Genomic DNA, 72,089 nt, shown 5'->3' with positions numbered 1-72,089 from the left:
ACAATGCAAAGCATTAAATAAGACTAAACGTTACACTAAAATTAAAAAAATCTGATATGGACACAACAGTACTTCCTATTTCGTCTATTTACGAGTAGTAATAGATGCTTTTAATAACTCGAAAGAATGTGTGTGAGTCTACTCATATACGCTGGTTAGAAACGAGTAGCATACCTGCACGGCGATGCTCGTGAAAAGAATGTAAAGGGCGCCCCTTGAATAAATTACCCCTTCCCCCCTCTTAAGTAAAATAATCATTTTCTCTAAATAAAATGTGCTCACACCCTTTTAGACTCCAGTTAACGATCAAAAGTAATTCGTCAAATAAATCGAGACGACATTAAATTACAGAAATCGAAACTTCATTGTCTGCAGTATTGGAACTCAAGGACAGATAATTGAATTACATCTAAAAGAAAACAATACGCATTCATTGAGAACACTATAGCGTAATCAATGATAAAAACTGCTTTATTTTTCCCAGCTATGAATGATTTTCAATTTTTCCTATCAAAGAAGGTGTTAAAATCTAAACGTATTTGACTTGAGGGTTGCAGGTACGGGACATTAGTTAAATGTCCCAAATTCTTACTTCATCATAACTTAACTGAATTTAAGGTCGAGAGAGATAGCACAAGATTTCAACAAAAACTATTTATTAAAACAGATTAAAAACATGGTTAAGGTTTACTCGTGCATGTGTAGAAAAATGAAGCAAAAGTTCCTGACCGCCACAACACTGACAGTTTTATATATTGGACAACACTGTTGCCACACAAAAGGTAAAGGTATTAGTAAAATAGAACAAGATTAATTTGCATAAACATTAATCAATAAACAACGTTAGTAATTAAACAAGAGCACAAAACATTGAGAATATTCTACAATTTAAATTCTCTATTTTCAGTTCCAACAGAAGGAGTATTTACGCTTTTTCTTACTCTGAGTTTTCTACTTGCGAGTTTTTGCCCTCCATCTGCAGGAAGAGTTATGAAGTAAATAAGTAAAATTCTATGTTCGAGAGTTAAAAAAAGGAAAAGTAACGTTCTATCTACGAGAACTTGTCAAAAAACTTCTTATAAACGCCTCAAAATAATGAAACGACGTTCAGTAAATCAGTTTCTCAACCTACTGAGTTTTAACCTCAATGCCACCAAAGTTCGCATAGCTGAAGATTCATTAGAAAAAAAATCCGTTTTACTAAAATTATTTGTAAGAGAGAATGAGTTATAAATGTTAAGTCTTGTTACATTTTGCTTCCGTGAACAAATTTAAAGAAAATGAAAAAAAAAAAAAAAAAAACAGCTGAAATTTTCTATCAACTTTCACATTCCGATCAACCTTGAGCCTACATCTAAACCAACGTTTCTAAATTCCTTAAGTCAGTGGAACACTTAATTTGTTTAAATTTTTTCATAGAATTCCCGGTTTTTCTTTAACATTGTAATTAAAATGCACCATTCTGGAAATAGTTTATTTACAAAGAGAAAAGAGAAGAAAGTTATTTGAAGTAATTAAAACGTATATCCTCGCTTTTTGATTGAAATTATCGGTGACCGTGTGACCTCCTGAATGGAAAAGGAAACGTTTGGTCGACTGCGATAAAGCACTATTTTGTAGATTTTAAACTTCTTCAACTGCGCACACGTGCTCCGAATGAGAAAATGAAGGGGAAATATTACGCGTACGATGCATTAGTAAAGGAAATGTGACTAGCTGTCTCAATACAAATACAAATACAAATGTGACGACCAGCAACAGGCTCGGGGCCCAGCTAGGCTGGTCCTAGTCAATTAATTAGTCCCCAATGAAGATCAATGGCCCTCTTAAAGCTATCCACCCCCTTGCTCATTACCGTCTCTTCCGGTAAGCTATTCCAAGTGCCCACGACCCTGCTAAAGTAGTAGTTTTTCCTGATTTCCAAGTTAGCCTGAGATTTAAATAGCTTAAAACAATGACCCCTTGTCCTGCTTTCCCCGCAAAAATTTAATCCATTTACAGGACTACCATTACTTATAATACAAGAAGAATGAAATTCAAACAGTCCCACTTCACTTAGCAACTTGCCCCCCATTTCACGAAAACCACTTCAAACTGAGCTACTTATTACGTGGTAAGGAGTGTGTGAAAAAAATCTATCTACTTTCTTTCTTTACATAGGGAATTTTCTTATCGTGGATTGAAAATACCTCAAATGAACTGACTTGTTGGTCAAAGTAAACGATCGTTAAAACTTAGAAGTTTGAACTTATGTTAAAAGCCAAAGTGTGATTGTACATATTCTACATCAAGTTCAAGACCGTTATTAGTGCAAATTTTTAATTTTTAATTTTATGTCGCTGTCGCAGTGCTAAGAAGTTGCACTTTAAAGTTAACTGCAATTATACTTAGTATTCATATATATATGTTGAACTAAATCACTTGTGGTTGCATAAGTCCAAGATATTAGCACTGAAATACCGTCATAAAATCAAACTGGAAAATCGGAGCGATCTGATAAAGTTTGACCTCAGAGAGATGGCGGATGACCTAAAGTGGAAAGTCATTTGTGTCATTTGCAATTGGTAGAATCAGCCCAAAAGTGCCGAACCGTAAGAGCCGCGTTCTCGCTGATCTACCTTTTACAAAATAATAACGAACAACCTATTACAAATGATGCAAATGATGTTTTTGCATCAAAGTCATTAGCCATCTCTCCGTGGTCAAGCTTTACCATCAGATCGCTCACGCGGTACAAGCCGATTTCGTATCTCAATATAGTCTCGACTTTGTGTGCTGGCAGCGTAGAATTATGTTTGCAACAATACGTTCCTGGTTGATTCTCGCTTTCTATCGTGCACCTGATCTATCTACAAATTGTTTAACAATAGTTCTGACACACTCTGTACAGAACGTGGTCGAAAATGTTGTATCGGAATTTTGAATGGGATGAGAGACAACGATAACAAGCAAGAATCATGCAGAACCTATGAGGTCGCAAACGCTGTGTATGTGCATAAACCCGGAAAATAACGGGTGCTAAAATAAAGAATTAATCTTAAAATAACAATGCTTTGTCAATAATATTGTTACAAATTCTGTAAATAGTAATTATTGTAGTAACGTAACCTGTAAATAGTTTCCCGTAATGAATATACAACCCCTTTTCATTCCGCTAAAGTATACGAACCCTTTTTCCTTTTCTTTTCATTGATAAAATTTGATAACGGTCTACGCATTTATGGAAGCAGAAAGAATGTTGTGGAAAATTCTTCGATGTTTATAAAAGTGTCCCGCTGGATAAAGAGGGGGGTGAGTTTCGATTGAGAATTTGTGCTGTGAGTGGATTAGCTCTGTTTATTGCGAGGCATTTCGCTGTGTTGTTTTCGTATTTGGAAGTAAATACGTGTGTAAACGTTGAGTTTACGGTGTTGTGTAATAATTGCTTAATTGCTGATGAATAATTCAGCAGTTGTTGACGATATTTCCTGTACATAGTGTAAATAAATTTCCTGTGTTTTTATCAAGAACTGTGTCATCCTTTCAAGAAAGTTGGAAGTCTCACCGAATCCGCTACAATTTGGCGCCCAACGTGGGGCCACTTCAGGACTTTCTTGCAGTAAGTGTGACTTTGGACATTTTTTTTTCATAAAGACTTTTTAAATTTGGACTTTATTTTTATGGTGATTACTCGCGCAATGGATGAACAATTAAAACAACTTCTGGAAGCAATTAATGCTGTGAAAAGTGACTTGACCGAAAGTATGGCGGCTAATCAAGAACAATTAAAAAATGATATGGCGGCTAATCAAGAACAATTAAAAAGTGATCTGACTGCAAGTATGTTGGCAAATCAAGACCAGTTAAAAAGCGATTTAACGGTGCTGAAAAGGACTTAACGGCTAACCAAGAAGAAATTAAAAACGACCTTATTTCGGTAAAGACTGTGATGGAAAATAAATTTAATGACATAGAGCATCGAGTTGATGCTATTGAAGAAAAATTTGATACCGTTGAAAGCCGATTCAATGCTGTAGAAAATAAATTTGAAGAAGATGATAGAAGATTTCATCTACTTAAAGAAGAGATCTTTAAGGACGTGGAAAGGAGATTGGCGACCGCGGAAAGCAGCTCTGTACAGTTTGGCGCTCCCATATCGGTTGCTCGACCGTCCATTAAACTTGCCACATTTGATGGGAAAACTTCGTGGCAGGTTTACAAAACTCAATTTATGATAGTGGCGGAAGCGAACGGATGGGACTCTGCTACCAAGGCCTGTCATCTTGCAGCATCCCTGAGAGGTGACGCAGCGGACATTCTCCAGACCCTTCCGGACAGCCAGCGCCTGGATTTCGCCGCCCTCACATCTGCGTTGGAGCTTCGCTTCGGTGAGAAGTGCCAGAAAGATTTCAGTCGACTCCAGTTGAAGTCCCGTTTCCAGAAAACCGGGGAAACCCTGCAAGAGCTAGCGGCGGACATCGAGAGAATGTCTCATCTTGCTTTTTGCGACTGTCCTGCGGATGTTCGAGACAACCTGGCACTCAACTATTACATCGACGGGGTTCGAGATCCGGAAATCCAGAAAGCTCTACGGATGGCGGATGTCAAAGACCTGAATTCTGCTGTTATGTATGCGATGAAGTTGGAGGCCGCCCAGCAAGCAACCCGTGTGGATCGCCATCCCATCCGAACTCTGGAAGCTGATGAGTCTGATTCCAGGTCGTCCCACCTCGCTGAACTCGAGAGACAACTCGGTGACTTGGCAAGACATCTGAGCAGCATAACAGCCCAAAAGAAACAAGAGCAGAAGTGCTGGAAATGCGGTAGTGAAGGACACCTGCGAAGGAGTTGTCCGACTCGCCAAGCTACGCGAGGGAAGGAAATCACCACCACCAGAGCTCTGCAGATTTCCTCTTCTAGTAGTGGCAGTGATGGACTTTTCATTTACGCCCATGTAAATGGGAATCCTTGCAAACTGATTGTCGACACTGGAGCCAATGTGACAATCGTTAGGACAGATGTGGCTCGTGAATTTGGATTGAAACTGCTGTGGACATCGCCACGCGTAAGTCTCCAGACTGTGACAGGTGACAAAATCGAGATTGACGGTAAAGTGGACTTGGAAATAGTGTTTGGGAATGCCACCTATCATCATACGGCATTCGTCGCTAATATCACGGACCCCTTCATTCACGGATTGGACTTTTTGAAGAAATATGACTTCACTCTCGACTTCAAGACTAATGAGCTGCACTCGATGAGAGAAGACATAGCCGTTTTCCCTGCAGAAAGTGATGTAAAATCCGCTCATCAAATAATAGCCCAAACAGATTTATCGATTCCCTCAAGGTCAGAATCATTAATACCTGGCTCTATTGAAGAAACCAATAGTTTTCGATTTGGACTCATTGAATACCCTAACCTAAGCAATAGCCTAAAAGGAGTGCTGTTAGCATCTACGCTTGTGGACCTTTCTAAGGATGTAATTCCCGTGAGAGTCGCCAACGTGAGTGAAAGGCCAAGGAATATCCGGAAAGGTGAAGTATTAGCAACTTGTACTCCAGTAAACTGCATCATTAGAAGAATCAATTTCCCCGAGACTGTGTCTTCTGAGTCCTTGACATCGAAGTTAATTGGGAGTGCACCATTAACGAAAGATCAAACAACTGCTGCGGAACAATTGGTGGACGACTTCAAGCATCTGTTTTCATCTATATCGGAGGATGTGGGCCGGACGAATTTAACGCAGCATAGGATCTACACTGGAGAACACCCCCCTATTAAACAGCATCCAAGACGACTACCGTTCGCCAAGAAGGAAGAGGTTGAGACCCTCCTGAAAGAGATGAAGGAGAATGATGTAATCGAACCGTCATCCAGTCCTTGGGCCTCTCCCATCGTCTTGGTCCGAAAGAAAGATGGCTCCACCAGATTTTGTGTAGATTACCGACGGCTGAATGAAATCACCAAGAAAGACAGTTACCCTCTTCCACGGATAGACGACACCTTGGACACTCTTTCCGGACACAAGTGGTTTTCGACCCTGGACTTGAAGAGCGGCTACTGGCAGGTTGAGATACACCCTGATGACCGAGAAAAGACAGCGTTTACAACTGGACAAGGCTTATGGCAGTTTAAAGTGATGCCCTTCGGCCTCTGCAATGCACCAGCTACTTTCGAGCGTCTTATGGAGACAGTGTTAAGAGGACTTTCCTACGAATCCTGTCTGGTCTACTTAGACGATATCATCATCGTGGGACGCAGTTTCGAAGAACATCTGGCAAATCTTAGGAAGGTGCTGCAAAAGCTTAAGGAAGCTAATCTGAAGTTAAGCCCGTCCAAATGTAATTTGTTCCGCCGGGAAGTGAACTACCTTGGTCACATCATCTCTTCTGAAGGTGTACAAACCGATCCAGAAAAGGTGTCTGCTGTCAAGAGTTGGAGTCGTCCCGAAAACATCCATCAGCTGCGAAGTTTCCTGGGGCTCTGCACCTACTACAGGAAGTTTGTAAAGGGTTTTTCCAACATTGCACGACCTTTGCATAAGCTGACGGAGAGCAAGCAAAAGTTCGAATGGTCCAATGAATGCGAAGATGCATTTCTACGACTAAAGGAGGCTTTAACATCAACGCCTATCCTCGCCTATCCTCAGCCTGAAAAATCCTTCATCCTGGACACTGATGCGAGCAACGAGGGCATCGGAGCTGTTTTATCCCAAGAAATTGACGGAAATGAACATGTCATCGCTTACTGGAGCAAATGCTTATCAAAGTCGGAGCGAAATTACTGCGTCACCAGAAAGGAGTTACTGGCCATAGTGAAAGCTGTAGAACACTTCCATCATTACCTCTACGGCAGAAAATTTCTGCTTCGGACAGATCATGCCTCATTAACTTGGCTTTTGAACTTCAAAAATCCGGAAGGCCAGATAGCCAGATGGATACAGCGGCTCCAGGAATATGACATGGAGATCAAGCATCGAAAAGGGTTATCTCACGGTAATGCTGACGCTTTATCAAGGAGACCCTGTCCTGAGAACTGCCACTATTGTTCCCGAATCGAGAAAAAGTATGGAACGACTAGCCCTACCGCCTATCAGGTGACAGTGACTCCAACATCATCAGAACCTGATCCATGGAGTGATGACCAAGTTCGAAAAGATCAACTTGAAGACCCCGACATAAAACCAATTTTAGAGTTCATGGAAAGTGACAGTCGACGCCCTAGCTGGCAGGACGTTTCCATCTTCAGTCCTGCAACAAAAAGATACTGGGCTTTATGGAACTCACTCCATTTACGGAACGGCGTGCTACACCGGAAATGGGAATCTGACGACGGCAAAACATCTAGGTGGCAGTTACTACTTCCCCGATCAAGGATTTCAGATGTTCTGAAAGAAATACATAGTAGTGCGACTGGAGGACATTTTGGTGTCCTGAAAACCCTCAATAAAGTTCGGGAGCGCTTCTTCTGGAGCAAGGCGAAGGATGACGTGGAGAAGTGGTGCCATTCTTGTGACGCCTGTGCTGCTCGTAAAGGACCGAAGAAGAGAAGCAGAGGGAAGCTACATCTGTACAACGTTGGAGCTCCTTTCGAACGAATTGGGATCGACATCCTGGGTCCTCTACCAAGAACTGCTGATGGGAACAAATACATTCTTGTTTCCATCGACTACTTCACCAAATGGCCGGAAGCATATCCCATTCCAGATCAAGAAGCTACCACCGTAGCAGAGACTCTAGTCCAACATTGGATCTCGAGATACGGAACACCTTTGCAGATTCATTCCGATCAAGGGAGGAAGTTCATCTCTGCTGTGTTTAAGGGCCTATGTCCAATTTTCGGAATTGAGAAAACTAGGACAACACCACTACACCCACAATCGGACGGCATGGTGGAGAGATTTAACCGCACAATCCTGAATAATCTCTCACTTATGGTCTCCAGAAATCAACAGGATTGGGACAAGAAGCTACCTTTGTTCTTGCTGGCCTATCGCAGTGCTGTCCACGAGACTACCGGATATGCCCCATCTCAGATGCTCTTCGGACGAGAGCTTCGGCTACCTTGTGATCTCGTCTTCGGTCGTCCTCCGGATGCGCCTGCATCGCCTGAGGAGTACATCCAGGATCTCCAGGCCCGGTTGGAAGACGTTCATAACTTCGCACGAGAGCGAATCAACATCGCGGCGGAGAAGATGAAGACCCGATACGACACAAGGTCTACTTTACATGAATTCAACGAAGGCGACAAGGTTTGGTTATGGAATCCCATCCGACGGAAAGGTCTGTCACCCAAATTGCAGTCGCATTGGGATGGACCCTACAAAGTCCTTAACCGACTAAATGACGTCGTAGTGAGGATCCAAAAACCACCTAATGCAAAACCTAGGGTTGTACATTATGATCGGTTAGCCCCATACTATGGCCATAGTTCATGAGTATTACGTAAACAACCATGGTTGATAACATAAAAGTTGTAGATAATTTTTGCTTTTAATGTTTAGTAATATTTCTTGTTATTATTTTGTTTTCTGTATCTGTTAGTTATTAATTAATGTGTGTATTTGTGAACTTGTGATAGACTTGTGTTTGCACCCTTTCTGGGGATTGTACTGCCCGGGACGTGCAGTCCTTAGGAAGGGGGCAATGTTACAAATTCTGAAAATAGTAATTATTGTAGTAACGTAACCTGTAAATAGTTTCCCGTAATGAATATACAACCCCTTTTCATTCCGCTAAAGTATACGATCCCCTTTTTCCTTTTCTTTTCATTGATAAAATTTGATAACGGTCTACGCATTTCTGGAAGCAGAAAGAATGTTGTGGAAAATTCTTCGATGTTTATAAAAGCGTCCTGCTGGATAAAGAGGGGGGTGAGTTTCGATTGAGAATTTGTGCTGTGAGTGGATTAGCTCTGTTTATTGCGAGGCATTTCGCTGTGTTGTTTTCGTATTTGAAAGTAAATACGTGTGTAAACGTTGAGTTTACGGTGATGTGTGATAATTGCTTAATTGCTGATGAATAATTCAGCAGTTGTTGACGATATTTCCTGTACATAGTGTAAATAAATTTCCTGTGTTTTTATCAAGAACTGTGTCATCCTTTCAAGAAAGTTGGAAGTCTCACCGAATCCGCTACAATATTTTTGCTGCGATGTTGAGAGTGCACTTGCAATATGCAGCGGAAAAGCTTAGTAGTGACTGTGAGGTGAATGGATTTTTAATAGGTGGAAGAAACAGAAATCTGTCACTAATTTGCACGTGAATGTGATTTCGAAAGCATAATCAGGAACAGTCTCTGATTTTTAAACTGAAACCGACAGTCCTTTTGTGCGTATATGTGTTTAAAGCATTAACCTTTAAATGAAACTAATAATATCCTTCTGGATTATTTACTGAATGTGAGGATTGGAGCATAAAATAGCATTTAGCAGTTGTATTATCTGGTTCAGAATTCGTAAGAATCAATTTAGTATATTTTGAATTATTTTAAAGCTTGAACAGGTTTTCTGTTGCTAAAAGATTTTTCCGTTGAAAAAGTCATTTTAAAAAGTAAAAATTAGCTTAAAACTTAGGTTTCTGATTTCTGCGCTGTAAAGCGATTAGAAATATATTTTTTAAGGCCCCTGAACATTGCAAAACTGCAGTTGTGTACGTTTGAAAAATCGCTTTCATATTCGTGGTCTCTCGTAATATAAGTTGTTCTCTAGCTCGGGGCTTGAATTGAATTGAGCCTAAGATTTTCCATTAAAATCGAAACCCTTAAAATTTGTGAATAAGAAAGATGAAACAAACGATTCGAAAAGACATAATTAGAGTAACGCTAAATAAAACATCAATAATTTGAATGGAAATGAGATTTTCCGAAGTTGATTAAAACTGCTTGTAATTTTTTTTTCTTTTGAGATAGAAGCTAAATTTTTCGGCTATAGGTCGAGTTAGAGCTAGAGTAAAAAAAAGCAGCTGTTTCCAGTGGTGTCAAAAAGAAAACTGTGGGACATTTCCTTGACTTTTTACTGATAGATTTAATGAAGAAAGTAGTGCCCAAATTTAAGTTAGAGCATTGAAACAAATTGCGTAGAAAACGGAAAATTCTATCATTTCCAACGATGTATAACATTAATACGTGCAAATAATTTTTCATCCCTTTAATAGGCAATAATTACACGAAAATTGAGCTTACAAATTAATTACAAAAAAACTAATTCGAATTTTAAAAAACAAAACCCCAGTTGCAAAACATTGAGAAGAAATAGATCGAGAGAGTGCGACTCTTCTATTCTGATACGGCACAATTTCGAGCTGACCGTAACCGCAGAAGTTTTGTAATTATAATTGTAACATTATAGACTGTGAAGAAAAAGCCACAGCAGGAGGTCTAGTAACTTTACACAGGTATGTATGAATGTTTTTAACTTCTAAATAAAGAAAAAATAACATATACATTCATTCAACGAATACATTATCCTACAGTTGCCTATAATTTTTAAATTTTTTTTCTGATTTTACCTATAAAAGTAATAAACCATTATATATCATGAGTGCAAATAACATTTTATTTCCATAAAAATACTTTTTACTTAACAAGTAGTTATTTTAATGGCTCTCAAGTATTTTGTGCACATTTGCTTTGTTGGGGAGTAGCTTCTCGCCAAGCTCCTGTGAACAGCAGATGCGTTTAGAACAAGTTTTTAAATTTGAAAAAAAGGATTTGTTACTTTTATGGTTTAATTTAAATACTAGTATGCCAGCGTATGAAATAATTTCAAAGCATTGATTACAAGACATAAGAATCCATAAATTTTCAGTCAATAACCGAACACTTTAACATATATTTGTACATGCCCGTATTTTCAAGGAATAAACATCAAAATACAAGAAAAATGCATAGTGACTATTATATTTTAAAATCACAGAAGAAGTGGGGAGGGGGAGTCTGAATGACGAGCCTGTATTTGTATACGTAATTTATTTAAAACCGGCAAAAGGTTCGCGGCGTTGCCTATATCAGTAACAATAATCAGAAACGATACCTTTTAGAACTTATCTTTTAACATTGCTCAAAACTCTTTTATTCTTCTAATAATTCTCATAGAAAAAGTGTCAATGCTGTTTTTTTTAAAAAACACACACGCACTCAATTTAACTACAACGATGCACAACTTAAAAACTCATCACAATAATACAGACTGAAAAGTTTCGCTTACTCACAACACAATTCGGAACTCCAGCGCTCGAATACGCTACCTTGCGGTGATTTACAAAACTGCAAATGAAACTAAAACATTGCTTGGTTGCGTTCCACGTGTGTCTGTTGACGTAAACACAGGCAGTTTGTTCTGAGTATTTATTAACGCAATCGATGTGCCTTAGTTTGCTTTCAGCTACAGAAATTAATTCGTCCCTTAGTAGTATTCTCGAGCTTCTTAAAATAATGTTAGTTTTCATTATTTCCTTAATAATTGGTGAAAGCGAAAATTCTGGATTAACAAACTTGGATAACGTTATACAAGGTAAAAAATTTTATTGTTTTGTATGAATTTGTAAGAATATGGGGTTTTTTTTAATCTTAAATTAATTAAACTTACCATGTTTTACAGTAGCATTTAGTTGGAATGGACAGTATGCAAAATATTTTCTTGAATATATTATCGTAGAACAAAATGAATAACCGAGAAAGAATTTACTTTATTCCTTTTATTCTCAGCTGAAAGGTTTCGCCAAATTTGTTTAGGGTTATAGTTTTAGTATTGTGCGAGCAAAGTAGCCTTGGCGAGATTTCGCGTTTTTAGTTAAACCATTTTTAATTTTTATCATGAGTGGAATAAAATGGTAGTAAGATTACAGAATTCGATAAGTGAAAAGAAATAATGGTCAATCAACTGAAAAGAAAACTACCACCATATATCCGTGAGAATTTTGTTGATGATTTGCATAACATGACACAATTAAATCGTAACTCAGAAATTAGAAAAATCGAAACAGAAAATTTTTAAATTAACCGATTCGGGAATTCGAGAGAAATAACTCAGCTACAAATGGAAAACAATAAGCGCTAGCCAAGCAAGGCAAAAAAGTATCATCTTCTTTCGATAACAATTTGTAATGTCATATTGAATTTTCTAGCATTAATTGTTATTCTTGTCAGGCTACAATTATTATTTAGTTTTATCAAGAATTGATAAATATCGAATTCAACATCGTGGAAATAGCTGCTTAGAACTACGAACTACGTAGTTTGCATTAATCTTTGACGTTTAGTAATGCTTCTTGAATTCTCATTTCTTTCTACGTGGGCCAGAATATCCACAAGACTTTGAAAATTAATTTAAAAAGAATAAAGAGAAAAAATCATACGTACGAACAAAAATCACAACACTTTTAGCATTTTCTTCGTTACCATGTGCGTTTGTTTTAGTTTTTAAGTCCGCCATTAGACAGTGACTTCAGTGCCCCCTATAGTTCGTTGGAGTTGCGAATTGGTCGATCTAATATTCTCGGAAAAAGTAGCAACTCTTAACTGTTAAAACATTTTCTAAAATATAATAAAAATAAATTTACGCAGACGATAAATTAAAAAATAGGGCAATTGAATTATTCCACTTTGTTTTCTTCTTACTTGGCTTTAATCTCCTGTCTGAATAATATTGCTTTTTGAAAGCAGACGATATTTTTTCACATTGCATATTCATTTGAATTGAACAGAGATTCGCATCTCCTGAGCTCGAATAGGCTACCTTGCGGTGATTAACAATACTAACGAAAAAGGTAAAACAGTCCGTTCCACGTGTTTTCTTTCTGGTAAATTGCAGGCTTCAGACAGTTTATGGTATAATGTAATTTCAGAGGAATATAAAAGAAAGCTTCCCACAAACACGTTGACAAATTACTGTCATTCACTAAACTTCAAAGCAAGTTATGAGTTCCGGCCTTTGTTTGTTTTACCTTTTTCAGCCATTAGACTGTGGTTGCAGCGCCCTCTATAGTTTATTCGAGTGGCGAATGGCCAGACTTTACCAAAACAAAGAAATATTTTTAATTTTCACGAAGTGTCTCGATTTACCAGAAATGTTTGAATAATATTAAATTAGTAAAATTCATAACTGTCGGATATTTATTTACCTAGATAGTTAAGACAGGAAGAAAGACTCATCCTAAAAACCTTCTGATAAACAATCAACGTTTAAGAGTCGAAATTCAAGATAATAGTATCAAGAAATGAAATAAATATTTTCATTATATGCTGAAACAATGGGATCGGTCCCAAAATTTTAAAAGTATTTTTTTCTGAAAGAACATGCTTAAAAACATAGGATCTGACCATTTCTTTAAAATAATTTGACTGATTTTAATATTTTTAAATAATTACTTAAATCGGTGCGCTTTCATTGTTTACGCTTCTGCCGATGACATCACAAATGATGAAATGCCATTCAAAGAGCAAAATATTTAATTTGCATTTTTACTCACGTGTATTGGCAACGATATGGTTGATAGCAAGCGTAGAGCACAATATTTAATTCGCTTCTTGATTATAATAACATGGAAACGCGGTAGAAAGATGCGCCTAAGTGCATCATTTGTGACGTCATCAAGACCGCGCCTTGTTTGAAAAATCGGACATTTTAAAAAATTAATTAAAAAATAACTGTTGGGAAAATGAATGTATTTTCTTGCTCCATGCTTTTTTTTTTTTTTTGCTCATTCTATCACTTTCAGTGACTAAAAGCAGTACTTTTGACTGAAATAAACAACCTCATTCAAAATACAATTCATTCGAAATCAGTCCTTATTAAAAGATTTGAACTACGTATTATCTGCTAGTTTTGTAAGCTTGGTGAATAATTACTGATTGCTAGTTTTGCGAGTTCGGAATCAGAGTCTAAGGCTCTAAAATTCCCAGAGTCAGAGTCGGTCTTTTTTCTTCCGACTCTGCAACCCTGACTTGTTGTAGGGTTGCATAATTGGAGTTGGAGTCGGACTGATTTTGGAGTAGAAGGGTCGGAGTCAGGGTTGAGAGGTTTTGAAACTCCCGAGTCAAAATCGGAGTCGGACTGCTTTTGAGGTAAAAGAGTCGGAGTCGAAGGCTCTAAAATTCCCTGAGTTGGAGTCAGTTCTTTTTCTTCCGCCTCGGCAACCCAAATTTATTGCAGGGTTGTGGAGTCGAGTAGGACTGATTTTGGAGTTCAGGAGTTGGAGTCATAGGTCGAAGGTTTTAAAGCTCCAATTCAAAATCTGAGTCGGACTGCTTTTAGGGTAAAGGAGTCGGAGCCGAAGGCTCTGAAAGTTCCTGTGTGAGTCGGAGTCGGTCATTTTCTTCCGACTCCTGAACCCTAATTCGTGGCAAAGCTGCGGATTTGAAGTCGGACTGATTTCGTAGTAAATTAGTTGAAGGTCGAAGGTTATGAATCTCCGAGTCGAATTCGAAGTCGGACTGCTTTTGGGGTAAAGGAGTCAGAGTCGGAGTCGAGGGCTCTGAAATTCCCTGAGTCAGAGTCGATCATTTTTCTTCCGACTTCGCAAACTTTATTTGCAGCAGGGCGTGAGTCAAAGTTAGACTGATTTTGGCGTAAAAGATTTGGAGTCAGGAGTTTATGTCCTTAAACTGCAAGATTCGGAGGCGGACTGTCTTTAAAGGAAATCAGAGTCGGATTGCTTTTAAGGTAAAGGAGTCGGAGCCGAAGGCTCTGAAAGTCCTTGTGTGAGTCGGAGTCGGTCATTTTCTTCCGACTCCTGAACCCTAATTCGTGGCAAAGCTGCGGAGTTGAAGTCGGACTGATTTCGTTGTAAAACTGCAAGATTCGGAGGCGGACTGTCTTTAAAGGTAAAGGAGTCTGAGTCGAAGGATCTAAAATTCTCGAAGTTAAAGTCGGTCATTTTTCTTCTGACTCCGCAGCCCTAATTTGTAGCAGGGCTGCGGAATCGGACTCGGAGCCAGGCTGATTTTGATGCACAGAGTCAGAGTTCGATGATTTTTAAACTCCTAATTGAAATCGGAGTCGAACTGTGTTTTGGGTAAAGGAGTTGCAGCCAGAGTCTGTTATTTTTTGCTACAACTCCGCTGCTCAGGTTTATAGCCCCGACTTCATAATTAGCGCTGTCGTCTGAAAAATATTTAATGCCAAAAGAGCGATTGCGTGCCAAAATGCGACACCTTCTCAGCTAAACTAGTCACCTGACGTGGGAAACATTGAGTTTCAAACTTTTCTCACTGCGACATTTCTTATTGCTCCCTCCATTTAGTATTACTGCTCTAAGGTGCAAACCACCGGAACTCGAAGTAATTTTGTACAAAATTTCAAGGCTGTAGGTGCTATGGGGTCTCCTATGTGCATACCTGCCACAGATTTCCTTCCAAAATTTTCTTTCACCGTACTTTTTTTAAATATAAACAGAAAAAATAAATAAATAAGTAAACGTTTTTAGTTTAATGGTGATCAAATCAAGAAGTCCTTCGATGAAAAATAAATAAATACTTAAATAATAAGAGCTACAAGCAAAATGTATCTTATTTATCTTTTATTTAACTCCATGTCCCATTTTGTTTTACTTTTTTTATATCAACGAATTTATTCATTGCAAATGTGACTTTGACAGTTTGAAGGGAAGAAAATATTACTACCCGGCGTTGCCCGGGTTCTTTTCAATGCAACATATCTTTTAGATAATCAAATGAATGAATTCTATCTAAATGAGCGTAAAAAATTACGTTCACACCGCTTTCTAGGCTCAAATCTTCAAAATACTTTAATAACACAGAAAATCAAGCACTTGCCGAAAAAGTGACATCAACTTAAAGCAAAAAAGGTATGAGGAATATTGTTTGGGCTCTGTAGTGTCCAATGGTACGTTGTCTGAGGTTGAATCAGACGGGCGGTACATAAATTGTCTTAATGGGCAAAGACAAAGGATTGTCTTTTGCACATCTTGTGGGACAACCGTTTACGTGATGCTTCAAAAGAAAAGCGTTGTGCCGTCTTTGTAGGTTTTGCTTTCCCCAAGACTTAAAAAAAAAAAAAAAAAAAATGCAACATTACTTTTCACGTACATTTTATTCGGAAATAATCATTGAATGTTTCCTTAGAAAGAGTCGTGAGCTTACCAAAAAAAAAAAAAATCAATCCCTATTATCAGACACAAATATATACAAAATAGTCTTCTTGGACACAGTTACAATATTTCCAGATTAATTTAAAATCATCCTCAATGTTCAAAAGCTAAACAGATAGTCCACCGTACAGAAAATAAAGAATTCAATCAGTGTTGTTAATAGATGATAACACTCCGTTTTACGGATTTTTTGGCGGTGTTTTTCGAATGAAGGTATCAAGTGATAGGTTATTTTGTATGTTTTCAGGCAAGCACATTTCGCAGAAAAAATTGGCTTACTATAAATAACATTACAAAATGTGTCTGCTCGCTCTTTCCATGGTGATTTAGTGTCATGCCATAGAGTAAAATTAGATAAGTGATACTTGCCTAAAAAGACGCACGTCAGCTACATTTTATTTTCTTAGATTGACGATTGACGTCAAATTTCTATTTTCATACGTAAAAATGATAGTTAGACAGTAATATTAATGTCTTGTAACGATTTGAAATTTGTCAAGATTTAAGTTCAAATTTTTAAAATCTAATACTTGCCGCAAATGTTATACATGATATCTCACACTGATGCAGGTAGAGAGAGCACGCATTTAAGTTTGTTGCTGTAGACAGAGTATTCCTTAGAGAACACCAAAATTTTTATTTCTAGACACAGTCGTCGTGAGAGGTGGGAATGGTCCACTGACTACATTACAGTTATTATTTTAAGTTATGTAAAACAATAAAAATGGACGAAGGTGGACGTGAACTTATTGAACGAACTATTTAAAAACCGTCAAAATAACTCCGTTATAGGGAAAGACGTAGGCGTGCGCATTTTGGTCGCTATCGGTGCTATTTTTTTTTTTTTTTTTTTTTTTTTTTTTGAGCAATCACGACTGCTTATTGTTTTCACTTGACCGTCCTTGATGTTGTGGTTCCTTTTTCAACTTGAACCAGGGGCCTCTGCAGCACCACCGCCCACCGGCGCGGCTCCTCTGGTCCTGGAGCACTGTCCCCCAGAATCCACTTCTGCTAGACGGTGGCGTCCATGTCCTACACACGCATGCTCATACATATTCACACTCACACACGCGCGCGCCGTTACACGCATACACACACACCTACGTACTTACATTTAAGTCTACACACACACACACGCACTCAACTTTACACGCATAACCAACCAGGAGGAGGGATATGCTTGGGGGGGGGGTCGTTTCTAGAGACAATAACTCCAATGAGTAGGGTCTTGTCGCAACTCGTGATTGCGAAAAACATAATTTGAATTCAAAGTTTCAGAATTCAAATTAGAGTTGATTGGGGAAAGTGGGGGTCACAGATCTTAATTTAATTACTTGCTGGCCATGAAATTAAAAAAAAAAAACTTCGTTTGCACTTACAACTGTATAATAGACAAATCTTTTGATTATATTTCACGGAATATTGCTGCATATTTTGTTTCCCTTATCCACAGCTTAAAAGCAAACGAAATGCATGTCATGTTTTGAAACGTAGCCTAAAAATTTAAAATTTAAATGATTCAAATTTTTCTGACTCATAAATATAACTCAAAACCTTCTCCTAAATATTGTTCTTAGTCCCCCTCCCAGCAGCAGGAAGAATTACATTTGTGAGTGAAACCAATCGAGCACAAGCAACATAAAGCTATCTATCTCGAAAATAGTTACATCTCAAATGCATTTACAGCACTTAATCGACTGCTCTTATGACTCGTGATAGAAATAGGAAGTCTCACTGAAGATTGCAATCTCTTGAAGTTTAAAAAAGGTTCATTGTGGTTACACGTGAGATACAAAGTGTTTCACCTTATTCCTATACTGTTAAAGAGAGTTTAAGCTGTTACAGTGATAATTTTCCATTCATATCTCACAGCACTTCTTCAATGACGGTTGAAATGCTTAGTGGTAGCTACAAACTTCCAATATTTTTCGATTGTTTACAATAGCAGTTATCGACTGAGCTTTGTAATTGGGAATGTAGCTTTGTTCAACTTATTTCACGATGAAGAAAAAAAACTTCATATTGTGGCGCAATATTTCATCATGTCTCTTTCAATAGCAATCCCTGTGTCAAAAGTTGCATCAACCCGCTAACAGATTTAAAATCATTGCCAGTTGTCGAAGATGCTTCATCAGGTGTATTATTACTCGAGCGTTAAGTTAATATAAAATTTCAAATGAAGAAATTTGTTTATATAAAAAACGTAGCAATTTTTCGCCGTTTAAAACAGTTTAAATCTAAATTAATATTTATTTGCATTTTTTCCAAACTTAAAACTCCAACCCACCCAGACTGTATGAATTCCACCGAATTATATTTCCGTGTGGTTTTGCGGATAAAAAAGGTGCACAACTTTTAATTTTGGCACACATTGACAATCCTAGTATGGTAGTTTATGTGCATGTAAGAAACGTCATGACCATACCCCTCCCCCTTGAAAAACATTTGAATCTCCCTTTTAGTTTCTTTTGGCGAGAAAATATCTCGCCAGTTTTTACAGCAAACCTAAGTTTAAGTTTAAATTGAAAGATTGCTTTAGGTAATGTGGATTCCGATTGATGTGGATTTTGAAGGGAGCCGCTGGCCCTTGTAATACCAGCATGAACCATTCCTATGGTTTTAATTTTATTTTGTTTTATGTTAATAAAAGTTAGTTTTGTTTTAGTTGATGGTTGTAATGTGGTTACTTGTGTAACATTTTGACAAAATGAACAGAAATACGAAGAATTTTCAAACCTGCAAAAAGTGGAACTGCTGAGTTCTTTCATCTGGCGTCCGCGACAGGATTTGATATTGTGATCAGCTGAATCTGAAAAGTCTTGAAATTTACACAGGTAAGCTAAGTTTATTATTATACCTGTTGTAAATATTGCATTAAATGAAAATGACAAGTACATTAGAAATCCTAAAGAAGAGACGCGGAGGTTTAAGAACACAGACTTCAAAACTGTAACAAAATAGATACAGCACTAGAAAGTGAGGAAATCGCAGCAGAGCAGAAAATTGATCTTTTAAGTATTTATAAAGACCAATTAAATGAAAAGTACGACTGCTTGAAAAAATTAAATTCGGATATCCAAGATCTGACTGCCGAGTCAGAATTTGAAAATGAAATAGAAACTTCTGAACATTATAGCGAAAGAATAATAGAATTTCGGTATAAGATTACTAAGTTTTTAAATGAACGTGCTGCTGAAAGTCGAAAGGAATTGTTTGAGTCATCAATCTCGAAAGATGAAAGTAATTCTCAATCCTTCAAAATTGAGCGTTGTATGAAACTTCCTAAACTTACCATACATAAGTTTTATGGGGACAGCAGTTGCTGGTTGGAATTTTGGGGCCAATTTTCTAATGCCATTGATAAAAACAAAAGTTTATCTCCTATCGACAAATTTTCATATTTGAAATCTCTACTTGGTGGCAGCGCTTATAATGCTGTTGCTGGATTTTCACTTACGGCAGAAAATTACAAATCAGCTGTAGATTTGTTGAAAAACAGATATGGTAGAAATGATTTAGTCATTAATGCGCATATGAGTAAGCTGTTAAATTTAAAACCAGTGAAAAATTCCTATCACATAAGGGACTTAAGGGAACTTTATGATAATGTTGAAGTTCAAATTCGAAATTTAAACTCCCTCGGTGTTACAGCCGGTAGTTACGGACACTTGCTTGCACCTATTTTATTGAAATTAATTCCAACTGAAATGGCCCTGGATTTCAATCGTAAACGGTCAAGTATGACAGATATGGACATCGATGAACTTCTAACATTTATAAAAAATGAAGTTCAATCTCGTGAAGCAACAATTCATCTGCAGAATTCTGAAAAATATTCTTCAAGTAGTAAAAAAGAAAAAAATAAACAGCAGATTAGTAATTACAAATGGGATACTTCCACGACTTCTACATTAACTACAAATTCAAAAAGTGTTTGTATATTTTGTGATTCAACAGAACATGATTCAAAATCATGCAAGTCGAAGCCTATTTCTGACAAACGTGAAAAATTGCGGAAGACTGGGCGATGTTATGTTTGTTTTCGTAAATATCACCTATCTTCAAATTGCAAATTTAAAACTGAGAGCTGCAAAATATGCAATGGTAACTTTCATCACACATCAATTTGTACCAATAAAACTTTCATACCCGCAAATGTAAACAGAGATACTGGGGAAGAATCAATTATTACTTCAGTTTCTCATTGTCGGAAAAATATTACTAATGTAAATACTAAAGAGGTAATTTTGCAAACTTCATGCGTGAAGGTGGAATCTGATTCGAATTCTAAATTTTCTTTAATTCTTTATGACACGAGAAGTCAAAAAACTTATGTCACAGAAAATTTAATTTCAGAATTAAACCCTCCAGTTTTAAGGCAAGAAAGACTTCAGATATTTTCATTTGGAGCTTTTAAACCGCAAATTAAAAATTTTGATGTCGTTGAGTTGAAGTTATCTCATGTAGATGATAAATCGCGTTGTATTCATATTGAAGCGTTAGTAACAGATGTGATTTCGAGTGTTAGTATTCACTCCCCACCAATTAGCAAAGAAGTTATGACTAAACTAGTGTCATACAAGTTTTCGAGTTGTGATAACGTAGGTGGTTCTCAAATCGAGTTATTAATTGCTGCGGATTATTTTTACCAAATCTGTTATGGTCCGGTTGAAAAGTTAACAAAATCACTCTTTCTGTGTGATAGTTTGTTGGGGTACTCGCTTTGCGGTTTTGTAGAGGATGGGTCAATGAAAGGGGAAAGAAAATCTGTTTGTAGTTTCTCAGTCGTAAGTAGCAAGCAAAGCCCTGATAATGAGCTCGAAAGCTTAAGATTTTTGTGGGAATTGGAATCACTCGGGATTATGCAATCTAGGGAAAATGTTTCAGAAGTAGGAAAGGAAATAATTGATAAATTTGAATCTAACTTAAAGTTTGTAAATAACAGATACGAAACTTCTTTATTATGGAAGGAAGATAAGTCTAAAGTTGCGAATAATTTCAGAATTGCAAGAAATCGCTTTGACGATTTAAGTAGAAAACTTGAAAAGGACATTAATTTATTTGATAGTTATAAAGCTATTGTTTTGGAACAGGAACGTAATGGGGTTATAGAACCATGTTCTGATTCAAAAATCGAAAATAGTTATTTCATGCCTCATAGACCAGTAGTAAGAGAGGATAAGGTAACCTCTAAAGTTAGAATGGTGTTTGATGCTTCTTCAAAGGAGAAACATTTAAATTCTTTGAATGATTGTTTATTCCCCGGACCTAATCTTAATCCAAACGTTCTTGACATAATACTTAGTTTTAGGAAACATAATGTTGCGTTTTGCGCCGATTTAGAAAAAGCTTTTTTGCAAATTGGAATTGCGGAAGAGGACAGGAATTACCTGAAATTTATATGGTTTAGTAACGAAAGGGGTGAATTAAAATTTATGAGATTTTCGAGGGCGGCTTTTGGGGTAAGCTGTTCCCCCTTTATTTTGGCTTCTACGATCAAGCATCATATTAAAAAATATGAAAATCATCCCCAAGTAGTTAATATTTTGGATTCATCCATTTATGTAGATGATTTGATATCTGGTGCGAAATCTGATAAAGAAGTGTATTACATATCATCGACAGCTTCAGATATTTTTAAAGAAGCTGGAATGAATTTGCGGAAATTTAATACTAATTCCGTAAAACTTCGAAAAATGTGGGAAGAAAAGGGAATGTGTGAAACAGCTGAACTTCGTAATGATACCTTAAAGATCTTGGGTTTACTATGGAATACCAATTCTGATAGCTTGCATTTTGACGTTCCAGACTTTCGCGAGGATTGTAAAATCAATCCTTCAAAACGCGTTGTTTTGAAAACTGTTCTAAAGATATTTGATCCTCTTGGAATTCTTTTACCATTTACTGTTAGGATGAAAAGTTTGTTGCAAGAAACTTGGCAGCGAGGTATAGGATGGGACGAAAACTTACCTAATGATCTAAAATACGAGTGGGAAAGTTGGTGTTCAGAAATTGATCATTTACCCAAGTTCGAGATACCTCGTAAATATTTTCCGGGGGGTTTAGAAAATTTTGATACCATAGAACTTCACATTTTTTCTGATGCAAGTCCTAAGGCTTATGGTGCTGTTGCATATTTTCGATGTGCCAAAAATGATAATGAAATTCGGACCAGTCTTGTTTGGGCAAAATGTAGGGTTTCCCCTATAAAACGTTTGACAATCCCTCGCCTCGAACTTATGGGTGCGATAATAGCTGCTAGGATGTGCAAATATTTAAAAACTGTTTTTAGTTCTCATGTTTTAGATGTCCATATTTGGTCAGATTCCATTGTCGCGCTACATTGGATAAAGGGTTCACCGATAAACTGGAAGCCATTTGTGGCAAATAGGGTAGAAGAAATACAGTCTTTGACTAACCCCAGAATTTGGAATTTTACTCCAGGGAAAGCCAATCCTGGAGATTTGTTGACCAGAGGGGAAAGTTTAACTAGTCTTGTAGAAAATACATTATGGTTTGAAGGTCCAGATTGGTTATCAATGCCTAAAGAAAGGTGGCCGAAGCATGACATTCTTCCCAGCAATAATGATTATTTGATTGAAAAGAGGTCCAAATTAAATTCTATTCAGCTTTCCTGCAATGTTAAATTACTTACAGAACCATTGCTGGATTTAGGAAAATTTAGTAAACTTAATCGTGTATACAACATCACCGCTTGGATTTTCAGATTCCTTAATAACATTAATAAGAAAAAGACTAAGCTGTCAGGTGAGCTTACTACTGCAGAAATTACAAAATCGGAAAAATATTGGTTAAAGTTAACTCAACAAACTGTGTTCACTCTTGAGATTGAAGACCTGAAACGGGAAGAACCTATCAATAAAAATTCTCCTTTATACAATTTAAGCCCTAAATTGGATGAAGATGGTTTATTATATTTATCGGGAAGACTTCGCTTATCTGGTCTGCCTCTAAGGAAAAAAAATCCTTGGATACTCCCGGGCGGGGAACAATTCACCAAACTGCTAATTCTTCAGGCCCATGAAAAAGTTTATCATTATGGAGTAGCCACATTCTTGGCGCATCTTCGAGAAACATATTACATCATCAAAGGAAGGAAATATGTTAAATCTGTGCTGAAATCTTGCATTATTTGCAAAAGATTTAAAGTTAGACCTGGCAAGGAAGAAATTGCTCCTTTACCGAAGGATAGGATAATTGAATCACCCCCATTTGAGACCTGTGCTGTTGATTTCGCCGGCCCTATTTTTATCAAAACTAAATCGGGCCCGGAAAAAGCTTACATTGTGCTCTTCACCTGTGGAGTTACTAGAGCTGTTCATCTGGAAGTAGCATCTGACCTCAGCACTGAAACCTTCATCTTAGCTTTCAAAAGATTTGTTTCACGTAGAGGACTCTGTAAAATTGTATACAGTGATAATGCCAAGACCTTTATCAAAACTGATAGTTTACTGAAGGAGATTTGGAGTAAGATTTCCAAAGCTGAGGTTCAACAGTATTTTACTAAAAACCGAATTGTGTGGAAATTTATTGTACCTAGAGCTAGCTGGTGGGGTGGTTTTTGGGAGCGTATGGTGCGTTCTGTCAAAACGCCCTTGAAGAAAGTTTTAGGACGATCTTGCTTGAGCTATGAAGAGATTCAAACCACTCTCACTGAGATCGAAGCTGTTATAAATGGAAGACCTTTAACTTACGTGTATGATGAAATTAACGAGCCATTTCCTCTAACTCCTTCTCATTTTCTGATAGGCAAGCGCCCAAATTTCTTTCCTGATATTCCTTCTGTGGCAGAACCAAAATCCAACAAAAAGACCCTCACGAAATTATTGAGATACAGAGATCAAATTTTAAACCATTTTTGGAAGCGTTGGAGAACGGAGTACTTACTGGAACTTCGATCTGCAAATCGCATCGTTCCAATAGATACTCCTACAAAATTCAAAATTGGAGACGTGGTTATAGTTCATGAAGACAAGGTTCCAAAACACATGTGGAAAATAGGAGTTGTTAAAGACCTTTTTTTCGGCAGAGACTCTAAAGTTAGATCTTGTGCTGTTCGAACGCCTTCAGGCGTTGTGAGGAGACCTATTCAATTACTGTATAATTTAGAACTTGATATTGAGTCAGTGACTCAGTAAAAAAAATCTTCCGCATAAAAATGTCATTTCTGTTTACTTTAAAATTGAACTTTGTTATTTCATGTCTAATTCAGACTGTTATATATTTTAGTTAGCTGTTATTCATTTGAAGTTTACACCAAGTTTGTAAGTATGTTAATTTGTTTGATTGCTATTATGTTAAAAAAAAAGTTAAATATTTGAATTTTGCTGAACATTTCAATTGTTCATCCTGGGGGAGTGTGTTGAATCTCCCTTTTAGTTTCTTTTGGCGAGAAAATATCTCGCCAGTTTTTACAGCAAACCTAAGTTTAAGTTTAAATTGAAAGATTGCTTTAGGTAATGTGGATTCCGATTGATGTGGATTTTGAAGGGAGCCGCTGGCCCTTGTAATACCAGCATGAACCATTCCTATGGTTTTAATTTTATTTTGTTTTATGTTAATAAAAGTTAGTTTTGTTTTAGTTGATGGTTGTAATGTGGTTACTTGTGTAACATTTTGACAAAATGAACAGAAATACGAAGAATTTTCAAACCTGCAAAAAGTGGAACTGCTGAGTTTTTTTAATGTGCATGTAAGAAACGTCATGACCATACCCCTCCCCCTTGAAAAACAATCCCAGATACGCTACTACGCACAAATATGATTATTTTGCAATTTATTTGAGAAATTAGTATTTTTTACCCCTGTACTTTGTTAACCTTCAACGATTAAACTTAGTTGAACCGAATTAGGTAAAGATCCGACGTAAATCACGGAATAGTATAAAGAACATATGCATATTGGCTTTAAAGACCATCCAACATTAAATTGTTGAAGCTTGTACATGGATAGTGAATGAATTACTGATACCGAACTAATTTTGGTATTTTCTGGGCTGTTCATGTGGAAAATACTGATCTATAATTTCGTTCTACCATTACTGCTACGGAAATACCGAAGTAGAGCCGTCGGAGCTCGCAATGCATTCCTGCTTTGCAGAAGGCCATTCAAAAAAAAACGCTTAACAGCAGCATTTCTTTTCCGTTCGGCTTTCTTGCCAAACATGCTTTGCGCTTGTCGCCAATCGACTTAACGGCCACTGTTAGGTATACTTTTTGTGTTGATTGGATTTAAAATATCTCCTGGTGGATATATGTTGCTGAGCATTTTCATTTGCTTTGAACCAAGGTTCACAAACTTAACGATTACAGTCTTATCTTGATTACAGTAATCTTTGAAGAGACTTCATTTAGGGCATTTTTTTACAGACTTTTCATTCAGACCAAACTCATAAGAATATGAAAATTCGTTATGTCGAAAACAGCTCTTTCATGAATAAAAATATAAACTTTAACCTCTTTGGATCTTTTTTAAAATCCAAAAACCAGCCTATATGAATTCTTGAGCAATAATTAGCCTCTGTGGCAAATTTGGAAGAAATCCGACTAAAACTGTGGATTTGTATAATGAACACACACACACAAACATACATCCATTTTTATATGTATAGATTTCAGGAACTTATGTCGATACCATTTTGAAGTGAACACTCTCAATCTTGTCTGGGTATATCTTCTTTTCAAGAACGCAAAGCTTGCGTTATCTAATCTATGTAAAAAATATCCGCACCCATTGCAATTGTCTTTGGCAGAAAATGAAAGATATAAAAGCAGACAAAACTCGAGAGAAACGATCAGTACCTTAAAAACAGAAAAAATGAATACTGTTCTAATATTCTCATTCGTTGTCGTTTTGGTGAGTGTTTTTTTATTTTAAATTAAGGAATCAGTAGAAATAAAAGATTAGTTATTTCACTCAATCCGTTAGGAGACTCCTTCACCTGATATTTTCTGTATTTATATTGGAATATTTATTTTTTTTATTCATTTTTTAAATTATTTCTTATTTATATTTTCCTGACAATTTCCAAAAAACAAAGAAGCAAATATTGAATTTCTACGTCTCCTTGTGCTAAACTTTTGATCTACACCCATGCCGCTAATTTTTTCTTTTCTTTTTTTTTTTCGTGGAAAAATTAATTATTATTGAGTATCTTAAGTTTTTATTTTTGCCAAACTTTTGTCCTTTACCCCAGCAACCAAAATAAACTTTACAGAAATAGGACATAGATTGCTAAAGCCCTGGTTTCTTAGGAGAGAATCGCCGATCTTCCAAGTCGCTCCTCGCCGTGACGCTGAAATCAAAGTCAAGTGGATTCCGACGTGGCCATTCACGACGACGATTTAGCTCGGGCGCGTATGCACAGAAGAATCAAGTTTTCCCCACGGCGAGGAGCGACGTCGACGATCGGCGGGTTCGCTCCAAGGAAACCAAGGCTTAAGCGTTATAGCTGTTATAGTCTAGTCCAGTGGTAGGCAACACGTTGAGCGCGATCGATCGCTCGATCTCAAGCTCTTTTTTAGTCGATGGCGACAACATTCTGGTCATGTTTTTTGTCAGACTACCATTAATAAACATGATTTTATGGAAAAAAATAGGCTCAACTTCTTAATCAAAAGTTATTTGAATATTTTTTAAAAATTTAACTTTTTATAACGTTGGAATGTCAGAAGTTTTAATTTTCAAGAAAAAAATTCTTTTTAACTTCTGTTCTTGAAAAATGCCCGCAAAAAATTACGACGGATTTACAAATAAAACTTGATATGGATGTTTTACATATCTTTAAATTAGTAAAACATTGTTTTCAACGGGCTTTTACTAGTGGCCCAGCGAGAGGAGGATCAGCTCGCCACAGTTACCCCGAAGTTGATCTTATTGTTCGTCCTCGCTGGCTAGTCAACGAACGATTTGAAAAAAAAAAGAACATGCAGCTTTGAAAATTGATACACACGCACAGAAAGGATTCCTGATGAACATACTAAAATTCCTCTGTGGTAAAGGGGGGAACTCGTGCTTCCATCATGGATTTTAGGTGCGTTTTCTCAGTTTTCATCGAATACCTCAAAAACTATATTTGAGAGTAAAACTCAATTAACAAGTAAAAGAGTTAAAATTACCTTTCTAAAGCTTTTTTGTTTTAAATGTAGCTACAATAAGTGCCGAGATATTTAATTTCAAAGTTCGAGAATTTTTGAAAAAACGATCATTGTTCCCGCTTTTTTTTTTTTTTTTTTTTTTGAGCAATCACGATTGCTTATTGTTTTTATTTGACTGTCTTTGATGTTCCGTGCCTTTTTCAGCTTGAACCAGAAGCCTCTGCAGCACCACCGCCCACCGTCCTCTGCAGGCGGCGCGGCACGGCTACTCCGGTCCTGAGCTATCCGCTTCTCCTGGTCGGAGGCGCTCATGTCCTACACTCACGCACGCTCACACATATACATACACACACGCCTACGTGCATACACACAGGTCTACGCACACACACAAGCCTACACACTTACACACACAACTATGCACACGTAACCGCCCAGGAGGAGAGGCAGGCTTGGGGGGAGGGGGGGGACAGGAGCTGTTTCTAGAAACAATAACTCCAATGAGTAGGGTCCTGTTTCAGTTCGTGATTGCGAAAAACATAATTTGAATTCAAAATTTCAAAATTCAAATTAATTTTAATTTTTTTTTTATCCTCCAATGTAGATTTTGTATGATTCTTCATTCCTTTTGCTGCGCAGCAGTACAGGTCGTCAGAGTGATTTAATTTTTTGAAACTGGACTGCAGGTGGTGGAGGAAAGGGGCGAAAAACTGGCACACACGTACAAAAAGGTCTCCTAAAGAACTTAGGGGTCTCTTGCGTAGATTTCGAGTCGAGAGGTGGTAGAGGTCTCGTGCGACCATCGTGGAATTGAGGTGCATTTTTTAAGTGTTCGTCCTTTGCCTCAAAACATTTTTACTTGAGAGCAAAATCATCAATTGAGGCATTGAGAAACAAAGGGATGTAAGTGAACTACTAAAGTTTCTTTAAAAGTTCCTATGAGACTTACTAGACACAGCAGCAGCAACAAGTTTTCAAAAGACAACATGAGGTTTCGTTAGTTCAAACTTCCTTTTACTTACTAAAGAATTAAATTCATTCAAAGACTCTTGGCAAGGGAAAAAATCAAAATTATAATCATTGTTTCAAGTGTGGTGATGGTTTTGTACGTTTTAAAAATCGCTTTCGAATTCGCGGTCAGTAATTGAGTTGAGTCTGGGACTTTTCGCTAAACTAGAAACCCTTACATTTGTTATTCTAATTAATTGAGAAAATTGAACAAGTTCAATCGGATGGTTCAAAAAAAAAAAAAAAAGAGTTAAAAAAAAACCCTAGGTGCAAGCCCCCGGGAGCTTGAAGTAATTTACAAAAAAAAAAAAAAAACAACGCTGTAGTTGCTGTGAGGTCTTCTGGATGCAGGCCCGCCAGGGACAGAATTTCACTACGTCTTTGACATTCCTTTTTTTTTTTAAATATATAAAGATAAAAAAAAAATAAGTTCCGTGTTACAAAATGAATTTCAATGACGACTTCTGAAAATTTTGCAATTCAGTTTCCAAATATTAAAAATTTTTAAGCCTACTTAATTTTGATTTTTTCTCTTTTACCAAAACACAGGTGATAGTAAGTGTTGAAGCTCAGGAACAATGCGGCCGGATACAGTGTGCCACAAATAATTGTTGCATAAGAGGTAGAAGATGCCAACCACTTCGAACACTGGGTAAAGTATCAACCAATGTATCTATTGAAATGATTTTATTTGTTTTAGTTTTTAGAAAATCTATGAAAAAACCTTCTATTCAACTGAACTGTTGAATTCACTAAAACAACTAGTCATCTCTTCCCACAATTTATAGAAAATATTGAGCATTAAAATCTGTTATTTAATTCGAAGAGATGCCGATACCATATCCCAGAGATGGCTTATTCTTCAACTAAACCTGAAGCCATACCAAATATGTACTCTTCAACTATACACTTCACTAATGGAATCGTCAATGACATCAAAAAAGTTCACTGTAAAAGAGGAGACAAAAAATATGATTTTTAATTCCAAAAGCTGGTATCCGCTGAGATACCTATATTATCTCTACATGGAAATACAAGACTTGAAAAATGCGATTTCAAGTATCTAATTACTACAGTTCTACTGAAAAAAAAAGCTCGAAATCTGGCAAAGTTCAAGTAACTCATTGTGGTTTTGCGCAAATTAAAGTTTATCCTGTCAAAAAAAATAAATAAATAAATAAAAAATAAATAAATAAATAAATAAATAAAAATAAAAATAAAAGTGGCTCCAGTGTCAGTAAAGGAAGCAAATTCGGGCAAAGTTGAAATAAGCCACAAGAAAATTACCGACATGAAGAAATTGTTGAAATATAATACCGAGCGATTTTTCGGATTTTTATTAAGAGATTTGTTTGTGGCCCAGCACAGATTGTAATGAACTAGAACAGCGTTTCTGCATTGATAGATAAAGTTTAGTTATTTAATTTTACTTCGTTAGCAGCTGATAATATTACAGTGGCACAACTATCTATATCTATTTAACTTGCGATTTATATAGTACTAGCAGTACCCGCCCGACCATGCCCGTGCTAAGAATTTAAAGGAAGTCCGTTGCATTAAAAAAAAATCCACGCTCCTCCCCCCATCTGAAATGATAATTTTTCTTGAACTAAAATGCGTACACACCTTTCAAAAAACATATTAAAGGTTTTTTGCAATTTTAAACTTTTTGCCAAAACATTTGCTTTAAAACTCTGTATAGAGTGAAACGGTTTTTTCTGAAATTTAAAATAATTCACCAAATTAACAAAAAAGACACCAAATAGTATCTTTCGGTTGTGTAATATAATTCTGCACCTCTAATATTGTTTAAAACACTCTTCAGCTAGCTTGAAGAAGGACAGCAGTTCTTTGGATGCTAAAAACACATAATTTTTGAGTTTAAAGATATTAGTTTCTAAACATCGATGAAAACAGAATCTGGGACTCAAATTGGAAAAATCACTTTATTATTTTTAGCATTTCATGGTTTGAGTAATGATTTTGGAGATTTTACCAAAAACAACGTGGTGACTCGCTTTTCAAAGCAGACGAAAGCTTTAACGCATAGCGTTAAATAGCTAGAATTCGTTTCTCAAGTCTTCTGCGCATGTAAACTGCGCAAGGTGGTCACCGCTCTAGCAAACTAAAGATTTAACAACAACAAAAGTTACATTTCGCTGCAGGCCCTTTTTTCCCAAACTTTCTAATCATCGTTTAAAGCTCAATCTATAATTTGAAGGAATTATTGTATCATCCCGTCTTTCATCGTTTGAGTAGGGTCTGGTGGGGGAAAGTGGTCAATGGGGTAAAGTGGTCATACGTCAAATAAATAGCTATAGCTTGGAAATAAATGTTCGAATGAATGTGAAAATTTTAATTTTGGATAAAGCAGTTACAAACTACATTTTGAATACAAAATTTCACAACTGGCAAAATTTTACATGGTAAAATAAAATATTTTGTGTGAATGTGAAACATTTTAAAATCTAAACACCTCTTTTAACTTAATTGGGAAAGTGTTTGTTAGTAATTGTTTGTTAAAATTATGCACAGATGGGCAGCACAGGAAGCTTCCTACATGTCTCAAGAACTCTTACTCATTAGCAGTTAGCTGGATCTATTTTGGATAGTTTTTTAGAACAATTTAAGTAAGATGGGGTAATGTGGTCATAACATTAGACTTAACGAATAGTGTTCTTTTAAAATCACTTAATCTTCAAGTATGAGGCAGACATAAATGAAATATTAGTTTCACTTAATATATATTGTTTTTACAGTAAACGTGCTTAAATATACGAGTATATGCGTATGCATACGCATATACTCGAGTAGGCACGTATATATACGTATTCACATAAATGCACCAATAAACGCGTCGTATATGGGTATCTACAAGTATTTTTTTATCTGTAAAGATATCCATTCGATTATACACGTATATACCCGCTTATACTTTTATGTATACGAACACTTTTATACTCATGTAAACATGTATATACGCGTACGTACTCGAAACTCGAGTAGAAACTTACACACAAGCATATTATATACATGTATACAGGGTGAGTTTAAACTCTTAGGCAAATTCTTCAAAGGTGTAAGAGGGGAGGTGAAGAAAGAAGAAAAATAAGAAACATATGATCACAAACACAACGCTTACGCGCTACATGCACGCAAAGCCAGAAACGGAGGGATGCAAAACAAGTCACAAATTTATATATAGATTACACAAAGAAAATTTTACACAACATTTTAGGTCTTAAGAAAGTTTTAAAGTGATTGATAAAATTTGTGGCCGGCTGCTATAATACATGCGTCGCAATCACAAAGCATTCTCTGTTGCAATAATGAGACTTTTGAAAAACTTTCATCAGTTGCTGTGCCTTTGTTGCGATGCGTGCATTAGAGCCACTCTAGGCCATAACTTTTAACATCTGCTCTAAATATTTCTTAAAAACTAAAATGTTGGGTAAAATCATCTTTGTGTAACAAATTTGTGACCTGTTTTGCATCCATTAGTTTCTGGCTTAGTGTGCATGTAGCGCGTCAGCAACCATAAGTTCATTATGATTCATTGCTTCTTATCCTCCCCTCTCATACCCCTTTGATTTTTGCCCCCGAGCTTGGATTCACTCTGGAAGAACACATGTGTATTAAGGGATATACCCGTGTATACATACATGCACAGATATACGTCTATACTGGTACATAATCGTGTTTACACGCAAACATACGTATAAACTCGTTGCTTCCATATTTATGTACGAGAATAGACATATACAAACACGCACTGGATGTATCCACGAAAACTCTTGTATACCCGTATAGGCACGTGCATGAATGTATCTAATATGATGTATATATGTATCTACTCATGTATGAACGTGTATACTCATGTTTACACGGCACAGATATACTCGTGTATACCCGCATATACTCGTGCATACCCGCACATACTCGTGCATACCCGCACATACTCGTGCATATATTTGTATCTATAAAAATAACCAAAATATACAAACATTACGGTTATTTGTAACGGTTTTGCATTATTTTTAACTATAACCACTTTATCTCATGCTATGACCACTTTCCCCCCCCCCCCTCCATGGGGTAAAGTGTCATAAATACAAAGGGAAATGAAAGTGTTATAAACCTACTTAAATCAATATTTTTTTCCTTAAATTCAATGCACCGTGTTCTTTAATAATGCAATGTTAAGTAACAACAAAAAAAGTTGAAGTGTTTAAAGAATTTATTGTATTTACTAGTGATACCCGCACGACTTTGCCCGTAATAGAAAAATTAAAAGATCTTTTGGTTCGCCTGTATATTTACAAATAATGTATGGTGAATTCTCTCGCCAGTTGGCTTGTGCCCATCTTGCGGTTCCACGTTATGATAATTTCGTATCTCGCCAATTGGCTTGTGCCCATGTTACGGTTCCACGTTATGATAATTTCGTAATTTACTCGTCCATCTTATGAAATTTTTTTTCTTAAAATTGGAGTAGAAAAAGAACCACATCGAATTTTCGAAAAATCGCTTCAAGGTGCACACCCCCATGCTACATACTAACTTTGTGCCAAATTTCATGAAAATCGGCCGAACGGTGTAGGCGCTTTGCGCGTCACAGACATCCTACAGACATCCAGACATCCAGACATCCTCCGGACAGAGAGACTTTCAGCTTTATTATTAGTAAAGATAAAGAAGATAAAGATAAAGATTCTTTCCCATTTTATTAAATTTCTGTGAAAAATGGGCTTAAAATTCGAATAGAAAAAGAACAAAATCGAATTTTTGAAAAATCGCTTTGAGGTGCACACCTTCATGCTACAAACTAACTTTGTGCCAAATTTCATGAAAATCGGCCGAACGGTCTAGGCGCTATGCGCGTCACAGACATCCTACAGACATCCAGACATCCAGACATCCTCCGGACAGAGAGACTTTCAGCTTTATTATTAGTAAAGATTATTAGTAAAGATAAAGATAAAAATTATCCACCTAAGTTGAAAACCTACGATTTTATGACCACTTTACCCCACCAGACCCTAATTATTTTGAGGGGTTTTACCAAAACGGTTAGGAAAATTGCATGTATTGCAGACGAATGGCGTAGTATTACATGAGGCCGCAGTTTCTTATTTTTTCAACGTTTCTGAGCTTGATAATTCATTGCTCGAAACTGAAGATTAAAATATTTATTTTTTACCTCCGCAAGAATTCTCTGCGGTTTGAGAGCCGAGTTGATTTTTCAAACCGTTCGAGTAATATTCTGAGTGAGAGCTAGAATTCTTTTCTCAGGTCTTCTGTTCATATTTACTGCGCAAGATATCTGCCTCAAGAATTGATAGAAATTTTCAACGATGTGTTTAAAAATTCATTTTAAAACTTCTAGTTTGAAACTTAGAATTTGCGCTTCGACGTGCCCGAGGTACGTTCGATTTTTGTACGTTACAGCAGAAACACATTTCATCCGTATACCGAAGGTGACGTTACTGCAGAAACACCAATCAAATTTAGCCTTGAAAATTAGCTCAATGAGAATCGCAATTAGAGTAATTTATATCTCCTGTTCCAATTGATTGAGAGAAATGGATCACACATGTTCTTGTTCGGAAATGAAAACCTTTCCAAACGACAGATAATGTTAGGGGGTGGAGGGATTTTGTACCTTCCAATTAGGCGAAGAACGGGAAAATAAAACGTGAAATTTTAGCTTAATTAGTTAATTATGAAAAAACTAATTCAAAATGTAGAATTTGAGTTTCGAGGTGCACATCCCCGGAGTACGTTCGAATTTTATGACAAGTTTCAGGGCTGTAGGCTCTATGGGTAATGGGTTGTCTAGCCATCAGGTACAAAGAAAGAAAGAAAAAACGAAGAAACACTGTCTGTCTTATATATATATGTATATAGATGTTTTATTTTAAAGTTTTCAGTGAAGAACTGTTAATATTTTTACTTTTTGAGGTAATGAAAAGTATATTTTAATGTTTTTGTCCGAAAATAAGTAATCATTAACTTTTGAATATTTTTTTAAATGAAATTGAAATTGTTTAATCTCATATAAGTTATAAAATCTGAAGTAAACAGTCATATTCTGTAATAAAAAAGTGAAAAAAGCCCAATATGTCAGATGAATATTGCATAATTTCTTTTTTTGTCTCTCTTATAAAATTGAGAACAAAAAACGCAATGAAGTACACGTTGCGCGCCGCCGACGATGTTTTCGTCAAGTTCAACGAGACAATACTGCCGCAGCCACACTACAGCATCGACTAGGCTCCCAAGTGACTTTTTCATCTTCCCACCGAATCAAGACAGGCTTAAAACGGAAGCGATTCGACTCCATCGACGGAAAAATAAAACAATCCAGCAGACTTCTACGAGAGCCCTTGACAACATGTCTCCTGAGGACTTCCAGAAGGGCTACGAACAATCGAAGACGCGCTGGCAGCACTGCGTTCTTGCTGAAAGATCATATTTGGAAGAATTTTAGATCGCTGTACTTAAATATCCTATAAATTTCTAGTTCTGAGATAGGTCTTGAAACTTTCGAATCATACCCTGTATACATTTCGTTGTTATAGAAATGGAGTTGTTTCCTTCAGTCAAAAGTTCTACTTTTAGTCACTGAAATTGATAGAATGAGTAAAAGAAATAACATGGACCCAGAAAATATTTTCATTTTCCCAACAGTTAATTTTTAATTAATTTTTTTTTTAAATGTCCGATTTTGAAAACAATCAACGTTATGATAATCAAGAAGCGAATTAAATATTGAGCTCTGCGCTTGCTACCAACCATACCGTTGCCAATGCGAGTGAGTAAAGGTGCGAATTAAATATTTTGCTCCGTGAATGGCAACACTGAATGGCATTTCATCATTTGTGACGTCACATGACAGAAGCGTAAACAATGAAAGCGCACCGATTTAAGTAATTTTTTAAGAATGTTAAACCTAAACAAATTATTTAAAAAATGGTCATATTCTATGTTTTTAAGCATGCTCTTTCAGAAAAAAATACTTTTAAAATTTTGGAAACGACCCCATTCTCAGATTCAGTGCGAAGAAATTGAGACGTACTGTTTTGCTAATTTTTGCCATAGTTCAATACTTATGCCCTAAAAAAGGGGTTCGTCGTAGCTCAAAATTAAGTTCAAAGAATTCCCACTGCAAGTTACGTCCTATTGCGTTATTTATCTTCCTAGCAGAGTATCATTGCTAACACGTCTCCACACAGTTAAATCCAATATGATCCACTTAAGTTACAAAACGAACTGTTGATGATCAATGATGAACTTTTTATTGATATCCTAAAGCAATAAAAATATGAAATGCTTTTGTTTAATAACATTTCAATTAATTTTTTAAATTAACATTTATTTTCACACTGTGAATTTAGTAGTTTTAAAATTATACTAGAAAACTGAAGTAAACAACATAAGCAATATTGAATATATTCGAATTCTGCATCAGTTATTTGTGTGTGTAATCAAGTCTTCGGGTCCTTGCAGTGAATTTTTTTATGCATTTAGAATATGAATCGTCGTTTTCACTTATGGGTGCAGATAATTCTATTTCGATAGATAGTAACAAAAGGTTGTGTACACATTGTAGACTTTTTCCTGGTAGTAATTCATAAATTACCGTAAGTTAAACCGCAACTTAAAAAACCTCATTTTCCTTGCATAATTTCTAGACCTCATGCTAACTTTGGTGCGGTTCCATTCTTTAAAATAATAATACGATTTTTTCCTAACATTCTCCCTTTCTGACTTTTTAGGACAAATTTGCGCCATACGTAACCGACCACCTACTAGAGTTTGTCCTTGCCGCTCTGGATTGGAGTGCGTAAGTATTTCTAATCTAGTTTACTTGAAAAATAGTATTTGAGAACGGGAGTTGAAGTGTTCACAATTCACTTTATCCTGAAATTTCTGGAACCACTCATCTGAACAAATTAATTCATTAAAAAAATTCAAAAAAAAATTGCTAGTGAAAAAATAAGAATTGAAGTGAAAATTGGCAACAATATCATTCCTTAAAATGTGTTCTCCAATTAAAAAAAATAATAATAATTACCCAATTCTCAAACACAGGTCGTGTAAGTTTGCACTTAAATGTAATTGATTTTCACTGTTTCGACCTTTTTGGCGCGTTAATACTTTTTAATCGACTTCAAAGGAGGTTATGTATTTGTCTGCGGCCTTTATGTACGTCCTCTGATTTTTCCAAGATGCCGTGAAAGATTTGAAAAATTCTTTTTTTGATTGAAAACAAAACCAAACCAAACCCCCTGACAACCCACCGAATCCTGAGTTGATTACTAATTTAACTAAACGCGAAATTAGTATTTAAAACTAAACCTAGAGGTCTAGTCTCTGCCCATACTTAAATAGCATACGTTAATCATGACGTCATCGCTCGGATGCTTCGTAACGAACCCTAGCAACTTACGCACTTACTGCAGAGCATTTTTTAAGGAATTTTTACTAGGCGACACAAGTTTATCATAAGAGTAAAAATTATTGAGAAGGCCCTTTTCTCAACAAATGTATGCATAATCGTCGCCTCAAAGTGATATTTCTGTAAGTACTGTTTGTTCTGTGGCGGCTGTATAGGACTTCTGATTTAAAAAAGGAAGCCGATATGAACCAAACCTTAAACATAGTATTAACTCTGAAATAAAGGGGGTCCGGGGGTTTCTCCCTCGGAAATATTTCGAAATTTTTAATCTTGAAAACGTATTTTTAGACGATCATTGGTAATGTTAGGATTGAAGAATTTCGGTGTCACTCACCTGTCTATTTTTCGAACAGGTAGCTCCAAGAATGCAGTTTTAGACGATCTTTTTGATGATGTTAGAGTGAGGAAAGATTTGAGGGCCCATACCCCAGGAAATGTTTCTTTATTTGTCATCTTAGAAATGCATTCTGTCTTTCGTAATATTATGCGCTCGTGAGCGACTCCCTCCCCACGCCCGTTTTTCGAAATTGAAACGTTCAAAATGCAAATATTATGCCCAATAATGTTCAGAAGAGGGTGGTTCGGTTGTCCCGCGGATTTTTTTCTGCAATTGTAATGCTAAAAACGGAGTTCAATACGCTCTTTTTGTGATGTGACGTGAAGGAGTGGTTCAAGGGCCCGCAACAAGAAATTTTTCTAATTTGCAGTCTTAAAGATGCATTCTACTTGTCTTTGATAATGGTAGGGGAGTAGAGGCTTGAAGCACTCCTTCGGAAATTGTAGCTGTAAAAAATAAAAGATCAAAAAACTGAAACCCGGAAGTCAGTTAAAATTAGAGACGTACCGAGTAGCACTTTGGCCGAGTACCGAGTTACCGAGTACTCAGCCTTTCACTACTCGGCCGAGTTACAAAGTACCAATTATGTTTTAAGAAGGACCCCCGACACACATGTGATGAATTTTGAACTTATTGGAATAGTAATATAGACCTCCTTATCCATATAATAGTTTTTAAAACTAAATTCCTGCTGAAATTCAATTACGCATCATATAAACAATTTTGTTTGTGTCAAAAATTTTACAAAAAAAAAATATTTTTAAAATAAAAAATAAATAAATAAAAGGTATGATTAATTAAGTTGGAATTAAAACAAATTACAGTAAAATCCCTCTAATGCGGACACTAACAGGACAATTTTTTTTTGTCCGCAATAGAGAGGTGTCTGCAGGATAGGGGTTTAATAATGTTATTTGCATTGGAACTGGAGAATTAAAAATTGTCCGCATAAGAGGAATGTCCCCCTTTGAGGGGTGTCCGTTAGGAAGGGTTTCACTGTATACCAACCAATTATAGTTTTAGTCCGCCAAACATAAATAATTTTAATACAACAAATGTGCAGGAACACTGCAGACACGTCCTCCCCTCCCCCCCCCCGTTACAAGGAACGTCTTTTTCAGTGCACAACATGTGAGCTAAGGAATGTAAAGACATTCAACAAAAAAATCCGACTTTTGTCAGATGCCTTTAAATCCACGAGCCCCCATTTTGTGCATTGAAAAAGGAATTCCTTTTAACCCCAAAACACGTGTCTGCAGTGTGCACTGTGCTTTTAACGTTGTTTTATTTCCCTTTATTTTTTAAGCAAAGGTATTTTTATATTTTTTGTAACTAATTTTTGTTTGTAGCAAAAATCCATTTTTAATGTAAAAATTCCATATTTTCTATACTTACCTTTTTTGCAGAATTTTTAATAAATAAGTTTTATTAACTTTGGGGAAATTAAAATAAAGATTTATTCCATTGAAGCATTACAAACTTCATTATTCTCAAAATTTAAATTTGATTTATAAATTTTAATTGTAAATGATTGCAGAATATAATGCTTGCTCTTTTTTTATAAATTTTAGTATCTGCCTTGGACAATATTCAATGTTTTGCAACCACTCGGTATTGGCCCGAGTACCTGATCAGAATTTGGCCGAGTACCGAGTACTCGGCAAATTGGCCGAGTAGGCCGAGTACCGAGTAGTTACCGAGTACTCGGTACGTCTCTAGTTAAAATGTAGCCAATGTTACCCGGTTTATCGCAGGGAATCGATTGACACCTTATTTATCGAAATCGGATGAATAGTTTAGGCACTACGATGGATAATACGTAAATACAGAAAAATACTAAATTATAACCCTTCCTTTTGGCTTCGCCGTAGTCAAGTGAAAAACAAAAATGTTCCGTCAAAAGTCAGTAACCTTTCTGAAACTGTTCTAGAAACTTTTTAAAGAATTGGGAAATCTCCTCTGTTAAAGCCCGCCATGTCTCGGGAACCTTCAAGAAAATTGTGGTAGGTGGATTTTGTTTAATTAGAACCTCGCCGCTCCACCAACAGAGCTCCAGAAGCATTAAAGCAGACACGACAGAACTGCAAGTAAAAACTAAGCGTACTCCTGGCAAAGCTGAAGCGATGCTTGACTAATTCGCTCTTTCCGAGACATTAGTCAGTCTGGACAGAGAGTAATCGTGGTAAAGCCGACACACTTAATAAACAAGCTCAGTCAGTCTTTAAACTGGTAGCGAAAAAATATTTTTCACAACAGTGAAAAGTCTGCATTCGTGTAGGTTTTGGCAATTCAGGAAACTTTTTGACAAATATACTCGATTTTCTCAGGAAGTGGATGAAAACCTGTGAAATCCCGAAACGTTCCACTGAAATTGCCAGTAACTTTTTTTTACAGTGTAGTCATCCAATCGTATCGTTCGAAGATATTTTTAAAAGGTTTAGGACTGTAAGTGTAAAATGTAGCCTATGTTAGCCGGGTTACAATTAAAAAACGAATGACCAAAATAGGATGAATAGTTTTGTACGATGGAACAACAGTAAATACAAACACACATAGACTGCTGAAATCATAACCATTTCTTTTGACTTTGCCGTAGTCGGGATAAAAACGAATAATACAATAGCTTGAGCACTATTTACCTGCAAGCAAGCATCTAAGTTTAAAACACATGAAAGATAAATTACAGTGTTACTGCATAAAACTGGTAGACAACTTAGATTATAAAAGGTTGCTCTTAATAAGAATATAATAATAATCAACATCTAAATTGTTCTTTACCTAATGGTGTTTTTTCCGTAGTATGGTTACAGTTTTTATTATATTTATTTAAAACCCGTGCTAAAAAGAGAAAGGAATGAAAATGGTTAAAATCAGGATTTATAGGGTGAAATCAAATTTTCCTGCTACTGAAGTCTGTAAAAATATTGCTTATGTTACTCGGGTCACAATTACGAAGCGAATGACACCTTATTTATCAAAATCGGATGAATAGTTTAGACGCTACGGTGGAACAACCGTAAATACAAACATACATAGACTGCTAAAACCATAACCCTTCCTTTTGGCATTGCCGTAGTCAGGTAAAAAGGCTGTTTTAGACGATTTTTGGTGATGTTAAGGGGAGGAGAGATTAAAAGGCCCATCCCAGGAAATTTTTCTAATGCATAGACTTAAAAACGCATTCTAGACTATCTTCGGTAAGGTTAGCGGTTGAAGAAATTCTGAGGTCCACTCCCAAAATTTGTTTCAAATTGCAAAAGTAGGCAATCCATGATTCATGAGTAACTTTTAGAGGACCAGCAATCTTTCGAAATTGAAGCTTCAAAAACGTAGTTCTAGAAGACTTTCAATGACGTTAGGGAGGAGTTTTCCCCGGAAACATTTTGAAACTCAAGCGCTTAAAACAAAATTTAGGCCAATCTTAAACGATGCTGGCGAAAAGGAGAGGTGGGGGACCCTCCCCTGGAAACTTTTACAAGTTTTTTTTAAACGCAGTTTGGAGACGATATTTGGCAATACTAACAAGAGGAGTGGTTTGGAAGATCCCATATTAAAAAGGGAATAAAGAATAATTACATAGACTAGCATATAAAGCCAGTTTTGTTACTATTTCTAAAACATATATGATCAGGGTCGGATTTAGACTTAACGGGGCCTTAAGCTATTTCAGGTATGGGGCCCCTTTTGTAATCCAGACCATTTTGTCTGTTGCGAAAGAGGAAATGCTAAAGTGTTTTTTTTTTTATTATTATTATTAATGATTATTATTATTATTTTTTTTTTTTTTTTTTTTTTTTTTTTTGCTCTATATTTGTCTTTTCCCCCTGAGACGAAGTTATGCTCTCTTAAATTTCTTCCTTTCTTTTTTGTTTTGTGTGTGTGTTTTTTTAATGTGTGTTTGCCTGTCTTTTTGAATTTCACTTTAGAAGGGGAATAGCATCGAGAGAAGGATGCAGGGCTCCCAGTTTAGGGGTTCCGGGGGTTCCCCCAGAGGGAATTAAAAAAAAAAAGTAAAATTCTGAAGTATGAGGTTATATAAAGGAAGATTGGAATCAAAACTATTCAGGGAAAAATAGGCAAACAAAACTTTTTTTAAGTTATGTACTCTTGCAAGTTGAGATAATACACATTAAAATTTTTTAGGGGTCGACTCGGTCGACGCATCGATGAGGCAGTCAACAGAGAGATAGAGCGGGGGAGGAGAAAGGATAATGCATTGTTACTTGCTCTCATGGACTTTCGATACAATTAGTTTTTAATCACCTCTGCAACCCATCTACAAAGTGCTTTAAAAGAAATTGGGTACACACTTAGAAAATAGGTAGCAAGAGAGTAACATAATGCCCATTTGAACAATTCATAATTTATACGCTTAGTAAGAAATAAAATTGAAGCATACTCTTTGACGAACATACATTGAAGCACACACTGAATTTAACGTATTTTGGCACTCCTCCTTCCTTATCAACTCCAATTTGTTCGAAATTTTAAAATTCAAGGCTTGTAGCCACATTTTTGCAAAATTTCAAGCATTTGAAATGAAATCAATTTTTTTCAAGTATTTTCATTTTTTTTTAGGAACGACAATTCACACAACTTTTCGTTATAAGCAATAGCTTTCAACTAAAATGTAAATCTGGCCCTGGAAATGATAGTATAAATAACAAATATCTCAAAAACATTTTTACAAATTAAAAGCGGTAATGGATAATTAAAGTAAAAGTTTTAGAAATAGGTAAAAAAATTTTACGAACCAAACTTACCCTTCAATCCTTCAAAATGTTTTGTTTGAATCATCAAAATGAATTTCAATTTCATTATAACTCTAAAAGGATTTTTAATTACAGCTAAAACGTGTTACAGTCCGTTGCCTCGAAACTGGGGAAAAACTAAATAGATTGCCAGTGCCTACAAGTTTCAATGCGCGAATCTCTTTTGTTCACAAAGCCATAAAAAAGGAAGTGGTAGAATCCTCAGTTACCCTAAATCAAAAATGACTGAAAAGAATTCCAGGAAACAATCCCGACTCTTCAGCCTTCGGCTTTACGGAAAAATACCTCTCTTTGCATCTTCGAATGAAAAACAGCTGTTTCCGTTCCGCAAACTGCTTTTGCTGTCCCGTCCCAAGTCACCCTGTGTTCCTGTACTGGTCCCTATACCCTGTACACAGATAGCCGTGAAATGGTTATCGGCTGTCATCAATAAAAGGGCTAATGAGGTGGGGTGCTAATCGATTGCTTAATCTGGCGCCGAGTGCGTGGTGGGCCGGTCCACAAGGAAAGAAAAAGAAGGCTTTCGTCATGTACGAGTCGACGGTTTTATTTAAAAAAAAAGGCAAGGGTCTTCCTAAGATTTTTACAAAGATTTGAAATCCGTTTACAAAAATGAGTGGACCAATTTTAGATTTTCCAATGTCGCCCAGTGGTTTGATTTCGCATCTTCTTGGCGACAGATTTTTTTCACTAGGCGACATTGGTGTCACGTAGTCCCTATGTTAAAAAATGCTCTGACTTACCGTAATTGTCGTAGTCTCTGCCCAAAAATACCGGAAGTTCGTTAATATTCACTGGGATAACGAACGTACGGTAAGCATTAAACCACGCCTTTCTTCCTGTCCCTGTAAGCCAATGGAAAATTAGGATCGCTGGCATGAGAACGCTCAGGAGACGAGGCTAGCCTCAGTTGTTGTGTTTTGATTCTCCTTCGGACGTCTGCTCCCAATCACAGAAACATGGAAAAAATGTTCTTATTGTTACTTACACCACTCAGGTACCCAAATCAGAAAAAAGGGGACACAAAAGAAGAACCTATTGACCTAAGAACCATAATGATAATAAAAAAGAGCATTTTTGTTGGAGTTTTTACCATTTTTTTGGAGCATTAAGTAACAAGTTCCTAAAAAAAAATAGGAACTAGCAAAGAAAGCAAAGCAATGGAAGGTTCTAATTAAATTCATTTCTAATATTTCTTCATTGATCTGTCAACATGATAATGAAATTACAAAATATTCCTAATGTAGCGAAATATCATTCTTTGAAACATTATTTTGAATAGTTTTGTACATTATCAAAATAGCTTTAACACTATATTTTTTAAGAATTTGGCTCAAAATACTTTTGTGCCAGATCTCAAATGAAAAACAGGCACTTCTGGCCCCATGGACATATCCACCGGGGGGTGAGCAAGGGGGGGGGGGTATTTGTCAATGAGTTTGAAAGTGTATACATCTTCTTCAGAGTCCATTAAAAAAAAATATTAGTATTGAGTGAATACTGCTATCATTTTAGAATTACACTGCTTCTAAAATCTTGGGTGAAGGGGGGGGGGAACAGACCAGCCCCCAAATTGTCCAAATTATGGCCCTGCCCAGGAGGACCCTGAACTTAAATCTTTGGGAGGGAAAAATGTTTCAAACTACAAATATTGTCGCTGAATGAGGATAATTTTGCCTAATAGAACTCCCAATTTTGCTGAATCGGCAGAAAAATTTGTCGAATAAGGAAAATTTTGGGAGGTCACAACGACTTCGCATTGGGGGCTCTCCTGGGCCCGCCCTCCCCTTCTATGTTGAGATAGTGTCTGGCCCTGATCAAGGATTGGGCCAACCAGGCTCTGATCTATAAATTTTGGGTCCCCCTGGCAAAAAATTAGCAGAGCCCCTAACTGCCTACTGGAGTTCTATGCCACTGAAAGCCAGGGGCCCCTTTAGTATAGTGAGCCGCCTCGCGCTGCGGGTAAGTAGATCTGGAGCTGGGGTTAACTGAGCCCAGGACCAAGGAGTTTAGAAATCCTTCTCTCTTTAAATATCCAATGAATGAAATTTAATTTGTATTTATTAGGCTTTACATATGCAATTATGAAAAGAAAAATAATTACTAAAATGTTTTTTTGTGAATTTCTTTCTATTAGTAGTTTGAAAATTAAAACATCATTCAGAACAATTTGCATAACAGATTATCTTGATAGTCGATAATATTAATTTCTGTGACTACCTGTCACTAACCGCATCTCCTCTGGACTGGAAATGTCTGCCAAGTCAATACTGGTACTGTTGAATACATCACACTCTAGGATTCCCCGTACCTACCATTTTTTTCTAAACTGTTGGATGGAGACCTGAAGACAGTTGTTTTTTGATCAAGGCCAGAAGACGAGCAATCTCTGGTCCAGCACTCCCAGAGGTATTAATTCTTTGAAGGACTTGATTATTTAACTTGCCCCAGTCACCATTAACAAACACGGGAGATATTTGACCGGCTGGCATCAGACCTGGGACCCTACGGGTAAGCAGGGGTCCTCCCTCAAGAGCAAAAGCACCCCCCCCCCCTCCCTTAGAAATTCTATTGGCGCAGTCTGCCATGACCCCTTCGAGGTGGGCACCCTGAGTTAAGAGTCCGACACCTTACCAGTACTGCCAACACACCCCATACGGGATACGGGTTGTTAATCTCCGTATTTATTGCACCCTGTATCAACCCTCTAAACCTTGAGGGACCGGATATCCAGTACTGATTATGCCTTGAGGATATCCAAAGATGTCATGATACCCTAAAAAGCATAAAGTCTTTGAGGCGGATGGCAAAGGGTTGGCGTGCAAAGCGAGCAGGGGGTGGGGCCCCCTAGTCTAAACTGTTTATTTCTGTTTCTGTAACTATCTTCTCCGGATTGGCCCTGTCTACCTGTACCATTGGATACAGGGCAACTAGGGGAAGCCACACGGCCGGATTTAGGGGAGGGCATGCGGGGCTACTGCCCCTGGGCCTCCACAACAAAGGGGCCTCCACAATAAAATTTTACAAAATATCCTAACTTTCACGAGTCGAAAATATCGGATATATACATATATATTAAAATATTCGGATATATATCAAAGTATCGGATATTTTCGAAAATATGATGATCTTTTCGAATCCTGATTAGGGGCCTCCACTCCTTCGTTGCCCGGAGCCTCCACACTTCCAAATCTGGCCCTGGGAAGCCATTTCCACTCTTTAACAGCCCTCTAAACCTTGAGGGGCCTCCATTCCTGAGGATATCCAGGGATGTCTCGACACCCCTAAAATCATTAATAGTCACCTGCTGCAAGTGGCTTTGAGCCCCCACAGGTGGCAACCGGGGGTTTGCGAGCCAAACGAGCAGGGGGCAGAGCCTTTAAAATTTCCATTACAACTATACTGCAGTTTGTACAGAATATGTTTTAATATTCCTTTTTATAATAAAATGACAGCTTAAGTAAAGAAATTTGTTTGAAATCACTCGAAGGAATACAAATAAAGTGCATATTGAAGAAACAACGATGAACATTGATGTAAATGTGCATTTATTGGTTCCGCAACTATGTAAAATTTTGTGATGTGTATTATGGGAATGATGATATGTAGTGAAGAACATGAATTCCAGATCCATCAATTGGGTGGTAAGGGGCCCCTCCTGATTTTAGAAACAATCAAATTTGGCATTATTGTGTACGCATTTTATTGTTTTCTCCCTATATAATCCATTGAGCGCAAATCTTTAGCCCCCCCCCCTCCCACGGAAAATTGTGAAATGAGACCCTACTGTAGCTTGAGGGAGTCCTACGGAAGTATACATGTGTACCTGAGCTTACAGCTATTATGTGTAAAGTCTATGATGGCTGCTGAGTGCTGAATTTGCTGCTTTGAACGTTCAACAAGAAGAAGCAGAAATATTGGAATGCATCAAAAGACAAGTATTTCAGGAGTCTTATATAATGTGTTGAATAGTTTAGATGCAAAGTATGTCAAACTTTTTTTTCTGACTAAAAATATTCAGATTAACCTCACAGCAATAAAACATTGCTTTCCGTCAGCAATATTACCAGCTCATTTTCTCCTTCATCATTATGGGATAACTAACTAATTTACTTCATCATTTGGCAAACACAACATCATTTTTAGCCTACTTTCCCAGTAAAAGTCAGAAAAAGAAGAAAAAAGCATGAAAGAAGGCTTAATGCATCTTAAAAATGTCGCGAAAAACAAAACAAAAATCAAAAATAAATAAAATAATTAAATAAATATCGAAAAATTAAAAATTGGAAAGTAGGGTATTGAGATGGGGAAAAATCTCTGTCGGTCTGTCTGTCGGTTCGTCGGTCTGTCTGTCTGTCCCCCCCTAATAACTTTTGAATGAATAGTCCGATTCGAGCAAATTTTTTTTTTCGAATGATCTCGGCGAGGACACCTCATTCCCATATTTCACTTTTTTATTTGAACTTTTTTTTGTTCAATTTTGAACAGTTCAAAAAAACTTAACATTAGCGCCTACGGGGAAACTGAAAGTCAATGTAGATTCCGTACTTGAAGGCGGATTTATTTCAAACAAATTTTGTTGGAAATAGCTATTGACGCCAATTTCCAGACTCCGACTCCGAGAATTTAGAGGCACCTGACTCCGACTCCTGCGCCCGACAATTAATCGGACTCCTACTCCCCGACTTCGACTCTGACTTCGTAGCTTTGGCAAAAATGTATACACGGAGGACAAATGACTGATTCCGATTCTTGGATATTCGTCTCCGACTCCTTAATCCCAAAATGAGATTGACTCCGACTCCGCAACTATGGTATTTACTGTAAAATAATTATAGTCTATATGACCTGTTTTTATTTTCACGCTAAAGTTTTAATTTAGGTATTCAGTTTTCGGCGGATAAATTCGAAGTCATTTATGTTTCTACATAAAGATATGCCAGGCACGTAACTAGAACTTTGTTAAGGGGGAGGGGGTCCAAGGTTGCACGAACTTCAAAAGAGGAGGCATGCTAAAGCAGAATTAGTAGCTGATAATTACACTAAGATTAAGATAAATCCAATTCAAACTGATTATTAAAATATGATAATTAATTAAAATTAATTAAATAATTGAAATTAATAGAGTCATTAGTTAAAATGAGTTAACAAAATGTTTATGTTAAGTGGTAAATTAATTATTGTCAGTTTGTAAATTAACATTAAACTGAAAGTTATCACATACAAAGTTTCCAAATATGGGTGAACCTCTGTCCTCCTGAAAATAAGTGATATATTTCTATTAAAAAGGGCACAATAAAAGAAAAACGGAAAACGAAAACTGTTCCCGAAATTACTTGGAAAATGCATGCGATAATTTAATAAAATATTAAAGCTTTGTAATATATTTCAACAAAATATGTACATTTGTACTTATGCCATTTTATTTGAAAACTAGAAAGTCACCCGTCAAGGCATGACGGGTGAAAATTGCTTCAACTCTTCTTCATTTGAACGAAGCAATTGCCTGTTTGGTGATATTTTGATAGTTGAAATTTTAACTCTTAACACCAGTGGATTAACCCTAAACTCCAGTAGATAGCGTTCATTGTTTTCGTTTCTTCATTCCTCTGATATGACACAGTCTTACCAGTAAAACTGTTCAAGTTACCGGATCGAGTTCAGCCTTGTCACAATAAAGCCTTTCCTTGCATGTTAAACATTACCAAAACATATTATCGAATTAAATATAATGCCGTGGTGCGAATTCATTGTTGAAACACGCGGATTACTCGATCATCGGCATTATTTATATGAGGATAAATAAATCTATATCTATGGAGTCGAATGTATAACTATATGAATGTTACATAACGTCCGATTTGAACAACATTTCAGGCAAAATCCCACAACTATCTCATCGAAAATATTACAAGGTTTCATTTAAAAAGCTTGAATTAGTTTTTATTTATTTACATTTATAATATTCTTTTGATAACACGAAATAGAATGATATTTCCAATCTTATCCGTTTTCTAATTATCATTCCTAATCATCAATTAAAAACTTGAACAAACTAATAACTCTTTGAGGGACGGAGGCTTCCTTTGTTGCAACCATTTTTTATATATATATTTTTTCTTTCTTCAGCCAACTGACACAGTGATTTTAGTTAGCTGAAAAAAAAAGAGAAGCAAGAAATAAATGGTGTTCTCAAGTGAAGTCGCTATTCCTCAAAGGGTGAAAGCTGTTCGAAAAAATTTTAAATATCGGAAAAGGCGTATTGCCGTTTTTTATCATTATTTTTTTCTTTCTAACGGGGCTGTGTTAGAGGCTTTAGCATTTTGCGGAACAAGTGCGAACCAACGATGTGGCATCCAGTCATTTATATGCCACTATTAAGGAGCGGATGTGAATGTCACAGGAAAATTTGATGCCCAGTTTCCACCAGATGAAGACACCTGAGCTCTCTTCGATGCGAAACTGCAAAAGGAATTTAATTTTGTCAAGAGTATTCACAGTCAAACGACCTAAGGGATGTTTTACATGCCGATTAATGGAATGTATACCTAATGAATTAAATTAAGCATCTGTGTAATTTTATTTTAACGACATGATGTTAATTTTAACAACAATACATATCATATTTTACGACGCAGGTAATGATTTTTCTTCTTCAATACGATGTTAGCAAAACACTCTATTGCAAGAAATAGTAAATATCTTTAGCTTAAAGAAAATAAGTGTTTAATAAAAAAGGCAATATATAAAAGAAAAGCTCAAAAACATTTACCTCGTATTCACCTTTTTTGTTTCTTTGCTTGTAACGCAGTAAATAGCGGTAATTTTCACCTAGTAATTTATAGTTAAATGCACATGCCTGTTTTTTGTTACGTTTAATGCTACCTTCACAATTTAGTAAAGATGGATGCATAGATGCTAATTAAATAACTCCTTAGTACAAAGCCAGTGAATAACAATCAGAAAATGTATTCCAATGATGCAAATACAAATATGTTTTATGGAACAACATCGAATAAGATTTTTTTTCGTCAATTAAAAACTGTTTTTCTTTTGGGATCATAGAATCACAATACAGTAAGATTTAAAAGTAATAATTTCTAATAAATTACTTATTACATGCGTTAATATGGCCGAACTTGTAATTTCATAAACTGATCACAGTAAAATATTTAAGTAATTTTCAATTTAATTTTTCTATAAAATTTTGATACCGTAAAAAGTTTGTTACGTCAACTTCAAGTTTTATTTATTAATTTATTTTATTTATTTTACCTTCAAACACGATTTTTTTGGGGCATTTAATATTTTCCATGATCATGCTTAAATATTGGGGAGAAAACATCAGTAAAAATCTACGTAATTTGTTACTCAGAAAGAAGAGAGATGTTAAAAGTAATCTAAAAGTTCAAATAAAATTTTTATCAAAATATAAAATGAATCTGAAATGAACCATGCCAAAAATATAGAGTTAAAATGAAAAAAAATCAATAATTATTTTTCTCATCCTCAAACACACGAAATGCGTAGAATTTCTTTTTTCGCTGCTGGCTCAGAATCTAAAATTAGTTTTTAAATGGAAAAACACATTAACACGTAAAACTGCTCGTATTATCAAGAAAACTTTAAAAGGGAGCACTGCGACTTATCTAGTTTGGGTAAACTTAATTTTCTTTTGCATACAATTTTGTTCAAGATATGTTTCCTATAAGTATGACGTAGATAAAAACTGCGTGCGGAATTCAACTACTGATTCACCAGGAACGCACCTCTCTGGCTGTCTTTCGTACAACATGCGTCTACGAAATCCACGAAAATACAAAACGAAAAGAGAAGGAAATAAAGAAAACCACGCCAATGAGACTGTGGGATACGGCGGAAGTGGCAATAAATGCTTGTTTTTACTTTGCCAATGGCAATTTGATGGACCAAGGAGAGGGGTTGAATTTCAAGGTCACAGGACCCAGCTGGTTTGAAAGTCGAAAGGGACATTTCCCCGTTTCGGACGGAGTAGGTGACACAGCAAAAAGCAGACGAAAATTGCAGTTGTTGCACGAGGTTCTCGTGTTCTGAATTGACTCAAGCGCTTAGAAAATTGCCGGTTACTGGGAATATTTAAGGGGAGAGAATGCTGCGTTTTATAAAATCATTATCTTTCGGAAAAATTTTGTTGATGCGAGATGCAACAACTGAGAAAAAAAGAGAGGGGTCTTTCGGAAAGGGGGGGGGCCGGACCCCATGGATCCACCCCTTGGCTACGTCCTTGGATATGCGCAGACGATTTTTTTTATTTTTGACAATGAAAAGTATTTCTTTAAGTTGACATTTCATTGTTTTTATTTATTTTGGTAAGTGCATTAATTAATTTAAAAAATTATTTTTGGCAACAGGGGAAAAAGAAACGAATTCTTTTTTTTTTTTTTTTTGATATGATGTATTTATTGTAATGAGCTTATTAATTTTATTTATTATTTTTTCGTTTTGAAAGCTTTTAAAGATTTTTTTCTAATGGAAAAAAGTGTATTAGCTGCTTTGTTTAAAAGGTGCTGCTATTTTTATTTATTTTTTTATTTTTTTATTTTTTTTTACGCATTTAATTTTTTTAGATGTGTGAGGAATATTTTATTCCTAGAAATTAGCTTAAATTTAAAAAAATTTTTTGAAATAATTTGCGATTTTAGCTATTTTAGAGAATATTGATCAGGTACTAGAAAGTAGTATGGGTATACGGGAAAGTAGGCTCGTATAGTTCTAGACGGAACTTCTTGTTAATTCCTAGCATTCATTTATATTTATTGATGGGAGTGAAGTAAAAGGTCTTGCAGCTTGGCACTAGAAAAATTGTTGTTTATTTTATTTGCATAAATTAATATTATTCGACACGCAAATGGATCATATCAAATCTATAAATAAATAAATAAAATTCTCAACCTGACCGTCTCAGATTTTCATGAAAGTTTTAGAAACCCTACTCTCTGACATCTTAAATGTAACAGTAAAACCCCTCCTAACGGCCACCCCTGTGATGTGGACAATATTTTATTCTCCGATTTCAAGGAAAATAACATTATTAAATCTCTGTCCTGCGGACACCTCTCTTTTGCCGACAAAAAAATTGTCCTGTTAGTGTCTGTATTAGAGGGTTTTTACTGTATATATTTTTTAAAAAACTTTCATACTTGATAAGTAATTAATTTCTGAAAGTTGTTAAAAAGCACAGCACTTCTTTTTAACTTGCTGGCAGTGCTTAAAATTTTATAATTCAAGCTTTATGAGAGCTACAGAGCTGTATTATAGCTCACTTTGAAGAGAAAGACACGCACTCCAGTTGAATGTGTAATTTAAATACTTTTCGGAAAAAAATTCTCTTTCCCAAAATTTTCAAATTAAAAAATGGAGAATAGTGTCATTTTATAAAAAAGAGCATGATTTTTACTGTATTTTAGTGAATAGGGCCAAAAATTTTCAGAGTGGGACTACAACAAAATTTTAAAATGTACACTTTATTTTAAAATTATTGGAATAAAAAAAATGTTTAACTTACAAATCAGAGATGAAAGATCATGAAATTATCTTTAAAATGCGGTATTGTACAGGTCTGTAGCTCAAAAAAAAAAAAAAAGAAACTTAAGTTATAACTTGTGATCGTTAAAAATTCAGATCTGCAGATAGGGATCACTAGTGTCTAGAACCGTGAGAACGTCTTGTGGGTCAGTACACGCCAGAAACTGAAAGCAGGTAAATTTTAAATCGTGAAGCAACGAAGAAATTGTTATTACTCACAAGCATAAAGGTGTAACATTGTACTCAAAATTTTCTTTTATGTAGACAAAATTATAACTCCTACTTGGAAATTCCTAACAAATATTAAACGCAGAAAATTTCATTCTTTCAACTAGTGCCAATATTTAAACGCACATATATAAGATCTCACTGTTAAAACTGCGAAAAACACTAAGTTGGTTTTTAATTAATATCTTCATTAATTCATAGGTGTCTACCAAGGGTAGGTCAGTCTACGGTATTGAAAATTTTAGGAGGGTTGTTTTCAGAGGTATTTTTCTCCGTTGTATTTGGGGAAGAGGTGGACACCCCTGGCTAATTAGTGTTACAAAGACGAGACTAAGCTAAGAACACTTTCGATCAAGTCACTTTTTAAGCGTAAAAAAGAATGAACAAAATCGTTTCATCTGTTTGGGAGCTACGATTCCACAAACACGCACAAATATGCATGTCAAACTTATTATCTCTTTCCTAATAGAGTCGGGGTTTAAAAATTAACTTTTTTAATTTCTGAAATACCTTATTATTTAACTAAATGAAAACTCCTAACATACAGTGGCTCCCAAAAGTGTTCGTACACTTTGAAATTTTTTAATAAAAGCAAAATAACTCAAAACTGAATTTGAATATAAAGTCCAATATTTTTTCACATCATTCCTATGTCATTCTAAATATAACCCATTGGTTTTTTACAAAATATTGACGGATCTTCTTTTTGAAATGGGTCAGAAAACGAAGATACAGAGAAATAACACGCCACAAAAGTCATCGTACACTCAAATATTTTCGAATAATTCATGATTAAAATTATCATATGCCGTTTTATTAGTATTTTTGCATTGTGTTGACCCTTGTAAGTCATTTGGCTTTAATTTTTTTGTTTATTTATTCCATAATATATTGCTTATTACTACAAAATGGCTGGTATTCGTAAAAAACCGCAAACTCCATTCAAATTTGAATTTTTTTCTCACAGTAGTGGTAAATTGGTTTGAAATGTCTCTAAATTAGTTAACTTATTTGTTTGTATAGTATAGTGCTTGATAAAATGCTTTAAAGAAAGGAATCGGACCGAAAACAAGGTAAGAAAAGGTCAACCGGCAAAGTTGACAAAACGTGATCGTAGATTTAAAGTAAAAAAATTTATGAAAAATACACATTTGAGTACTGTAAAAGTTTCTGCAGAGTTAAATGAAACATTTTACATTTAATTTTCACCTAAAATTGTTCGCCAAGTTCTTTGATTAGCTGGATTAAATGGGACCTCTTCCCGCAGAAATTTTCTTGGTCGTGCGAAAAACAGAAAGCTTACGCTTTTCGTCCCAAAATCAATGACAAATAAGCTAAAAACAGTTTAGAATCACGTCTTTCTTACAGATAAAAATTAATTCAACATTTTTGGTTGAATTGTTGTATAACTGTAAGTAGAAGAAAAAATTAGGAACTTAATCTTAAGAACTTAGTTGGATCAGTTAATCAGGACGGTGAAGGTGTTTTAGTGTGAGGGTGCATATCAGCATCAGGACTTGATAGTTTGTAATTTTTTGGTGGAATAAGGAATTATGCTGTTCGTTTAAATATTTTAAAAACCAATTTTGAACTCTTAGCCAAAAATTTGGTTATTGGAAACAACTTTGTTTTTTATCAAGATAACGATAAGAAGCACACGGTTTTCAACGTTTGCGACTAGTGCCTCGAAAATTGTCCTAAAGTTTAGAAAATACCCCCTCAATCTCCAGATTGTAACTTAATGTAACGTATTTAGAGATATATGGAGGCTAGATTACGAAAATAGGGCTTTAAAACGAAAATAGAGTTAGAAATAGTAATACTCGAAGTGTGGTAGAACACTTGCTCAGAAATTACGCTAAAAAAAAGAAAGAAAAAGAATGAAGACTATTCCCAGACTTTTAAAAGGTGTTATGAATACTGTACGATATTCTACTAATTAATAACTTAATCAAAAGTTAGATTGTTCAATAATATATAGCCATTTTATAAAGTGTACGAAGACTTTTGTGAGATAAAATTTCCGGCACTTTTCGGTTTTTGATTTTTAAAAAATTAAGTTTTAATATTTTTTGAAAACTTTTCCTGCAGTTTTGTTGAAAATTGATCATAGATTTTATAATTAAATACCTATTCCGAAATATTAATTCTAACCAATGATTTGAGGCCTATTTCGTTGAAGGTCGTAGGTGTACGAAGACTTTTGGGAGCCACTGTACATAGAATTTAAGAGTGTTTCATACCTATCTATATTTAGAATTCAAATATGTGTTGAAATTTAAGAATATAAAAGATTTGTTTAAGATCTGTAAAAAACATATAAGGATACAAATCTTTATCTTCCCTCGGATATCCGGCATATCACTAGTCAGGATTTTTTAAAGCCAATTTTTTGCAAAAATTATCCTACAATATTTGCTGCAACTGTTCTGAGCCCACCCTGAACATTTGGGATGCATTCATTATAATACATTACAAAAAAAAACTGAATTTTTGAGACACAATGTCAAAATTTAAAATTGTGAAAAAATATTTTTACCTGAAATATTTGTGTTGTTACATTTCAAAGTAAGGCACATGCAGTTTTCTTTAAAATGAGCTATTATGCAACTCTGATGCTCCCATAAAACTTGAGTTAGGTATAACATTTCAAAACACTGCCGGAAAAATAGTGTTTAACAAACTCAGGCATTAATTACTAGATCAATTGTGTAAGATAGTTTTTTTTTTTTTTTAATTTATATACATTTGTGAGGTGTCAGAAAGTAGAGTAGGATTTCGAAAAGTTTCTTGAAAATCTGAAACGATCAGCTTGAGAATTTTGTTTATTTTATTGCTTGGTTTAAAATGGAATGACCCACTTATCTGTCGGAAAAAAATTAATCTGTACGAACAAAATCAACAGCAAATTTCGTAGGGCCATGGTGCAAGATCTTTTACTTCACTCTTATCAATAAATATAAATGAACGCTAAGAATTAAAAATGATGTTGTGTTTGTAGAATGACGAAGAATACTCGCAAATTAGCTGGTAATCCTCTATACAGGAGGGAAAGCAATGTTTCACTTCTGTGGCGTTAATCACTTAACTTTTGATCATAATAAAGTTTGACAAACCTTTGCATCAAAAATATAGAACGCGTGTGATGATCCTTCCATACTTTTCTTTCGACAAGTTCCAATAGTTCAGCAAGTTTCACAAAACTCAATGCGCGCCGAATACAGCAGCCATCTTTGTTTTAACTCTTTAGCGTACGTACGAAAGGTTTACGCCAGAAAAATCATGGCGTTAATTTACCGTACGTTCGCTTTTCGGCAGCTGCCTTTTGCGTCCGGTAAGAAAGGGCAGAGACTAGCGAGTTTTGTTGCGTACTTAAAAGTGACGTCACGGGTGGGCGTTGCATGCGTTAAATTTTTACGTATTGGGCAGAGACTAGGCCTCCTACTCAGTACGTTAGGTAGTAGTTTATCGGAGGCCCCGACTTAGGTTGTTAAAAATTAAGAGATCGTATATAATTAGGTATTTAAAATAATTCATTGTATAGTAATTAAAATCAGTGCTTATTTTATAATTGAGTGTTTAGTTTACTTGATTTTTGTGCTGGAATTGTAAAATAAATTTGATTTATAAGTTTGGGTAGGAAATCGTATGTAAGTGTAACCAATTATTATTTACTTTTGTGTTCCTCTTTTTTTTTGAAGTCTGTTCTTTTTTTATTTAAAAATAATTTTTAAATAGAGCTCTTTAATTTTAATTTTTCTTTTAAAAATAAGGTTTTAAATCTCATAAATTTTTAATACGTAAGTTTTTATAATAAGTATATTTTTTAATTCGGCCTATATTGGTACCTAGTTTTAATTATTTGCTCTTTGATTTATTTTATCTTGACTATCTTTTACCCGCCGCTTAGGTCTCATTGATGTAGATTTTATCAATCAATTCAGGTTATTGGTCAACACAGGCAGAGGTTGCATAGCGAAAAAAAAAAAGTAAAAAAAATTAATTTGAATTTTGACATCTTGAATTCAAATTATGTTTTTCGAAATCACGAGTCTGTGTATGTAGGCGTGTGTGTTTATGTGTGGGGGGTATGTGTGTTTGTGTGTAGGGGGTATGTGTCTGTGTGCTGGCATAAGTGTGTGGGTAGTTGTGTATATGAATGTGTGTGGGGGGGTTGGTATGTGTATGTAGGCATATATGTTTGTGTCTGTGTGCAGGCATGACTGTGTGGATAGTTGTGTGTATGTGTTTGTATGTGTGTAGGTGTGTGTATGTGTTTGTGTGTGTTTGTGTGTGTGTGTGTGTGTGTGTAGTTCTGTATGCATGCGCGTGTGTGTAGGACATGGATGCAACCTGGAGGCTTTCGCTATAGGAGCAGCATCGTGAGGAGCCCGTCGACGGTGATGCTGCAGAGGGTGGCGGTGGGAAAATAAAATCAAAGGACATCAAAACAGTCCAATGAGAAGAATAAGCAATCGTGATTGCTCAAAAAAAAAAAAAAAACTGCACAATCAAAATCAGGAATACGTATGAGATGAGAAAAGAAGTTAGCACGGGAAATTCTTAAGAACCTAAATTTGAATACGGTCAACAGTTCTTAAATACAATCAACATTTAAATTAAAATTCCGATCCTCGTCTGTTTGTGCCCGGTGCTGCGCGGCTTCAGAATTACATAGCTCCCTGTTGGAGAAAAGAACGGAGATTACGTAAGGCATGCCCTTCCTGAACTGAGTAAAGACAGTATGAGTAAAGGCAGACTTGAAATAGCATCAACATAAACTACTAAGACTAATTCTAATACAGTTCCCAAAAAGCACTTTTAGAGTAAGAGCATCAGTCCCTTAAAAATCCCCATCAGTAAAAAAAAATTAACAATTCCTAAATGAATTCAATGGTCCCTCGGATTTTTTCAGCATTTTAAATACTGTAAGAGGAAACATCCCATTCGGTAGATGACGGGGTGGTGACGTGGTCGCTGGAAAAGACTGGAGATAAAAACTGGATTTGGCGGATTATTTTGTATTTTAATTGAACTTTAAATGTCACATGAGGATTTATTTTACTAATTCAACGGATTATTTTTAACTTTGATTTTGAAACGAATTTGGCAATGCATTTAGAATAGAAGTCTTCCTTTTCTCTTAAGGATGCCAATAATTCTTTTTCGATAGATAGTAAGGAAAGGTTATTCAGGCGATTTTCGCTTTGAGTTGATTTTTATACCATGTAGATTCTTTTGAAATCTGAAAAACTTCGTTCCACTCATGCTATTGTTACAAGTTTAGTTTATAATACTATTGCTGGCCGAAATGATTCTTTAAAAATTTCATCCAAGGTTGTTTTTTTTTTTTTTTTTTTTTTTTTTTTTTCTAACCGAAAAAGAACTTGACTTATTCGTAGACCGTTTTTTCATAAAACGCATTAGTTCCATGATGTACTCTCCTGGTGCTAACAATTCATTTTCTAGACCACGCAAATCGAAAATAATCAAATTAACTCGTCCTTAAAATCTTCGAAAAGAGGTGCAGGAAAACTGATCTTTTTTGAGAATGTTAGCGTGTTTCAAATTTCCTAGGGTTTAGTACTTCAAAAAAAAAAAAAAAAAACCTAATGCTGGTGCGAAGGAAATCGCCCATTAAAAATATAATTGAAATATTAACACCTTTTCTTTTGAAATTCTGTAACCTTGAAATATTGCAAACGTTAAAACTTGTTGAATGTCTGAAAAGGTAAAATGTCATAAAAAATGAACAAAATGTTCTAAATAGCGTGCAATGGTACGGAAGAAACATGAAAATGACCGTTTCTGTGAGAATGACCCAATTAAAAATTTTCCATCCGTCTTTTGGAAACTAACCTCTGATCAATCGGCTCCGAACTTACTAGAATCATTTTTGATATTGAATGAGGATTATCGGTTGTTACGGGTTTCGCAAGAACAGAGTTATTGATTCGGAACTTTACTCGTAACAACGGGCCCACATTGATCATCTTTGGTTGTGTACCACTGCTAAAGCGGTAAGTTATTTCTCTCGCAGCATTTATTTCAGTTTAGATGGTACCAGGGAAAGAATGATAAGCATTCATGGCAATCAAAATGTTAAAATATAACGACAATTTTCATCTAACATTGACAGAGTATTACGTCATATTAAATATTTAAGATATGCAGGTGTTCAGAACGGTTTTGAGAAAGTAAGGGAGGTAGAACCCATCAAGACGATAGACTAACCATATTTGAATGGAATTAATCATCTTGAGTCGCATTTTGCTCTCAGTGCATTAGTTCTAACTTAGCCGATGCGAATAGTACAACTCCACATTTGGTCACCAGGTTGAACATCAACTTTGGTTCTTATTGTAATGCCATTGAATGCGGTTGTATAACTCAAGATTTCAGTTTTTTACTAATTATCTATTTTTATTTCCTTTTTCACTGTAAAGGAAGTATTTTAATCGCAAAAAAGAATTCCTCAAATTTCGGCCTAAAATTCCATTTCACTCAACCCTGAATATATTTTGAGTAGTTTTTTCAGTCTGTCTGAGAGTACTACATACGCACGCACGGGAATCCAAAATATTAATTTTGACCGTCTCCGATTTGGTTATTGCGAGTTATCCCGTTTCGTCTGTGTGAAACGAAAGTGCATTATGTATGTACCTTGCATAACTCAAAAATGGTATGGAGTAGAAGATTGAAATTTAGCATGTAGGCTCTGCGTCGGATCTAGTTATACACCTATCCTTTCTGGTTGCATTCAGATGTTCTAAAAGGGGACTATATCACACCTTCCTTGAGGCAAACTGTTGTTCATTTCAAAGCAGACTTAAGTGATGTTATAATTTGGCGGTCATTTGGCCATTTTTTGCCAAACTTTTAGTTGTCAAGTTCTTGTCGCCAACTTGGCGATTCATCACCAAATTGGTGACAAAAACTTGACTACTGAAGTAAATATGGAGTTTTCGATAATGTTCTTTAGATTATCAAATACGGTTCAATATGATTTTAAATTGACAAAAAGATTCTCTTTAAAAAAAAGGTTTATTGTCCTTGTTTGCGCTTTTTGAGAATTGGTCTTAATAGGAACCATTATTCTTGATAAATCTAATTTTTCATTTTTAGTTAAAAAGCTGCCAAACATGATATAAAAATATTTTCAAAAAATGATTTTAAAAAAAAATAGTTATTTCATGAATGTGCAAAAATTTGAGCCAACTGAACCATAAATGAGCAACATAGGCCCTGAACTTTGGGTTGGTTTTATTTGGAACACTTAAGAGTACTTTACAAGAATATTACTACGAGAATTAAGGCTAGGCCTCACTTAAACATATTTTGACGTTACTTCTTCACATGTTTAGAATAATTGCTACCTCCTTATGACAAAGAAGGTGTCTCTCTTAGAGAGAGATACACACAAACTCAAAATGTTAGACTTATTGTTCCCAAGCTCCACCATTTTCTCCTTAAGGGGGTCCGGGACACATTTTGAAATTTTTTTATTATAGAGTTTAGAGTTTTGAAATTTTTTGCACTGATTCACCATTTATTTAATAATCAAAATCATAACATCAATATGAAAAAAAAATTATTTAAGTTTTAATTAGTTTTTTTTTTTTTAAATGGGGCTGCTTGAAATTGCTATAACTCAAAATATTCTTGATCAATTTTCAATTTTTTTTAAATAAATTACGCACAAATATCTAAACTTTAATTTTTATTCGGCGATTTTAAAAATATTGATTCAATAAAAAATAAAAAATATTTGAATAAAAATTTCGAAAAATTCGAAGATATTTTTTTTAAAAAAGATCATAATTTTTGCAGTAAACGTTTTTTTTCAAATTCTTCGAATAAAAGTTAAAGTAAACTGTTTGAAAAAGATATGCTTCAAGTTTCATTACTTTATCTTTATCGGTTCCTGACTTTTAAGAGTTTGAATGCAAGAAATCGGGAAAAATTGCATCATGGAGAAAAACACGTTTAAAGTTTTAAAGTTAACTACACATTAGTTAGGTGCATGCAACAAAAATATTTATATCTTTCGTTCTACTTAAGATCGAAACAAGATTCAAACGTCCTTTTAAGCAGAAAAAAACGGAGTAATTTTTCACATGATAAACAAAAATTGCAAAATTTGACGATTTTTGTGTCCCGGACCCCCTTAAGCTTAATAAACATAATATTTTTCATAAACGAAGAGCAAGTGGTTGTTGCATTGTTACTTGAACGAAAGCATTTTTTCAAGGAGACACAAAAGGAGCCGACGTTAATTATTATATATTAAAACATTATCAACCTTTCTACTTTGAAATGCTCCAAAAAAATTTAAACTACTGGATGTTAAAGGACTCATTTTCCGTATTTGCAGACGGGAAATATCCTAAAAAGATGCACCACAGCAGTGGTTGCCACCACGCCAGAAAAAGTTGAGTCCTCATCATCACCAGACAACGTAGAGACTTCATCATCACCAAACAACGTTGAGTCCTCATCACCAGACAACGTTGAGTCCTCATCACCAGACAACGGTGAGTCCTCATCACCAAACAACGTTGAGACCTCATCATCATGAAGCTCATCAATGAGGATGATTTCAGCGAAGAAGATGCATCCCAGTGAGCAAGGTACCGATGATGGTGATCCAATATAATGTCAAAGATGATGTTCTTTTGCTTGGAACGCACTGAATTTCACTTGAGGAAACAGCACAATGACTGATTTTATTGTATTTTTTTCAAAAATAAATGACAGTTTAAAAATAAATAGCATTGTATAAAATTTAAACTCAGAAATGTACCGTAGAAAAAGTAGGAGAAAAGGGCGCACATTCAATCACGGGCACATGTGAATATTATGTGGTTTACTATGACAACTTAAAAGGAAACATCTCTTTAAAAATTCTCAAATGATGGCAGTACCAGTCCTATCTCTTCTTTGTAAGACGTTTAGAGCAATGGACCATATTGTTTTTCTTTGGTAACAATTTCTATGTTTCAGACTCTGTTGTATATAATTTCATTAATGTCCTCTTCATGTGAAAACATATTTCAAACTAACTAATAAGCTAAATTCAATTACTGAAAACCATTGTGTGAATATTGGGATAAATTTATGTCACTCTTTAAATTTTTTTTCTGTATTCGAAAGTCTTTCTCGTGCAAGATAGTCCTAAAGATAGGACATTTGGAAACAAAGGATCTGGGAGACAAGTCCAGCAATTCCCGCTCATTATCTCCCTAATATTAAAACTAGTGTAGTATACAAACTTTTAAAATAGTTCAAACATTTATAGTCATTGTTTTTTTAATAGTCAACTTTAAAAAACACTGCTAATTATCTTTAAACACTTTTTTGTTTATTTATATACCTTACAAAGGGGTTCCACCCCCTGCTCGTTGCTCAACCCCCGAAAATTAATGGATCGCGAATATTTATTTTTATTTTAGAAAGACTCATATTAAAATATGTGTTTCGATTAGCAGATGAAAATCCTGCTGTCCCTCACGCAAAAATATAACTTATGTGCGAGCTCATTATAATTAGAACAATATAAAGGTTCCGCTCCCACAAGAACAAGAAGAAACTTGATGAAAATACCTAAAAGTTACACTGTGCAAAAAAAAAAAAAAAAAAAAAAAAAAAAAAAACTTCAAAATGCTTCCCTGAATACAAATACGACCACCGCTGTCCCCCTACAGACTGTGTTAGAGCAGTACAAAGTTCAAAATCATGAGCTTTTGAAGCAATTCGGTAGACTTAAGAAGATAATCCCTCCTTAAATGTTTAAAAAACATCAAAACCGATCTTTTTTTTATTTTTTTTTTGTTTTACAATTTTTTCACCTATTTTTCGGCATAAAACCGTAGTACGGAATTCCCTCTTTTGAATCCCATATCCGAAAAAAAATTCCGTTGTAAAAAAAAAAAAATAAAATATATTGGAAGCATCGTATTTTTCATAGTCAAATTCGTATCGCACATCTTTAGTAAAGAACCTTCTCTTATTTTTCAACTTAATTCACAAATATAATTAAGATTAAAATGGTCTAAAGTATGCTTAATAATTAAGAATTAATGAATGTTTTTATTTCTGGACATGCACTGCCTCCATTACTTTTCACTACATCAAAAAGTAATAAACAACTACCTGCGCGCTCGGCGTTGCACGGGCTGTCGAAAATGAAAGAGATGTCAAGTTAATGTTTTTATAATACTCTGACATCAGTTTCTAACACGTTAAGGATTAAACAAATGTTTGTAATGTAGGGCTTGCAAAACACCAGTAAAATATATTTCTGGCTAATATCTCAATCAACGTCAGTAATACACTAATACTGCCGTGCTAAGCCATCACCGTACTGGAGTCACCGTACTCACCTAGAGTACATCACCGTACTCTAGTACGGTGATGGCTAAGCACAGATGTGGTATCTACACATTTTATCAAAATTACTAGCTGAGTGCCCGGCGTTGCACGGGTTACTTAAAAAAATGAAAGAGATGTCCAATTGATGTTTTTGTATTACTCTGACATCAGTTTCTAAAGCGCTAAGGAGTAAATAAATACTCGTAATGCAAGGTTTGCAAAACACCAGTAGAGCATATTTTTGTCAAAAATCTCTTTAACGTTAATCATAGTTATCAATGATACAAGTTATGAGTATTTTCAATTAGCACAAAAGATGAAAATATATGCATTATCAACTGAAAATATAACATCATATCTGTGCACACGTTATTTCTGTGCTTTATGACGTTGGATTACTGATTTTTTGAATTTTCAGCACAAAGGTATTTATTCGTTATTCGTTATATATCTGAACTATTTATGAACAATTACAATCAGCTTTTTACATAGAGTGACAGATACTTTTTGGTTGATTAAGTGAAACTAAAGCACCAAGACTAAATAACTACCATTAAGCTTTAATTTAATACCAAGTCATCAGATTAAAATTTAGCTTTAGTTAAAATCCTTAAAAACAATCTTTTTTGTTCAACTCTGTTTCACAAAGAAATCCAAACAATCTTAATTTAACATGTTCTTTTAACGATATAAACTTTATTTTAAAAATAGAAACAGGAAGGAAAAAGAGAGTTATTACAATTCGAAAACTCACCCATGTGACGGGAAAAAATCCAGCGAAACAAACATAATTAGTCGCACATCCTAAGTGTACCAAAATATGAGGCCGGTGAATGATAAACTTACACTACAATCAATAAATATAGCTAAAGAAACAACTTTCATATGCTGAAAAGAGTTAAGAACGTTGAATGTAAAAAATAAAAAAAGGACGATAAAATAAAGGCTATGTCCGAATAGGGCAACCAATTTTAAACTAATTTAAAATGAAATTCTAGATGGAAACGTTGTTTTAAGACTTGGACAACAGCCAAAAAAATCTCCTTTAAAACAATTATTACAATTTTACTTGCTCACGCATATGCAAAATGGCAAGAGGAAAGAAATAAAAATTCCTGAATAACGTTATGTTAATTAACGTTTTAGGGCAGTTCTCAAAAGGTGGGTACAAACACAGACCTCAACTTTGAAGCTTCAACACCAAATAACTTTCATTTTAATTAACTCAAAAATTTTTGAGTTAAACTATAATACTGTATAGAGACAAGAATTGACATAAATTATGGAAAAAATGCTCTTCAAATGCCCTTAAAAAAATATTTTCTTTGCTAAAAGGCACAATTTTGGACATACCAAAACGTTAACTGAGCAAATGTACCATTAAAAAAAAATTTTTTTTTAATTATTTCCATACGTTTCAAAAAAAAATTAAAGGTATGAATCTTACACTGAATAACTTTTTGTTAATATTTTACACAAATAACATAAGTAAAGATAGATTATTTACTTTGTAAACAATTTTAAAAAAACGTAAGTTTGAAATTTGATGTATGTCCAAAAGTTACGATCTTTACAATGCTATTATTTGAGAACTAAGTATAGGATGTTTTCGTTTTAAAGGTATTTATCGATCCTCAGAATCAATTTTTAATTTTTTTAAAGTGTTTTCATAAGCTTTTATGCAGTATCTTAGAAGAACAATGATTTTTCTTAAACATACATGTGCAATGTCCAAATGGTGTTACGATCTTGACGCCGATAATTCTGTCCGTTTATTCATAATTTTTGATGATCCACTGTCTTCTAACCTCAATAAAAATGGTCATTATAATGTTATCTTCTTTAATCCATTGGTATTTTGCATAATTAATACGTTACACATTGAACAATACATAAATTACAGTAGAAACATGGCTTGTTATGATCGAACGAAAGCCATTTTGCGCGAAAATCGCCAAGCAAACCTCCGTTAGCGACAACACAGTATACGATAAGCTAAAGGTTACCAGAGGGGAATTCCAGTTTGACAAATGTAGTTGATCGTCAGCTGCACCAGTTTTGGCGACTTTATCACCTGCGCTAGCAATTTTTTTATTTTTAATTTTTTAGAGTTAAAAAAAATCGTCTGCAGTTGATTTGTAAACAAATATTAGTTGGTAATTTTCATTCTATCTTGAGATTTGAGAGATAGTAAGCCTTTTGAATTAACGTGTTTTGAAAAAGTGCTTTAAACAATTTAATTAAGTTCTTTTATGGAATTTGTATTTATATGCTTTTTGAAGTCATTATTGATTTTCAATACCTATTTGCAAAAGTATTTATTGCAAATTTTAATGCTCACACGAGATTGTCTCCTAGAAGTAGAACAAAAAGTGAGGTTCTGGTAGAAGTACATTCTAAGTTTGGAAAATATCTGCAGAAATGAAAGTTAATAATCCAGAGAAATACAAATGTTATTTAATAAAAGAAGCTACGAGTTTGTATAGTTATTTCCATGAAGCTTTTTTTTAACCTTTCATCAATTTCTTCAAAATCATTCCAAGACTTTATTATATGTAAAGAGCAGTATGTATAGCCATTCAAGTACTTCATTAATATCCTCTTTATTATTAAATTTCAAAATTCAAAAAGTAGTAAATAAAATTTTCATTTGAAAAGTTAAAAATCAGATTAACAATTGTCAAAAATGGTGAAACTTACATTATGATGATGTCCAAAATCCGTTACCTACAGGACAACAATGTCCAAAATCTGTTACCTACAGACAGCTGATTTAATTTGGTAATTAACAATTTTTACAAATACCTGCTGTCTTTTCATGTTCATATATTGTGTTCTAGGTATGCATGCTGTAGAATAAAAGCAAAATTGATGTCAAATTTGAAAATTTTTGAAATTGCTCGAAGTTAACTTTTTTGTTCCCACCTTTTGAGAACTGCCCTTTAATTAATATCTCCGCTAATTAAAGTCGCACAATTACGAGATCGGTCCTATTGTTTTCTTTGGAAAATTTCGAATAGATCGATATCTCGTTTGACTCTCGATTCGCAGCGGTTCTCGAGAAGATCGATCTTCAGACAGACAGACGGACGCGAGCAGATTTTAATATTATAGTGGAAGTTATTGTCACCGGGTGGTCATTAGTAATTTAATTTACCTGAATCTCAAGTTTTTTGGCGATTTGTGAACGCGAAATATTAAAAAAAAGCTTTAAGAAAAAAGCCGTAACTGCGAATTTGCTTAGTTTGCTAAAGCAATTTGAACATAAGTGACAAATACTAAGCCTTTGCAGTGGTATCTGCGCAGTTACCACTTTTTTACTTAGTAATTTGTAGATACGACTTTTATATCTTAGTAAAGCAGCATATTTAATAACGTAGCAGTTTATTGTAAGTGTACTAAAATTAGTTTATCGTTAAATAGTTGATATAGGTCGAAAACAAAAACTAATACTACTTTGGATGAATGTTCAAGTAAATGTTCAGCTTTTTCCTATTCAAATTTTCATTTAAACAGCAAATTCTTAAAAATGAAATGCATTTAAAATATTCTTTTCTAAGTCTTTCATGAAGAAAAAAAAAACGCATTTCATTCTACGGCCATTATATTTTTATTTAAGTATCGTCTGCTGTCAAAATTATCTTCATGCTCGGTAAAAATGACTTAAGAAAATAAAACATTATAAATGATACCATCAACACATTCTTTGAGTATAAAAAACAGAAAATTATTATGGTTTACTGTTTTAAATGTCCAAAATTTTGAAAAATTGTATTTTTCAGGAGGTAGATTCTGTTAGATTTGTATTAACAAAATAAAGCAGAAGCTAAGTCCAAATAAAGCAGAGTATTTGTGAAATACACCGCCAGCTCAGTCATTTCTAGCCGAGGACTGCAGTTTCGTGCTTATTAGCACTCATCAGCCCGGCATAGGAAAGTGACTGAGCTGGAGATGGAAAACCTAAACCTTGGGCTACTAATTCTATATTAGCTACCAGTTTGTTTCGCACTCTTCCTTTAGAGGTTTTCCATCTCCAGCTCAGTCACTTTCCTATGCCGGGCTGATGAGTGCTAATAAGCACGAAACTGCAGTCCTCGGCTGGAAATGACTGAGCTGGCGGTGTATTTCACGTATTTCTGCTTTATCTCTGGCTAATGGGCGGTAATTTACTGAATAAAGCAGAGTATTATTTAAAGACACATTAAGTGTGTTTTACTAAGCTATTTTTGTCGTATCTGTGCAGATACCCATAAAAATGTTTAAGTAATAGTTATTTACAGTGAAATTAACCTAGCATATGAAAAGGTTTTGAAGAGAAATTTTGTCGTAACTGCATTCATTAATTTTAAATTAAGATTTTTACAAAAATAGGTTTTTATGTAGATTAGATAAGTTATTTACTGAATAACTACCGCGAATAGAACATTTAATTAAGCCACATATCAAAGAAACGAGTTGTAAAACTTTAATCATGAATTTCTCATTTTGAGCTCCACTGCAGATACCACTTTTGCGCTTAGCACGGCAGAATACGTGTCAATGATACAAATTATGAATATTTTCAATTAACACAAAAGATGGAAATATATGCATTATCAACTATAATCACGTTTAATTTAATTGCGTTTGATAGACTATATCCAAAGTATTTATGCACAATAACAATCAGCTTTTTACGTACAATGTTACATATTGCGTGGTTGATAACATGAAATTAAAGCATCAGGACTTGTTAAGTACCAATAACTGCATCCATTAATACCAAGTCATCAGCTTCCAATAAAGCTTTAGTTAAACTCATTAAAAGCAAACTTTTTTATTCAACTCTGTTTCATTTAAATAAATCTAAACTACCTTAATTTAACGTGCTCTTTTAACTATACAAACTGTACTTCAAAAGTAAAAACAGAAGGGAAAAAGAGAGTTATTATAATTCGAAAACTCACCCATATGAAGGGGAAAAGTCCAACAAAATTAATATAATTAGTCGTTCTTTCTAAATTCACCAAGATCATGGTAAATTTACACTACAATAAATAAACTAGGAAAAACCTTTATATGTTAAAACGACTTAAAAACGTTGGCTATTAAAAAAAAAAAGCAGACGATAACTAAAGCTTATGCTCGAATAGAGCAACTGGTTAGCTCGATTGGTAGATTTGATGAAGTCAGTCCTACTGAAATAAATGTTAAAATGTTATTCGTTAACACATAGTATAAAATGGCAACAGATAGAAACTAAAATCATTGCTTAGAATCATAGACTAATAATAGGAATAGACCGAGCTATGGAAACCCTTTGCTACTCATGAACCAAACCATGTGACTAGTGGATATCCTAGCAACAGTGGGCGTTGATCGTAGCAGACGATCAACTACCGCGAGAAATAAAATAAATAGAATTGATGGAACGCGGAATATTTATGGAGTCCGATTTGTAAATTTGTTATTCGAAGTTGTAAATATTTTGTTAATATTGTGAGTTTTTCGTTTAGATAGTATTGGGCATTTTCTTTAGTCAATTTCAACAACTCTCTAAGCAATTAAAGATGCAAGCGCCCAAATAGAATCGGCAAACGGTAAGATTTTTACCTACAATTTCAATTTAAGATTCCGATTAGTACATTTTTGCGTTAACGCAAAACGTTTCCTTCATTACGTTCACGCCAACGCTGACGTAGCAGTTCCAAATGAAATAAAAGTTACTGAAAACTGTGATCAAAAACTAATTACTAATGTCAAAATAATTCATAACTAAAAGAAAAACAGTTCAATCTCTGCATCTGGAAAAAAATTATAATGAAAACACATTACTTAAAATACATGTCGAGTGCCAAACTATAGATAATGTTGCCATGTAGCAACCATGCTGCCAAAGTTTTCGCCAAGCCTTCCACCAGTCACATGATGTATCCATGAACCAATTTTTTTCATCAGCAAGCCTGGGAAAGCTCTGTCTACTCTTATTATTAGTCTATGCTTAGAATTAAAGAGAACTGAAGTTGCTTTTTAAAATATAACTCTAAACAAAAAAAAATGCTTTAAAACTAGTTTTAGGATTTAAACATCAGAATAAAAAAGAAATGAAGCTATTAAAATAAAAAAGAAATTCTACACGAAAAAGTTGTTTTAAGATTTGGATCGCAGACAAAAAAACTGCTATCTTAAAACAATTATTAGAATTCTATTTTCTAAACCATATGTAAAATGGAAACAAGAAATAAATAAAAGTTTCCGAGAACGTGATGTTTATTGACCTTTTAATTAATATCTCCGCCCACTGAAGTCGTACAGTTCGCAATACGCTACCATGTGGTGATTAACAATACTTCCGAAAAAGGTAAAACACTCCATTCCACGTGTTTTCTTTCGGGTAAATTACAAGCTTCAGACAGTTTGTGGTGTAATGTAGTTTCAGAGGTATAGAAGAGAAAGCTTCCCACAAACACAATGAATAAATTACTTTTAAACAAAAAAAAAATTAATTTGAATTCTGAAATTTTGAATTCAAATTATGTTTTTCGCAATCACGAACTGAGACAGGACCCTACTCATTGGAGTTATTGTTTCTTGAAACAGCTCCTGTCCCCCTCCCAAGCCTGCCTCTCCTCCTGGGCGGTTATGTGTGCATAGTTGTGTGTGTAAGTGTGTAGGCTTGTGTGTGTGCGTAGACCTGTGTGTATGCACGTAGGCGTGTGTGTGTGTGTGTATGTGTGTGAGTGTGTGAGCGTGCGTGTGTGTAGGACATGGACGCCTCCGACCAGGAGAAGCGGATAGCTCATGACCAGAGCAGCCGCGCCGCGCCGCCTGCAGAGGACGGTGGGGCTGCAGAGGCTTCTCGTCCAAGCTGAAAATAGCACGGAACATCAAAAACGGTCAAATGAAAACAATAAGCAATCGTGATTGCTCAAAAAAAAAAAACCGCCTTCAAAAAATACCCAGGAACTAAAAAGCAAAAAATAACTGATTACACTTACATTCTATTTCCTACCCAAACATAGAAATGAAATTCATTTTGCAATTCCAGTACAAAAATCAACTAAACTACACAGGGAATTATAAAATAAACACTGATTTAAATTACTATACGATGAATTATTTTGAATACCTAACTAATTCTATACGATCTCTTAATTTTTAATAAGATTTTGAAGTCGGGGCCTCCTATAAACTACTACCTAACGTAACCAACAGGTGCCCCTCCCCCCTCTCTGTGCACACCCCTGGGTACAGGTGTCTTCGAGTATTTATGTAACATTGTACAAAAAAAAAATAAATAAATAAATAAATCCGACGAGTTCAGAACCTCTTCCTTTTTTTGAAGCCTGCTAATTAATATACAGTGGCTCCCAAAAGTGATCGTACACTTTGAAGCTTTTTAGAAAAATCAATATAACTCGAAACTGAATTCGAATATGAACTTCAATATTTTTTCACATCATTCCTATGTCATTCTAAATAGAACCCATTGGTTTTTTTCAAAATATTGACGGATCTTCTTTTTGAAATGGGTCAGAAAACGAAGAGACAGAGAAATAACACGCCGCAAAAGTCATCGTACACTCAAATATTTTCGAATAAATTCATGATTAAAATTATCATGTGCCATTTTATTAATATTTTTGCATTCTGTTGACCCTTAAGAGTCATTTGGCTTTAATTTTTTGTTTATTTATTCCTTAATATTGTGCTTATTACTGTAAAATGGCTGGTATTCGTAAAAACCCACAACCACCATTCAAAATTTGAATTTTTTTCCCACAGTAGTGGTAATTTGGTTTGAAAGGTCTCTAAATTAGTTAATTTATTTGTTTGTATAGTAAAGTGCTTGATAAAATGCTTTAAAGAAAGGAATCGGACCGAAAACAAGGTAAGAAAAGGTCAACTGGCAAAGTTGACAAAACGTGATCGGAGATTTAAAGTTAAAAAATTTATGAAAAATACACATTTAAGTGCTGTAAAAGTTTCTGCAAAGTTAAATGAAACATTTTACATTTAATTTTCACCTAAAATTGTTCGCCAAGCTCTCCGATTAACGGGATTAAATGGGACCTCTTCCCGCTGAAATTTTCTTGGTCGTGCGAAAAACAGAAAGCTTACGTTTCTCGTAGCAAAATTAATGATAAATAAGCTCAAAAAGTTTTACAATTACGTCTTACGTACAGATAAAAATGAATTCAACATTTTTGGTTAAATTGTTTTATAATTGTAAGTAGAAGAAAAAGTTTGGAAGTTAATCTTAAGAACTTAGTTGGATCAGTTAATCAGGACGGTGGAGGTGTTTTAGTGCAAGGGTGCATATCAGCATCAGGACTTGGTAGTTTGGAATTTTTTGATGAAATAATGAATCATGCCGTTCCTTTAAATATTTTAAAATCCAATTTTGAACACTTAGCCAAAAATTTGGTTATTGGAAACAACTTTGTTTTTTATCAAGATAACGATAAGAAGCACACGGTATCCAACGTTTGAGTCTAGTGTCTCAAAAATTGTCCTAAAGTTTAGAAAATACCCCCTCAATCTCCAGATTTGAACTTAATGCAACATATTTAGAGATATTTGGTGGCTAGATTACGAAATTACGACTTTGAAACGAAAATAGAGCTAGAAACAGTAAGACTCAAAGTGTTGTTGAACACTTACTCAGAAATTACGCAAAAAAAGAAAGAAAAAGAATGAAATCTATTCCCAGACGTTTAAAAGGTGTTATGAATACTGTATGATATTCTACTAATTAATAACTTAATAAAAAGTTAGATTATTCAATAAGAAATAGACATTTTATAAAGTGTACAAAAACTTTTGTGAGATGAAATTTCCGGCACTTTTTGGCTTTTGATTTTTAAAAAATTAAGTTTTAATATTTTTAAAAAACTTTTCATGTAGTTTTGTTAAAAATTGATCATAGATCTTATAATTAAATACCCATTCCGAAATATTAATTCTAACCAATGGATTGGGGCCTATTTCGTTGAAAGTCGTAGTTGTACGAAGACTTTTGGGAGTCACTGTAGCTCTAATTTCAAATTGAACTGGCGGCATCGTGAAATAGTAAATCTAGAATATTGGTCAAACTTCAGAAATCATACACAGTTATAATGTATATTATTAAAGAATATAAATTAAATCCTGGGGGAGGGGTGTTCTGTATTCATTTCCTCCTCAATTGAACACTAACTATATTTAAAAATTGGAATATTAAATAAAGAACTTTATATTTTAGTGCCTAAATAAAGTTATTTATTAGTAAATAAAATATTAAGGTAATTGATTCAACTATTAAAGTAGCAAAATATATTTAATTTACTGCTTTGCTACGCAGTAATAAATACATTAGTAACACCTATAATAAAAATTACCATGCTGCGCAGCGTTGAGAAAATTAATCATCCATGTGCCGCGAGAATTAAATATCGTTCAAGAGAAAGCCAAAAGCTTAGGTGTGAAAATGCACCGATCACAGCAACATCACGTGACCGTGACGTATGACGGATTTTTCCGAGACCCCTTATCAGATCCAGACCAAATTACAATGGGACTATCTGGGAAGTATACCCTTAAAAACAAAAAAAAAAATTTTCTTCAAATCGGTCCAGTAGTGTTGGAATAATTCGAAAACACACATAAAAAGCCGCAATACGAAATCATAACCTCCTTTTTTGAAGTCTGTTAAAAATTACTGTCGTTCACAAAGCGTCAAAGTTATAAGTTACGGCATTTGTTTGTTTTACCTTTTTCATCCGCCATTAGACAGTGACTGCAGCGCCCCCTATAGTTCATCGAAGATGCGAATGGGGTCGTTTCCAATATTTTAAAAGTATTTTTTCCTGAAAGAACATGCTTAAAAACATAGGAACTAACCTTTTTTCAAATAAAATCCTTCTAATGCGGACACTAACAGGACAATTTTTTTTGTCTGCAATAGAGAGGTGTCCGCAGGACCGAGGTTTAATAATGTTATTTGCATTGGAACTGGGGAATTAAAAATTGTCCGCATAAGAAGGGTGTCCGCCTTTGAGGGGTGTCCGTTAGGAGGGATTTCACTGTAATTTGTTTAAGTTTAATATTTTTAAGAAATTACTTACATCGGTGATCTTTCCTTATTGTTTACATTACTTGCCAATATAGATCCCCAACCTAAACT

General features: G+C 35.0%; 1 protein-coding gene across 1 annotated transcript; it reads left to right on the top strand.

The window, feature by feature from the left end:
- Window positions 1-25,908: 25,908 nt before the first annotated feature.
- Window positions 25,909-60,350, top strand: LOC129225098 (uncharacterized). Its single transcript, XM_054859655.1, has 4 exons — window positions 25,909-25,966; window positions 28,762-28,864; window positions 35,991-36,058; window positions 59,949-60,350. The coding sequence occupies exons 1-4, from the start codon at window positions 25,928-25,930 to the stop codon at window positions 60,150-60,152; spliced, it is 414 nt and encodes a 137-aa protein (XP_054715630.1). The 5' UTR covers window positions 25,909-25,927; the 3' UTR covers window positions 60,153-60,350.
- The last annotated feature ends 11,739 nt before the right edge of the window (window positions 60,351-72,089 follow it).

Source organism: Uloborus diversus, chromosome 6, assembly GCF_026930045.1.
Source record: "Uloborus diversus isolate 005 chromosome 6, Udiv.v.3.1, whole genome shotgun sequence".
Taxonomy (NCBI): domain Eukaryota; kingdom Metazoa; phylum Arthropoda; class Arachnida; order Araneae; family Uloboridae; genus Uloborus; species Uloborus diversus.
The sequence above is the reverse complement of the archived record's forward strand: the minus strand, read 5'-3'. Positions and strand labels throughout refer to the sequence as shown.

Coding starts and splice junctions, on each gene's coding strand:
- LOC129225098 (XM_054859655.1), top strand. CDS start 25,928: ATGAATACTGTTCTAATATTCTCATTCGTTGTCGTTTTG. Junction 25,967..28,761: donor TCTCATTCGTTGTCGTTTTG/GTGAGTGTTTTT, acceptor ACCAAAACACAG/GTGATAGTAAGTGTTGAAGC. Junction 36,059..59,948: donor GCCGCTCTGGATTGGAGTGC/GTAAGTATTTCT, acceptor CCGTATTTGCAG/ACGGGAAATATCCTAAAAAG.